Source organism: Lissotriton vulgaris, chromosome 5 (genome assembly GCF_964263255.1).
Source record: "Lissotriton vulgaris chromosome 5, aLisVul1.2, whole genome shotgun sequence".
In the NCBI taxonomy this organism is placed as follows: domain Eukaryota; kingdom Metazoa; phylum Chordata; class Amphibia; order Caudata; family Salamandridae; genus Lissotriton; species Lissotriton vulgaris.
The window spans coordinates 1116398892-1116470980 of record NC_141693.1 but is presented as its reverse complement, the minus strand read 5'-3'; positions in this window follow the sequence as shown (position 1 = coordinate 1116470980).

Here is a 72089-nt window from a genome sequence, read left to right as displayed (position 1 = left end):
TAAGCTTCAGACAGTGTTACAAGCACTGCTCAGAACTCTTAACTATGGCACCCAACATCCAGAACTTATGCTATTTGAGAATGGTAGTGACATCGAAGCATCTCAGGGACCAAAACCATTAACGTACTTTCACGTATGAAAATCTTACTTGGGGAGGGGGCAGGAGCGAAGCGCCCCCTCCCAGTCAGCGCCACCACACCGTATGTTGAAAATCTGAAGCCATCGTTCTACAAAGTCAACCAAACTTGGATTGAAAAATCTAGAAAAATGTACAAACTGAAAACCAGTTTTGGTCTGCATAGCATCAGTAACAACGCTTGAGTCAGCTTTGTGTCAAGCCGCCATTTTGATTCAACAAAGCACAGGCATTGAAAAAGGCTGAAATTCAGAACTCTAAACTATGGCACCCAACATCCAGGAGCTTGCTATCTGGATCTTGGAGCCTTGTGCTGTTTTCGATCTATTCACACATCGGTCCACTACTGACATCATCTTATAAACCAACGTTATGTAAATAGTTTTTTATTAAAATGTTTTACCCTGTTTCTTTGCTGGTGTGTTGTCTATATTTTTAATATTTGCATAGGGTTTGTCGTTATTTTGTGCGGGATGGGTGATGGAGCCGAGCTGTCTTGCAGCCCTCATGGTGTGGAGCTCAGTTCATCTCACTATTTTCGTATTTCTCAAGAAGGGTTGTTCCTAATATTTCTATTTTAGCGAGGTCAAAAAGAGATCCAATTAGTGGCCTACTGATTTTGCTCGATTACTTTCATTTTTTTACACGATTTTTCACTATCTGCAAAGACTAAACAGAGTATTGCGACTTTGTGCTTGTTTGTAAATAGAGAATGATCCAAAGAGAACCAATTCTAAAACAGTAAATGCTTGGACAACAATCAATCAAATGGAGAGACAAGGAGGCACGACGGATTACAACGGGGGTAAAGGCCTGCGTTAACTACCCTTCAGTATCTGCAAAGAGAGAGTACTACTAAGGCAAAAGAGGGGAGGGGGGGGGGGTTGCCGCGTTCAAAGCACATCAGCGTGCATAAATACGAAAATGTTTTTATCTATCACGTACTTGACATTTTAAAGCTTTTCATATTTGCTATTAAAAAACCAATGAAATTCACAGAAAAAACCATAGGTTATAGTGGATATATAGTTAGGAATTTGCATTTACAAAACCTTGAAAATTCAATGAAAAAACCATAGGTTATAGGCCATATATAGTTAGGAATTAGCATTTACAAAACCTTATTTTACTCGCATAAAACCATTGAAATTCCATATATAGTTAGAAGCGCTAACTATATATCGCGCACCCGCAATCCACTGCTGATGATGTCACATATTACATCATTCATGACATGGTCAGTGACATCACTGATGACATCACTGATGACATCTCAAATGACATCACTGATGACAACTCAAATGACATCACTGATGACATCTCAAATGACATCACTGATGACATCACTGATGACAACTCAAATGACATCACTGATGACATCTCATTTGTCATCACTGATCACATCACTTATGTGATAATACAATGAACCTCTTCAGACTCTAATATAACCTTACATACACTCAGTATAAACAGACACTCACAGACTGTCACTCATCCATGGAGTTACTCACACACCTACTCAGTCATGCAAAGAATCAATCACACCTCCATTTCCTCAACTATACAGTTATACACATCTTACTTATTCAAACATATACTAACACATATTTACTCTCTTATATAATCCCTGATACAAGCTCACAGTGATCGATACAGCCACTCACACATTCACTGGTTCTTATGCACAGTTATTTATATCTGTCAACTCTCACATGTATTGTGTTTTACATACGTACTTACTTGCTCATGTAGCAATGAGAAATCCATTCACTCACCAACACACCCATGCATAGTCAACCGCCCATATAGCTGTTTCCACATGCACTCTTGAACTCATACTCCTAGTGAATCAACTGCTTACACATCTATGCACAGAGTCACGCACCTCCCAGCCACCCACACACACACTCAGCCTCCCATTCAAATACTTGGGCAACCAATCAATAACCCATATGGCCACTCTTATAGCTACTGATCAACACATGCAGCAGCTTACACAACAACAAACATACTGATGCACAAATTAAGACAGTTTAGTCACTAACCCATGCACTCAGTGAGACACATTTAATCACTCACTCATACAGTCAGTCATGCACCTACTAAATTCTTCATCCAGACACTTATACATCCACTCATTCTTCAATATGTGAAACATATTTTAACTTTACAGAAACATACAGTCACTGGGTGTTGTCATCAGTGATGTCATCAGTGATGTCATTTGAGATGTCATCAGTGATGTCATCAGTGATGTCACTGACCATGTCATGAATGATGTAATATGTGACATCATCAGCAGTGGATTGCGGGTGCGCGATATATAGTTAGCGCTTCTAACTATATATGGAATTTCAATGGTTTTATGCGAGTAAAATAAGGTTTTGTAAATGCTAATTCCTAACTATATATGGCCTATAACCTATGGTTTTTTCATTGAATATATATATATATATATATATATATATATATATATATGTGTGTGCGTGTGTGTGTGTGTCCACAAACGCTGCTCTTCATGATTCCCAGCCTTCGGCGTAGGTGCCAGCGAACAATACAAAAAAATATTGTGCCGTCCTCTGGTGTGCAGCATCTTGTTTTTGTGTCCATTGGGATATTCCATATATTATCTACACAAGTCACGGATCTCACTGCCACTTTGCGGTTGCGAGGTCGAGTGAGGTCGCGACTCTCACAATATTCAGCACGATTATTACCTCTCCAGTAAATAATCAACTCAAACCCAATTCCATAAAGCGTGCAATGTAATCAAAACATGAAACAAGCGCAACGCCCGACGCGTATATATATATATATATATATATATATATATATATATATATATATATGCTTTCATCTTTTGTCTGGTCACCAAGTCCTTCTCATGAGTTGCTTTCTCATATTTCTTCCTTTGGTTGGTCCATTGAGGTAACTTGCTGTTCATTGCTCTCCCGAACATCATTGTCACAGAACTTTCACCTGTGGTTGAGTGGGGTGTTGAACGATAAGCTCTCGAGGTAGAATTCAAAACAGTCTCAAAGTTGAGTTTCTAAAGAGTAGCACACTGCACTGCTTTCTTTAGCATACTCATAAAATGCTCAGCAAGTCTGTTGAACTGTGGCCACTCAGGCATGCTCTTCTGATGCTTTATATTGAAATGCTCTAAGAAATCTTTAACCTTTTGACTGTTGAAAAGCACGCCATTGCCAGACTTCACTATGTCTAGAACACCCCATGTTGCAAAGATGATATCTAGTCTTTCAATGACTTATGCTTGATTAGTAGATGAAAGATCTTCAATTAATGGAAATCATGAGTATTCATCCATAATCACCAGCAGGTGATGTCCATTGTTGAGTGGACCAAAAAAGTCAATGGCTATTCTCTCCCATGCATACTTTGGGAGCCGTTTATTTAGAAAGAAGATTTGCACCGGTCATAGTGCACAATAAACAACTGTGTAGCAATTGTACCATTGAACTTTGATTAAAATATGCAACCAATGCTGGTAGAGTACAAAAATATATATTTTTTATTTATTTTCTTTTTTTTATTCTTATATATTGTTTCAAATAATATAAAAAGACATACATACATGCAATCAATGATCATTTCCATAAAATAAACATTTTAAATCTTTCTCTATCAATTCAAACACCACAAGTTACTGTTTGGCAAGGCACAAATGTCTTTAGTTTGTACACAAAAACAGTCACAGTTGTTAAAATGTGTCTCAATGATGTTCAATTAGATACACAATTCATATCCATTTCAGACAGACTGATCTCAGTTACTAACAATCAGACATTGTATCTGTCCTGATTTTGAAAAGACACTGGTTACAGATCTTTGTTCCCACCAACGCGTTTCGGCTACAAGCCTTCCTCAGGGTGGTCATACCAGTGGTTGACTAGAATAGAAAAAGATTTTACTTCAATTTGTTTCTATAGTACAACTGCAAACTACATTAATTCCATTACATGTCTATAAAAGAGACTATCCACCCCCCATTCTTTTAAAAGGTCAACAAGGTTCAAAGGTTCCAGTTCCACTATATCCTGCATTCATGTCCATTAATATAGAACTTGTGTACACATGACATATAGACTCATATAGCACCTCAAGAGTGATATTATTTAGACAGAAGATTAGCACCACATGCATGTCGCTCTTTACTACACTTCTTTCATACGGGTATGTGTCCATAACTCGAATGTCAATAGGTTTGTTTTATGGACTGAAGAATAAAACATGGCTTATACTTTCAAACATCTCTTCCATGTAGCTAACAAGGTACTAGTACTAAATGATCTAATTTATAATGGAATGTATAGGTTCTCTATCCTTGGATGTCTTCACGGTTATTTGGCTGGTATGTACCTAAATCTTAGTGCCGCTATCTGTGCGTACATGTTAACCTTTCATTTTCCTCTTACCAGAACTATTAGATTGCTTTTCTTCTTGACAGTACCGGTTTCTACTTGATTAAAGGAATCAGCATACCCAGCTACATTCTATATTGTGCTGTCAATAGAAAGATAGGTTGATATTTATTATCTTGTTTATCTGTATATAAAGTCCTCAATCTTTATATATTTTAATAACTTACCTAAATATCATAAATTATATTTATTCAGTTGCTTGTATCCCTTTGTCGTGTTCCATATTTACTGCAATCTAATGTTTCCTATTGCCCGAAGAGTATATTGTGTATCTGTTACAATAAGTTAGTCTTTGTTTCTATAAAGACTTATAGTTTTGATCTCCAAATGTACTAGAGGGGGACTACTATGGAGAGGAGCACCATACTCACCTCCTCAAAATATCTCCACCAGCTTTAAAATTCTAGTAATATTCTCCAACCATGTAATTGGTGTATATCTCTGCAATTATAATAAATTTGGCTTTATTAGATTCCATAATTCCCTTGTATATCTCTCCTTGATGACTAAGCATACACAGACAATAAGAGGTACTAACCTCAACAGCTATAATCACTCCATTTCTGTTGAATGTTGACTTAAATTTCCTGATATTAAAATCTTTAAAGCTCAAAGACATGGAACATGATGAGTCCTAATGCTGAAAAAAGAGAGAAAGAAAAAGAGGGAAAACTAAATAAAACAGTGAGTCCACTATTTAGCCTTGACTATCTGTAGGCCTCTTTCCGATTGGTCATTAAATTGAAACCTCCACATTTGGAGGAGATACAGACTTAGTATTGGAAAGGGCAGGACATACTAGCAACAGTTGATAGCAACAGTTGCTACTTCGAGTACACTATATTATAAAACATGATGGTTGTTAAATGTGCAATTATTCCAACATGTCATTCATAGCTCTTGAATTATTGCTGTCATACTAAATGAATTGATGTACAGGTAAGAGTTTCCATACTATCATTTTTATTCCTCAACGATACAAGCTTATTTCTAAATCATTGGTAACTTTAAATAAATGTAACTCTAATTTTAAATGAGCTCGGAGTCGCTTAACTAACAACGGGGCACAGCCATTGCGTTGCGGCCTGTAAAAAATGCTCCGTTATACGAATAAACAGACACCAGGCCTAGAATGGAGCTATATCCTACCTATTTCCTTACACGTTGAGCCGTGTACGCTCTACCGCGATCCCTACAATGTGCCGGTATGACAATTTTGCCGGGGCGGCGACCGTGCTAAAATAGTCCGTCAGCAAGTCTGAAACTTTGTGTAATGACATCACTATTGTGCGTCAATGTAAACATCAGCATGTTTAGTCCATCCGCCATCTTAGACTTCTCGATTTTCCTATAGCAAACACGGTTAATGTTTCATATAACCCAATTTTATATAGAGAAAATAGACGTAAATACGCCTTTTCTGAGCATGTTCCATGCAGATTATGTATGTTATCCAATAAAATCTGTCTACATTTTTATTCAGTATTTATCAATTAAAGCCGAAATTCTATTCCAAATTATATAGTAATTGCACATTCTTCTCACTAATATATGGTAAATTAAACTACTTGTGCATTCTAGTAATTGGGCTGAAACCTGTGTATATCAAGTATATATGCACGAAAAAGTGATAACACTAGAGTCTATCTTGGACTAGTACAAGTTTAGTACACATTGTACTTCAGGAGCCGTTACATGTTGAAGGTGCAGTGAGTAGTTTTTGTAGAAAGGAAGTTGCTATAGATGACAAGTCTTTAATGCCTTTTCAACTCTGTCATTAAGATAGGGAGACTAGGCTCATTTTCTTACAATGATTTCAAGATGTCCTTCATGTCCGCTTCAAATATTTTCTGTCGCTGACTCTCCAGAATCAGGATTGTTGACCCTCGTATTATAACTCTTTCCTGAGTTTTAGACAGTTCATCCTTGACATTTTTATATTTTTTATATCCACCATCACTGGTGAGTGGTCAAGTGTGTTGGTTCCATGACTGATGTGTTATTATGTCCTTCAACTTTAACATGTCATTATCATAGTAAGATGAAAGGTTAGTACCCCTCTGGGCGCAATTGTACAGGTAGGTAACATATGCAGGCATAAAACTAAAAAGAACACTCTGAACCTCCTGACCATATGTAATTTACATTTGGGTGCAGATGTGTTGTGTTCCCCTGAATTGTAACCGTAATTCTATATGGTTTTGTCACTCTTAAAACCTTTGTCATATTCATATGACCAATGAAATTAAACATTCTTTTTCGTCAATTCTCCCAATGGAGCACTCACCATTGCAAAGTCTTGTATGTATCTGGAACAGTAACTGACTTTTTTTCTTCATAGCATAATATTACCCTTGGTCCCTAGACATTTTGGGGGACATTAGAATGACGGACGGACTTTGTCCGCCCGCCATCCTATCAGACAATGGGACCGCCCGCCATAAGGGCGGGGGTCCGGTGGGGGGAATTAGGATGCATCCGCCACAGTGGCGGGCGCATCCCACATTTTTAAAATTTTTAACATTGCGGTGGACGGTGCTGAAAGCACTGCCCGCCGCAATGCTAAAAATGCACGTTTTGCTTTTCAATGCACAACATGACAGGCACAGCGCAGTGCCTGTCATGTTGTGAATTGAAAAGCAGGGAGGTACCATAGGTACCCCCCATGTGCACCACCCACCCACCGGAGTCCATGGGGGCCCGCAACGGACGGCATGTGGACTCCGCATGCCTTTCCATAGCGGCATTGCCGCCACGGAAAGGCATTGACAAATGCCCATTGTAATATGGCTGGCGGTGTCTGATAGAAACCGCCACCATATGCAACCCTTTTCCCCCCCCGATCGCAAGGCAACCGGGGCGGAAAAACGGCGGACGGTCTTTCCGTCGGCCGTGGCACCATGTTAATATTGCGGGGGGTCTTTAAAGCAAGGATGGCGGGCGGATCGCCCCCGCCAGGCCGGTGGTGGCTACCGCCAGCCTGGCGGGGGCGATCTGCCCGTCATCCTAATGGGCCCCTTTGTGTTTACCTTTTTTCTCCAAATCTATCATGGCTCATGACAGTGATAATCTAGGCTAACTAAATAGCACCAGCTGTGTTTAGTTTTACAGTGAAGTTAACATATGCCTCAGCCCTCTTGGATTGAGTCCCGTGATCTTGTATAGGCACTCTGGAAACATAGTCAGCAGGACTCTGATCCTTCAATGGATCAAAGTCTTGCTGACTATGGTATATTTATACTCTTGTAACCAAAAGGTACAAAGGTATAATTAAACACTTGTAACCATATTCCCCATCGTTCAATACCAGGAGGCATTTTGGCTTTTGGATTGCCAAATATAGTTTGCAAAGCTTGATGACCCGGTACCATTGCAAAAGGAATTCTGTACAAGAATACATGAAATATTCAAAATGCCACACCACACCGCAGCTAAGCTTTCTTTTTCAGGGTGTAAGTAAGCATGATCTGTTTGGGACACACTTCTACTTACTTATGCTACAATATGCCTTTGAGTATTTGGGTGTCCCCTGTGCCGTGCAAAGATATTGCCTAACCCAACTGGGCTAGCATTAACAACAACCTCTGTATGAAGCTTTGAATGAAGTATGCCATTTCAGTAGAATTCTCAATGGCTTTTTTGATTTTCTTAAACGTTTTCACATATTCGTGTGACCAATTAAATGAAACATTCTTTTTTGTCAAGTCTCCCAACTGAGCACTTACAGTGGCAAAGTATTGCATGTATCTGTCACAGTTACTGGCAAGGCCAAGAATTGAACGCACCATGCAAACGTTGTGTGGGGAATCAGCATTTGACAGCACCTGTACTTTAGTAGGATCTGGTGTCATATCCCCATCAGAAAAGATTTGGCCAAAGAATTTTACTTTTGTCTTATGGAACTCCCACTTGTCTGCATTCAAATCCAAACCTGTTTCAGCAAGTAAATGACATACTTGTATGGTACTGTGTAGCTCTAAAATCCAATATGTCATAGCTATAACTGAATGCATTCATGGCAGGCTGTATGATACGGCAAATGAACTCTTGAAACAGTTCTGCAGTGGATGACATACCAAAACAAAGGACCAGGTGTACAACGAGAATTAGCATGCGCAAATGGGTTTGCGACCTTTTTGCTAATGCTAATTCTGATAAAGCCATATACAAACACTATTTTGTGACTCGCAAATAATTTGCGATTCGGAAAATAGTGTTTTACGACTCGCTATTAGGAAGGGGCGTTCCCTTCCTAATACCGAGTCACAAGCAATGTACCAAAGTTTTGCGACCGCAATTGCGGTTACAAAACACTTGCAAATTACCACCCTCTTCAAGAAGGTGGTAATGCAGTCGCACATGGGGACCCCTTTCCCTTAGTGATTGGCTCTGAAATATTTTTTAAGGGCAGGCAGTGGTCCAAGGTACCACTACCTACCCTTTAAAAATTAAACTAAAACATTTCATTTTTTTTTCAAATGCATTTAAAAAAAGAAATAACTGCTTATTAACAAGCAGTCCCAGACATGGAGGTCTGCTGAGCCCAGCAGGCCACAATCCCTGGGGGGGCCAGTCATTCCCAATGGGATCGCAAATTGCAAGTAGCTCTTTAATATTCATGATCCTCGCATTTTGCGACCCCATTGGGAATTGCAATCAGTGTCTCTGACACTGTTGTACATTCCAAATTGTGACTCGCAATTTAGAATGGTCGGGCATCTGGCCCTAGTCTTTTGAATTGAAAGAGATCAACACATGTAGAAAAGGTTGTAAAGTACCTGCAATCTTCTTCAAGTTGTAACTGATGATAACCTTTATTAAAATCAAGACGAGAGAAGACCTTTGCATCATTTAATTGTGTTGTCATGTCAGCAATGTGTGGACCTGGAAGTCGTTTGCTTTCAATTGCCTTGTTTGACTGATGCATCCCAATGTATATGTGTACAGCTCGTTTAATTCCTTTTTAGGCACTAACACTATGGGTAAACCCATGGCATTGGACCAGTTGAAAGCTCAGTAATATCATGCTTAAGTAACGCTTCAAGTTCTTTTTTAACAGCTTCTTGCAAGTTAAAAGAAATATGTCTATGTCTCTGAGCAACAGGACTGAGGTCATCATTAATATGTAAACTTAACTTTCATAATGTTAAGCTTTCCCAAACCATGAAATAACAAAGGGAACTGATTTACTATTTCGTGGTGAGTATTCATTTTCTAATTCACAGAAATCAGTCCCATACCAGCAGCTGTGTTATAACTGAGTAGATAGGCACTTGATGTCGTACCTTGGCGCATATGGATTGAGATAATTAATTGTATTTCTCCTCAGGCATAATGTTTATCAATGCACCACTGTCGATAATTGAAGGTATAAAACAGCCATTTACTTTCAGTGTAATATATGGACATTGTTTGAATGACTTTGGTGCTTTGGCATGTCAAAACTTCTTTGAGTGACATTTTTCTTCACAAGCGGCCAAACCAGCATGTGCATGCTTTTCTGAGGTAAGCACCGACATAATACAATTATTTTCATCACTTTCACGTGATACTGATACAGTGGAATGTTTGACAGTGATTTAAAGGACAATCAACTTTGTTCAGTGCCGATTTGTCATAATGGATGTCGCTGCTTGGCCTTGTGGATGTGCATTGAATTTTGCTTTTGGAACGATCTTGTGGCAACTTCTTTGTACCTGTAGACATCACTTTGTGCCCTTCTGTCTTTTGGTTTGGCTTACTTTTCACACTTATTAGGGATTTACTCTGGGCACCTCCAGCATCTATGTCAGCAACATGTCTATCAGCAAGCTCTTCAGCTCTGACAGCCATTAACAATCGCTCCAGACTAAGAATTTGTCTCAGCATTTGTCTTTTGAAAAAATCTGAAAAGCATTCGTCAATAATTCTCAGATGCATAGCTTCTTGATCATTAAAATCATTGAACTTACAATGTCTGATGAGTGTCTCAAGTCTCTCCACAAATTCAGCAATGGTTTCACCAACTTCCTTGCATTTTTGGTTGAAGATGTATCATTCATAGTCACAATTTGGCATTGGGTTAAACTTGACATTCAACACTTGTTTCATTTGACTATATGCAACTTCTTCATCAGTTTGTTGTCTTCTTTTATACCGTGACCAGCAAGATTTCTGAGATACTTGATAATCTTTTTGTTATGAGTCTCTTCAAATGCATCAATAAAGTCATCAAATGTCTCCCTCCAAGCAATCAATCTATTGCCAATATTTAGCTCTTTGACAGTTTCGAACATTGGTGGTGGTGTTTTCAAAGAAGCGGTGGCATTGTAGCGATTTCCTGGAGCAGCTAACATTAAAGGTGAAGCTCTCTCTAGCTCCCTCACCTGTTCATCGTGAACCTGTTCATCTGAACCACCACTGAGGGCTTTGTTTTGAGCTGGCCACTGGATCTTCCTTGATGCCTTTTGAAAAGACAACCTCTGTCATTGCCTTCATTGCAAAAGTAGTATTTCATTATTCCAAAATATAGGAGACCGTTCTAATTGTTGCCCACTGTTATGTTTCTGTTCTGACTGACTTCACAGCCCTTCGGCCGGCTTGACAAGACACACCAGTATCATAAGCACAGCCCCTGTGCTCTTCCTGGGTTGTGGTGCCTGGTGCTGAGGTCTTAATGGTTCACTTTACTCAGATTCTGGTGAGTAAAAAAGTGCTTAATCCTTTGGCATCTCTTTTTTCTCTCTTTATCATCACCACTTTCTGATTGTAACATTGTCTTTCAATTTGTGACTATAAATAGTAGCTCTTACAAAGCTTATTTGTATCTGCCTTCAGCATTAACACTCCAGATTCTGTATGACTTCATATTGTGTGGTAGCACTGTACAGCACTGTACAGCAGCAGGTTCTCGGTCACTAATATGTAGATTTCTTTGCAATGCATTCATTCTTTTCAATTTCTTTACAGCGACTAGAGTCTCACTTTTATTCCACATGAGTTAAACGTCAGTTCTGTACTTCGAGTGCAAAACACGTGGCATCCACAAGCAGTTTGCTTGGACCATGGCAAGCTCTCTGGGAGAGCAAAGTGGATCTTCATGTCGCTTACACCCTAGCTCGTCACCAGTTGTAGCATCTTCCCCAGCCTGGGTACCCACCAATGGCTATGCCATACACAGAGCTTAGTATTACAAATCTTTATTCGTCTGCATGTAAGTGCGAACTCAAGTTTCTAAACCAGTCTTCATTGCATTCCTCTCTAATACTGACATCACAGTTCTTTGGAGTCCATCAGGAACCAAAAGGATTCCTTCATTTCTAACGTGAAATACACTACAATCTGAAAAGGTCTAATAGGATTACTCATCTAAAATGCCTTTTCTCACCTAGTTTTATTTTCCTGGACAAGTTGTTCAAAAACATTTAGGCCTGCATTTATTCTTTAAATAAGACAAAGTAAACGTTCTAAATGAAGGTCCGTCAAAATCTTGATGAAGTTGCATTTCTGGTGAGTTACGATAACTCTAGTTGTAAATAAATGACCTTCAATAGTCAACAGAACGATGAAGATGCAACATCATATATAATCTGCCTGCAGATAATCATCGTTCAAACTTTCTTCTATTTCTTTCTTTCTGAGATTGCATCCTGTCCCAATATACTACTCCCACCATATTCCTAGACACCCATCAAGAAAACTAACCTGGTATATAGCAAGGTATTAATCTCTCTCCTGCATTTCCATTTGAATGATGCTCTCCTTATGGTCCTATTCCTGCTTGTCTCAGTGCCTTTGAATGTACCCTAGTCTGTTACATTCCTGCCTTATTTCTGCTATGCCTAAGTAAACTAACCATACCTCTCCTTAAAAATCATAAACTTTGCTTCTGAGTAACCACTCCTGCAATATCTAAACTTTTTCTAGACTATATATTCATCCCACTTTCATAAACCTCAAAGTCTAATTCTGAAAAGTGTCTCCTTGCAATCTTAGAATATCTAACCTCCTCCACTCTATTTATTGATGCCAGTTTTTCACTTGCATGAACTCCAAGCATATCTAATTCCTGTTAACTGAATGCGCCTCTTAAAAGTGGAGAAAATGCTTCAAAATGTTTCTTCTGAGTCCAAAACTAATCCAATACCCTACAAATATACAATAACAACTAATAACCATTTGGTTAACTGCTAACTAAGGGACAAGGAGTGGATGCTACCCACAATAAAGTGATTCAACACCATGGTGAAAGTAGTAAGCGCATAAAACAGATTTCAAATAGAAGGCTAATGATACCAATAAGCTACTTTTATTTTCTGTGGCCAAGTCTTTAGTTTATTCCTTACAGAAAAGAAAGTCCAGCACATTTTTAGATTAATGGTGTTCTCTCAATATTAGATTCATAATAGTGCTAATAAAAATTATGTTATCTGAACTACTTCTATGTAAGGTCTTTGGTCAAAAAGGAGACCGTGCTCAAACAGGTTTTCCAGAGCCGAACCTTTCAGAACAGGGATTTGTTCAGCATGCTAAAAAAATATTCACAATTGTTAATTACATAAATCATATCTCTAAAATGTATAGTACTTTTATGCTTATTTGTCATAATGACACCTATGAAGGATATGATAAAGATCTCTTGAATTCTGTCTTTAGCACTTCTTTGTTGGGTCTTTCAGAATTTGCATATTCTCATGATCTTCAATGTCTTTTAAGCACAAAATAATAGCGTTTTCCACAGTATTACACATGCAGAATGAAATAGGGAGGGTGTGGGCTCAACTAGAAGGACCCTTTCTTTTTACTCGTATGCCTAGAACTCCCCTTAGTTTGCTGAGTAGGTAGAGAATGGTTAACAAAAGGGTAGGAGGATATTCTTCCTTCATGACAATGAAGAGTGCTTTATCAGAGGAAAAGGATATTTCAGAGGCAGAGTGGGAGGGAAGTGTCCTGGGTGTGCTAATTTCTGATCTGAGCTTTCTTCTCACCTTTTCATTGTCTCACCTTTAAGAGTTACCCCATTGTGGTTTGTGTTCAGTTGCCTCACATTTGAGTATTTTTGAGAAGACAACATTGCATATCAACTTCTCACAATCCACTTTCCTTTCTTCAACTGCTGATCATACCCTTACTAGCTGCATAAGGAGTGATGATGGAACCTATCTACAGGAATACCAAAGATCTCCCCATTCTCTTTTCTGCAACTTATAATGGCAGCAATGTTCAGGCATTGTGGATGGCATTACCATTGCTGGGATTGCATGGGTTTTTCTGTGGTTCTATCTGTGTAAGAAGCACAACATAATGAGCTTTTCTGAAAACATATAGCTAGTGGGGTGTTCTAACGGAATGTCTGACAAAATATAGAAAGACATAATATCGATGTACAAAAATATCGGAGCATTAATATCGATGTCAACAATATCGACATCCTATCTACAACAAGGTAAGTACACAAATATCGAAAAAATATTGAAGTCAAAAATATTGTTTTAAAAAATATATAGTTTTTTAAAATTAAAATAAATACGTAAAATACATTAAATAATACTTACAAATATAATAGCATAGTTAAAAATATTTTATAATATTTAAAATCAATAATTATTATGCATAATTTATTAAAAATGTAATTAAACATATACATATAATATATAATATATATATACTTACTTAATAATCAGTTCTAGTAATTATTTTAATAAATTATAAATAATTAAAAATATTATGAATTACAAATTCATCTATACACATAAAGGGGTCAATTCCGATTCGGTAAAATCCCCTAAGATTCGCCGTACGGAGCGTTTTTCCCGTAAGACTCATACAGCCTCAACGTCCCCATACGCACGATCAAGTACGATCGAAACCCAAAGTAGATCTACGAATCGTACCAAACACCATACGACAAAAAAATATGTACGATTTGTATCCGGTTCATGCAGTACGCTACATCCGTACGTAAACAAGCAGCAGTTTCTGGCCCAGCAAGTACGATTTGTGTCGGCGACACACCGTGCTACTCTTTTTCTACGGGAGCTGAAAACATCCGTAAAAGCAGAGTGCAGCCCGAACCGCACCCCAGGAATGCGACATACACGCCATGAACCCCATCGTCTGTGTCATCCCAGTCCTGTACGCCTACAACCTGGTGCACAGAAACCGATGACGGCACAGACGGTGAGTTCAACGTACCTCAACAACGAAAGTGTACTTGTACGGTGCGTATGACACGCTCGCCTATACCACCATTGCAATAGTGATACGAGCTTCACACACACCATGAATGTTGTGGTACGGTGCGTTTCACGCGCTCGCGTATGGCACCATTGCAATAGTGATACGAGCAGCACACACGCCATGAATGTTGGGGTACAGTGCGTTTCACGCGCTCACGTATAGCACCATTGCAATAGTGATACGAGCCGCACACACACCATCAATTTTAGGATACATTGCGTTTCATGCTCTCGCGTATGGCACTATTGCAATAGTGATAAGAGCCACACACACGCCATGAATGTTGGGGTACGGTGTGTGACATCTGAGGGGTGGGTGGAAATGACTCCCAGCAGTGTCCAGACATATGAGGGGTGGGTGTATATGGCTCCCAGCAGTGTCCAGACATATGAGGGGTGGGTGGATATGACTCCCAGCATAGGCCAACAGTATGGAGGTGGGTGTATATGACTCCCAGCAGTGTCCAGACATATGAGGGGTGATTGTATATGACTCCCAGCATAGGCCAACAGTATGGGGGTGGGTGGATATGACTCACAGCAGTGTCCAGACATATGAGGGGTGGGTGTATATGATTCCCTGCAGTGTCCAGACATATGAGGGGTGGGTGGTAATGACTCCCAGCAGTGTCCAGACATATGAGGGGTGGGTGTATATGACTCCCAGCATAGGCCAATGGGAAACATCCTAAACAACGAAGCTTTAGTTACGACCTACCTGAACAACGAAAAATCCTGAACAACGATGTCCTGAACCACGATTTTTCTGAACAACAATTCCCAGACAGTACGTCACTCTTCAAACTTGGAAACGTCATTCCTCTAATGCCTGACATTAATCTCCACCCCCCCCCCGATTTGCTGTAAAGGCACATCACTCTTCTCCACCCCTACGTCACTCTTCTTCGCCCCTCACGCATTTGGGAAACTTGGAAACGGCAGACTAAAAAGGCCATAGTTGAATTCAATGCCTATTCATTCCTTGGCTTCTCCACAGTCAGCGTTTGTAAGCAGGTAACGTTTATTGTTTGTATTTAAAATGTCTGAAGTCAATTATTCTAAAATATAATCATAAATATTATTAAAATAAAATGATTATCATTATATTATTATTCTAAAAATAATAAATTATTATTGAAAATGTATTGCCGTGGTTCGCAAGAGAGGGTGAGTGTGGCAGCGCTGTGCCCGCTGGTGTTGCACTCTGTTGTGCTGGATTATGAACGTTCCAGCATTTGTTCTGGGGACGGTGTCAGAAAGAAAGGGCAGAAAATCGAGCTGTCATGGTACTCTGGCGGGGAGGGAAGGAGGTGCTAACAAACACAATCAGAAGCACACACTCTGCCTACCACGGGAACGAATGACCCAGCAGCAGCGCAGGGCACATGCAGGGAAACTGGGTCCGAATATTCGGCGAGCGAAGAGGCTCAGGATAGCGAGAAAAGCATGAGGAGCCCTTTCAAGGAGGAAAAAGTAGAATTTAGCAGCAGTTTAGCGCAAGGTGTGTGAGGGTATTTTTAGGGTGGGTATAATTAGTTTTTAAGGGGGAACGGGCTATTAGATGTAAAAACATATTTTAAAACAAGCATTCCTTTACCACGAAAGAACGTGGTAAAGGAATGCGTGGAAAAAAAGTTGTGGTTTAGAAGAGGTCGTGGTTGCAACTTCGTTGTTCAGGAAGTCGTGGTTGTGGAACTCGTTATTACAACACACAATCTAGGCCAACAGTATGGGGGTGGGTGGATATGACTCCCAGCAGTGTCCAGATATATGAGGGGTGGGTGTATATGACTCCCAGCATAGGCTAACAGTATGGGGGTGGGTGGATTTGACTCCCAATATTGTCCAGACATATGAGGGGTGGGTGTTTATGGCTCCCAGCATAGGCCAACAGTATGGGGGTGTGTGGATTTGACTCCCAGCAGTGTCCAGACATATGATTTATGTCACATACTGCGTGACACACCACATTTGTACATACTCAAAACACAAGTACAGTGAGTAGCATCGATGGCACAGACAAATGAGCAGTATACATCTGTGAGCAGGCATGGCCATTGCTGAAGGGAACCGTCACCAAAAAAGGAAATGTGCACACATGTCAGCACAACAATTGCGAAACTGTCTGCATTGAAGATCTCAGGTGTCACAGAGGAAGAAACACTCCTTGGGACAATGTCTCTAGCCAAAACGGAACCCACAGAACCAATGATTAATTGCAGAGACATTGTGATGGCACACAGATACCATGGTCCACCTCATGACCATCAACAAAAAACATCTTTCAGAACCCCAAAACATTACCATGACACCGTGACACACCACATGTGGGTATGATGTTAAATTCCACATGCATACCCACCCATGGAGGTTGCTGGCTAAATACACACCCTACCATCATGACACAATCGTGTATAGTGATGTACCAGCACACCAAACAAAGAGAGCGAAAGGGAACACACACTGTCACGTACATCCCTGGGCTGATATGAATATCCAGGTGGTGGCCAGACCACCAAGATGTTGTCTCTCATGGAAGGAATAGGGTTGAAAACCCTTAGGTACAATGCTAAAAATTGTGAGTCATGTGCCCAAATACCATGCAGAACAATTCCCAACATAGGGGTAGGCTGTGATAAAACACATGCATAGTGGCAAAAAGGGTGAATGTGTCCATGAAGGCATTTGTACATACTCAAAACACAAGTACAGTGAGTAGCATAAATGGCACAGACAAATGAGCAGTATACATCTGTGAGCAGGCATGGCCATTGCTGAAGGAAACCATCACCAAAAAAGGAAATGTGCACACATCAGCACAACAATTGTGCAACTGTCTGCAGTGAAGATCTCAGGTGTCACAGAGGAAGAAACACTCCTTGGGACAATGTCTCTAGCCAAACGGAACCCACACAACCAATGATTAATTGCAGAGACATTGTGATGGCACACAGATACCATGGTCCACCCCAAACTTGCTGCACAGGAATGAACTAATGGGCTGTTGAGCCTTGGGGGGCCTCATCGGGTTCAGGACCAGGCACCACAGGGACAGTAGTGGGAAGGGTAGGTGTGGTGGGTACAGGGTGGGACGTATTGTCCTCAGTGGCTTGTGCAGTGTCAAAGGTGGAAAGATACTCAGCGCTGCACACTGCTGCCAGTTCATCAAGACCACCCCCTGCACCCGGGGACACTATGGGAGTGGAGGTAGAGGGCTGTGCGGGTTGTGGACTGTGACTTTGGCTGCTTGTCTGTGGTCTGTCCCCAGTCCCTGTGGGTGTGCCTGCTGCCCTCTCAGTTTGCGTACCAGGAGGTGTGTGCTTCGACTTTTGTTCGGGTGTGCTGTTTGTGTCCGTTGGTGTGCGTGATCGTGCCTTCCTGCGTGTGCTATTGACAGGTATGGGAGAGGGGGTGTGGATGGGTCCAAAGGAGATGGGGGGACGGACCGCTGCAGGAGGGAAACTGCTGTCATCAGTGAGGACAAAACAGGTGATGGACAGAATGTGGATCAATGTCACACATTCACCCCAGTCCAAAGATCTGGGCCCATATCCATCATTTTTTTGCACTCCACACCACCCTGGGTTAGACAATGGCGATATGCAAATCAGCTCTGACCCTGTGCCCCATAGGAACAGTCCAGTCAGAACTACAAAAGCCATGTCCTTCCCAGAACGGAATCAAGCATCCGAGGACCGGACCGGTTTCGAGGTAACACCTCTCATCAGCCCGGCTAGCTTGACTCCAGTGGTGTGGAGTGCCTGGGACCCACGTCTGAGCATCCCCAGCGCACTTATGGCGGAATTTGCAAACAAAACAGGTGATGGACAGAATGTGGATCAATGTCACACATTCACCCCAGTCGAAAGATCTGGGCCCATATCCATCATTTTTTTGCACTCCACACCACCCTGGGTTAGACAATGGCAATATGCAAATCAGCTCTGACCCTGTGCCCCATGGGAACAGTCCAGTCCGAACTACAAAAGCCATGTCCTTCCCAGAACGGAATCAAGCATCCGAGGACCGGACCGGTTTCGAGGTAACACCTCTCATCAGCCCGGCTAGCTTGACTCCAGTGGTGTGGAGTGCATGGGACCCACGTCTGAGCATCCCCAGCGCACTTATGGCGGAATTTGCAAACAAAACAGGTGATGGACAGAATGTGGATCAATGTCACACATTCACCCCAGTCCAAAGATCTGGGCCCATATCCATCATTTTTTTGCACTCCACACCACCCTGGGTTAGACAATGACAATATGCAAATCAGCTCTGACCCTGTGCCCCATGGGAACAGTCCAGTCCGAACTACAAAAGCCATGTCCTTCCCAGAACGGAATCAAGCATCCGAGGACCGGACCGGTTTCGAGGTAACACCTCTCATCAGCCCGGCTAGCTTGACTCCAGTGGTGTGGAGTGCCTGGGACCCACGTCTGAGCATCCCCAGCGCACTTATGGCGGAATTTGCAAACAAAACAGGTGATGGACAGAATGTGGATCAATGTCACACATTCACCCCAGTCCAAAGATCTGGGCCCATATCCACCATTTTTTTGCACTCCACACCACCCTGGGTTAGACAATGGCGATATGCAAATCAGTTCTGACCCTGTGCCCCATGGGAACAGTCCAGTCCGAACTACAAAAGCCATGTCCTTCCCTGAACGGAATCAAGCATCCGAGGACCGGACCGGTTTCGAGGTAACACCTCTCATCAGCCCGGCTAGCTTGACTCCAGTGGTGTGGAGTGCCTGGGACCCACGTCTGAGCATCCCCAGCGCACTTATGGCGGGATTTGCAAACAAAACAGGTGATGGACAGAATGTGGATCAATGTCACACATTCACCCCAGTCCAAAGATCTGGGCCCATATCCATCATTTTTTTGCACTCCACACCACCCTGGGTTAGACAATTGCGATATGCAAATCAGCTCTGACCCTGTGCCCCATGGGAACAGTCCAGTCCGAACTACAAAAGCCATGTCCTTCCCAGAACGGAATCAAGCATCCCAGGACCGGACCGGTTTCGAGGTAACACCTCTCATTAGCCCGGCTAGCTTGACTCCAGTGGTGTGGAGTGCCTGGGACCCACGTCTGAGCATCCCCAGCGCACTTATGGCGGAATTTGCAAACAAAACAGGTGATGGACAGAATGTGGATCAATGTCACACATTCACCCCAGTCCAAAGATCTGGGCCCATATCCATCATTTTTTTGCACTCCACACCACCCTGGGTTAGACAATGGCGATATGCAAATCAGCTCTGACCCTGTGCCCCATAGGAACAGTCCAGTCCGAACTACAAAAGCCATGTCCTTCCCAGAACGGAATCAAGCATCCGAGGACCGGACCAGTTTCGAGGTAACACCTCTCATCAGCCCGGCGAGCTTGACTCCATTGGTGTGGAGTGCCTGGGACCCACGTCTGAGCATCCCCAGCGCACTTATGGCGGAATTTGCAAACAAAACAGGTGATGGACAGAATGTCGATCAATGTCACACATTCACCCCAGTCCAAAGATCTGGGCCCATATCCATCATTTATTTGCACTCCACACCACCCTGGGTTAGACAATGGCGATATGCAAATCAGCTCTGACCCTGTGCCCCATGGGAACAGTCCAGTCCGAACTACAAAAGCCATGTCCTTCCCAGAACGGAATCAAGCATCCGAGGACCGGACCTGTTTCGAGGTAACACCTCTCATCAGCCCGGCTAGCTTGACTCCAGTGGTGTGGAGTGCCTGGGACCCACGTCTGAGCATCCCCAGTGCACTTATGGCGGAATTTGCAAACAAAACAGGTGATGGACAGAATGTGGATCAATGTCACACATTCACCCCAGTCCAAAGATCTGGGCCCATATCCATCATTTTTTTGCACTCCACACCACCCTGGGTTAGACAATGGCGATATGCAAATCAGCTCTGACCCTGTGCCCCATGGGAACAGTCCAGTCCGAACTACAAAAGCCATGTTCTTCCCAGAACGGAATCAAGCATCCGAGGACCGGACCGGTTTCGAGGTAACACCTCTCATCAGCCCGGCTAGCTTGACTCCAGTGGTGTGGAGTGCCTGGGACCCATGTCTGAGCATCCCCAGCGCACCTATGGCGGAATTTGCAAACAAAACAGGTGATGGACAGAATGTGGATCAATGTCACACATTCACCCCAGTCCAAAGATCTGGGCCCATATCCATCATTTTTTTGCACTCCACACCACCCTGGGTTAGACAATGGCGATATGCAAATCAGCTCTGACCCTGTGCCCCATGGGAACAGTCCAGTCCGAACTACAAAAGCCATGTTCTTCCCAGAACGGAATCAAGCATCCGAGGACCGGACCGGTTTCGAGGTAACACCTCTCATCATCCCGGCTAGCTTGACTCCAGTGGTGTGGAGTGCCTGGGACCCACGTCTGAGCATCCCCAGCGCACTTATGGCGGAATTTGCAAACATAACAGGTGATGGACAGAATGTGGATCAATGTCACACATTCACCCCAGTCCAAAGATCTGGGCCCATATCCATCATTTTTTTGCACTCCACACCACCCTGGGTTAGACAATGGCGATATGCAAATCAGCTCTGACCCTGTGCCCCATGGGAACAGTCCAGTCCGAACTACAAAAGCCATGTCCTTCCCAGAACGGAATCAAGCATCCGCGGACCGGACCGGTTTCGAGGTAACACCTCTCATCAGCCCGGCTAGCTTGACTCCAGTGGTGTGGAGTGCCTGGGACCCACGTCTGAGCATCCCCAGCACACTTATGGCGGAATTTGCAAACAAAACAGGTGATGGACAGAATGTGGATCAATGTCACACATTCACCCCAGTCCAAAGATCTGGGCCCATATCCATCATTTTTTGCACTCCACACCACCCTGGGTTAGACAATGGCGATATGCAAATCAGCTCTGACCCTGTGCCCCATGGGAACAGTCCAGTCCGAACTACAAAAGCCATGTCCTTCCCAGAACGGAATCAAGCATCCGAGGACCGGACCGGTTTCGAGGTAACACCTCTCATCAGCCCGGCTAGCTTGACTCCAGTGGTGTGGAGTGCCTGGGACCCACGTCTGAGCATCCCCAGCGCACTTATGGCGGAATTTGCAAACAAAACAGGTGATGGACAGAATGTGGATCAATGTCACACATTCACCCCAGTCCAAAGATCTGGGCCCATATCCATCATTTTTTTGCACTCCACACCACCCTGGATAAGACAATGGCGATATGCAAATCAGCTCTGACCCTGTGCCCCATGGGAACAGTCCAGTCCGAACTACAAAAGCCATGTCCTTCCCAGAACGGAATCAAGCATCCGAGGACCGGACCGGTTTCGAGGTAACACCTCTCATCAGCCTGGCTAGCTTGACTCCAGTGGTGTGGAGTGCCTGGGACCCACGTCTGAGCATCCCCAGCGCACTTATGGCGGAATTTGCAAACAAAACAGGTGATGGACAGAATGTGGATCAATGTCACACATTCACCCCAGTCCAAAGATCTGGGCCCATATCCATCATTTTTTTGCACTCCACACCACCCTGGGTTAGACAATGGCGATATGCAAATCAGCTCTGACCCTGCGCCCCATGGAAACAGTCCAGTCCGAACTACAAAAGCCATGTCCTTCCCAGAACGGAATCAAGCATCCAAGGACCGGACCGGTTTCGAGGTAACACCTCTCATCAGCCCGGCTAGCTTGACTCCAGTGGTGTGGAGTGCCTGGGAGTCAAGCTAGCCGGGCTGATGAGGTGTTACCTCGAAACCGGTCCGGTCCTCGGATGCTTGACTGGACTGTTCCCATGGGGCACAGGGTCAGAGCTGATTTGCTTATCGCCATTGTCTAACCCAGGGTGGTGTGGAGTGCAAAAAAACGATGGATTTGGGCCCAGATCTTTGGACTGGGGTGAATGTGTGACATTGATCCACATTCGGTCCATCACTTGTTTTGTTTGCAATTGCCGCCATTAGTGCGCTGGGGATGCCCAGACCTCGAAACCGGTCCGGTCCTGGGATGCTTGATTCCGTTCTGGGAAGGACATGGCTTTTGTAGTTCGGACTGGACTGTTCCTATGGGGCACAGGGTCAGAGCTGATTTGCATATCGCCATTGTCTAACCCAGGGTGGTGTGGAGTGCAAAAAAACGATGGATTTGGGCCCAGATCTTTGGACTGGGGTGAATGTGTGACATTGATCCACATTCGGTCCATCACTTGTTTTGTTTGTCATCAGTGAGGAGTCCATGGACATGAGAATCTGATGTTTGTCAGACATCGTAGCTGACATGCCCTCCATGAACGACAACAACTGGGTCAGTATTAGGCATGGGCTTAAAATTCGTTCCGCTCGTGGAATTTGCGGATTTTTAGCGATTTCGCGATCCGCGAATCTTGCGAAGTCGCGGTAAAATCCGCGAATCAGCAGAGACGAATTTTCAGCTAAGCACTTACAGGGTTACAGCAGCAGGTGTAAAAGTTGAAGCTAATTTTTTGTAACCTTTTACAAAAGGGTTACAAAGAAATTAACTTCAACTTGGGCACCTGCTGCTGTAAGCCTGTAAGTCCTTCCTGGTGCCTCGTTGCCTACTTGCAACTATTCTCTGACCCTGCTCTGACCCTTGAAGCAGGGTCAGAGAATAGTTACAAGTAGGGAATGAGGCGCCTGTCACGAAAATTAAACCTCAACAGGAAGCACTGACAGATATAAAAACAAGCATTTGCAATGCAATAGGTCTCGCATTCGGAAAGTTTGAGCTATTGGTCTTGTAAATGACAATTTCTTTTATTTATGTGTTGGTTTTGAAAATAGCTAACTTATTAGCTTTGTCATTTGCAATGCCAATAGTTGTAACTTTCACAAATGTGATACCTATAGCATTTATAATGCATCATGTTTTGTATTTACGTGACTTAGCTGTATTGATATTACAAATTACAATGGCTTTTAATTTTTTTAAATAATTAATACTTAAATAAAAGTGATTTTAATTTATAATGGCAATAGCTTAAACTTTTGTAAATAACTTTTGTCAAGATTATGTTCAGTGTATTTTATTGTGACGAAAATCCAAGAACAGAAGTAAATAGTAACATCTTTTCGTGACATTTGTAATAAAGTTTGAAACATTGAGAGAACATATTTGAACCAGTTATTGTTGAATGGTTGTGCAAATTGGTGCTGTGGTAGCGCTGAGTGGTGCTGTGGTGGTGCTGAGTGGTGCTGTGGTGATGCTGAGTGGTGCTGTGGTGGTGCTGAGTGATACTGGGATGGTGCTGAGTGATGCTGGGATTGTGCTGAGTGGTGTTGTGGTGGTGCTGAGTGATGCTGTGGTGGTGCTGAGTGATGCTGTGGTGGTGCTGAGTGGTGCTGTGGTGGTGCTGAGTGATAATATGGTGGTGCTGTGTGATGCTGTGGTGGTGCTGAGTGATGCTGTGGTGGCGCTGAGTGGTGCTGTGGTGGTGCTGATTGGTGCTGTGGTGGTGCTGAGTGATGCTGTGGTGGTGCTGAGTGATGCTGTGGTGCTGCTTAGTGGTGCTTTGGTGGTGCTGAGAGATAATGTGGTGGCGCTGAGTGATGCTGTGGTGGCGCTGAGTGATGCTGTGGTGGCGCTGAGTGGTGCTGTGGTGGTGCTGAGTGGTGATGTGGTGGTGCTGAGTGATGTTGTGGTGGTGCTGTGGTGGTGCTGAGTGATGCTGTGGTGGTGCTGAGTGATGCTGTGGTGGTGCTGAGTGGTGCTGTGGTGGTGCTGAGTGATAATGTGGCAGCGCTGAGTGATGCTGTGGTGATGCTGAGTGATGCTGTGGTGGCGCTGAGAGGTGCTGTGGTGGTGCTGAATGATAATGTGGTAGTGCTGAGTGATAATGTGGTGGTGCTGAGTGATGCTGGGGTAGCGCTGATGATGTGGTGATGCAGAGGGCAGAAAGGCACAAAAAGCAGTCTAACATAGGGCAGAAGGGCAGAAAAACAAGGGAAAAACAAGTCTAACAGAAGCCAGAAGGGCACAAAAAACCAGTCTAACAGACGACAGAAGGCCAGAAAAACAAGGGAAAAACAAGTCTAACAGAGGGCAGAAGGGCACAAAAACGAGTCTAACGGGGCTGAAAGGCACAAAAACTAGTCTAACAGAGGGCAGAAGGGCACAAAAAACTAGTCTAACATGGGGCAGGAGGGCAGAAAAACAAGGGAAAAATTAGTGTAACAGAAGCAGAAGGGCAGAAAAACAAGGGAAAAACGACTCTAACAGAGGGTAGAAGGGCACAAAAAAGAGTCTAACAGGGGGCAGAATAAATCCCGCCCTGCGTGTTTGTCCACGAAGATGCCACCTTTTTGTGTAATACCTCTACACAATTGGAGTACTTTCTACTGTCTAATCAGTAAGTGCTCCCTCGTTGGCTAAATGTATAGGGGCAGATTTACAATAACTGGTGCATCCCCAGGGATGCGCCAGTTATTGTGCGCCACAGCTCCGCCACCCATGGTGCGCTGCATTTACAATGCGGCGCACCATGTGGCAAAAAGGGCACAGATGCGTCACGCATCTGTGCCGTAAAAGCAGCGCATTGCTGGAGCTGCATCGCGCTTGCGACGCAGCTCCAGCAATGCTCTGGGGGGCCCTATCTCCCCAATGCTGCATCAAGCCTTGCGCCTGCTTCAAGCAGGCGCAGGGTTTTGACGCAGCATTGGCCTAAATGTGACTGAGTGAAATCTTGTAGATTTCACTCAGCTACTTTTAGGAGGCGTTCCTGTGCAGGAACGCCCTCCCCTGCGCCGGAACGCCTCCTGATGGCGCAGGGCTTTACAGCGTGACGCATCTCTCAGAATCGTCACATTGTTAATACCCAGCACCATGGCACATATTTTGGGCTGCCGCTGCGTCACAAAAGGTCTTGGTAGAAGGTGGCAGTGGTGAACAAGAGGGTGGCAGTGATGAACCAGAGGGTGACAGTGATGAACCAGAGGGTGGCAGGGGTGAACCAGAGGGGGACCGTGCTGAACCAGAGGGTGGCAAGGGTAAACCAGAGGGTGGCATGGGTGAACCAGAGGGTGGCAGTGATGAACCAGATGGAGGCAGGGGTGAACCAGAGGGTGGCAGTGGCAAACAAGAGGGTGGTATGGGTGAACCAGAGGGTGGCAGTGGTGAACCAGAGAGTGGCAATGGTGAACCAGAGGGTGGCAGTGCTGAACCAGATGGTGACAGTGGTTATCCAGAGGGTGGCAGTGGTGAACCAGAGGTGCTGTGAAGAACCAGAGGGTGGCAGTGGTGAACCAGAGGGTGGCAGTGGTGAACCAGAGGGTGACAGTGCTGAACCAGAGAGTGGCAGAGGTGAACCAGAGGATGCTGTGATGAACCAAAGGGTGGCAGTGGTGCACCAGAGGGTGGCAGGGGTGAACCAGAGGGTGGCAGTGGTGAACCAGAGGGTGGCAGTGCTGAACCAGAGGGTGACAGTGGTTAACCAGAGGGTGGCAGTGGTGAACCAGAGGTACTGTGATGAACCAGAGGGTGGCAGTCGTGAACCAGAGGGTGGCAGTGGTGAACCAGAGGGTGACAGTGCTGAACCAGAGGGTGGCAGGGGTGAACCAGAGGGTGGCAGGCTTGAACCAGAGGGTGGCGGTGTGAACCAGAGGGTGGCAGTGGTGAACCAAAGGGTGGCAGTGATGAACCAGAGGGTGGCAGTGGTGAACCAGAGGGTGCTGTGCCCATACACGACCGCATGGGTATCTTCGCCATGCAAGCGGCCCGCGAACACGCAAAAAGCCCCGCGAACACGCAAAAAACCCGCGAACATGCAAAAAACCCCACGAACACACAAAAAACAAAAACCTGCAAATTTGCACTAATTCGCGGATTTTGCAGGTTGCAAATTCGATTTCGTGCGAATTCGCGGAACGCAAATTCGCAAATTTCGCCCCTACTTTCTCAGTATTTGAGTCTGGCCATGGAGGACTGTCAGCATTGATGTCTGACCAACATGAATCTGGCAGAGTAGGTCCACAGACTCCACACTGAGGGCAGCAGGGGAGACTGAGGCAGGGGGTGCGGTGCCTGGGCCGAAGGAAACATGGGGGGCTGCATGGACAGAAGGGACCGGAGCAACTGGGAGGGTGGAAATGGGTCTGGAGGAGGTGGGGACAGACACAGTGCTGCTGTCAGGTGTTGCAGTGTATTCCCCCTCCTCCTAGGAGTCAGAAGCGGACCCATCTCCTTGGCAGGAAGTGTCGTCTTCCAAAAGGTCCGCAGGCTGACTCCCCTCACCCTCCATGCCACTGGCTCCCTCTGACTCATCAGCGTTGATGGCACTGTGGCTGGGTCCCTCTTCTTGGTCTGTGCATGTGTCTCCTGTCTCTGTTGATGTGTGGGCAAGTAATAGAAACAGAAATGCATCAGTCACCTGTTCACATCTGACACATGAGCACAACATCAGTAGGTCACACTGCAAATCATGGCATGCATCATGGGTAACAGCCATATAGCCCTGCACATATTTGAGCCTTGTACTGCCCAGTTGGTATAGACACAATGCTACTTGGACACAAGGATCCAAAGAACACACCAGGGCTCAACTTTAATGAGAATTACACAGAGAGGCTAATGTTTGTTTACAGGCGAGCAGATCAATACAATGAAGTGATGCCACCTCAAATGCACAAAAAATTAAGAGTATTGGTGCCCCTCTGGGAAAACTAACCCACCTCACTCCCCAACATGATGCAACACTCGGAGCCCTGTAACTACATTGTTGAAAAAATCAATGTAAATAAATGTTTGCATCTTGGGACTCACCACACTTTACACAATCGACATGTATTGAATGCGGTAATTCGCCATCTTGTGAAGACAACATGTATGTTCCTGCATGACAGATGTCTCACAATGAAATGAACACAAAAAAGATTTACACATTCTTTAAAACAGCTGGCACCCTTCAAGATAAAACACTGTTTGAAACAAATAGCATTGCAGATTTGCCATATACATGGTCCAACGGAGGTCTGGATGTCTTGACACACATTAGTTTGTATAATTGACAACAAAGGAGTTTCAAGACCTCAAGGCCACTGTGGTGATATGTATATGGAGATCAAGGCACACCATTAATCACTAAGACTGGCCTCTTTCAAAAGCTGCCTGCTTCTTTAAAAAAGTTGGAAATGTCGTTTTGTGTGCACTGCCTTGTGAGACAACTATCATGCAGGCACATAAGTGTCCTTTACACAATTCATCATATTAACACATTCAAAACATGACCAACTTTTAACAAGTCTTGTGAGTGCCAACGTACAATCATTTATGTGATACTACTTAAATTATGACAGTCCTCACATGGGCATCCATTCCCTGATGACACAGTTGCTTGCACATAAGACCTACTGGCTGTCATGGGAAGTGGCACACATGTCCCAGCTCAGGACAATGCTTTAGCTAATGGGCCTGCAATTGTGATGACCAAAATCATTACTGCATTGTGGACACACCGTTATCCCCAAGCAAAATGTCAACACAGATGTGTGCACACTAAGACGAAACAGCGTTGCATCTGAACTACATACATGTGGCAAAAATGTATGAGGCAGAATCATGTCTGGAACCAAATGACATCGGCTGCCAAGCCTCAAATTAAATCACTGGTCAACATCACAGGAGCAGTGCATGGTGAAACATTGATCAGCCAATTCACACCCACAGGTCAGACCTGGCAAGGCTAAATCAGATAGGCCCATGTAGACTTCTCCTGCACAACACCCCCATACCTCAGTCAATGTGACTGATACAGCTCACGAAGTGAGACCTCAGAATTAGGGTAACAAAAACTGTGCAGCAACAATTCCATAAGTAACCCAAGCTCACCTTGTGAGGCTTGGAATACGTATTAGTCACAAACAACCAACAACAGATTGTTGTGAATAGACACACAGGCACTGCCCAGTGTGAGTGGGCACAAGCCAAATCTTCTATTCATGTCCAGTGGACACATGTAGCAGACACAGGAGAAATACAAACCATGCCAGGGAACAATGCATACAGGCAGACCCATGCTGAACCCACATACAATGGGCACAGTGTTGGATGACACACATGATTAGGAGGCCAGGTGTCTCAGGGGACTGTAGTGGGCACACTGATCCGTTGGTTTGGAATGACCTGACTGTACCCTGAGTAACCGTCATAGCACTATGCATATCTCACACTGATGTACATCATGTCTGAGAACAAAACATGGGTCATGCATGCTGCAAGGGTGTGCAGCTGTAACCGCACAATCCTATGATGAGTTGTAACCTCACACTCCTATGTTGACACTCACAGTGCACAGGTCATGGCACAGGCAAGGTCCCAACACATGTCACATACCACTCTCCCACATGATGCGGAAATCAATGTGCAGTCTTATTTTCTTGCACCCTAGATGAGCATGTGCAAATGTGATTACACATAGACCAGGGGACACATGCTAAGGAGGGGAAGGGATGAAAATGAGCACCAGGTGAATATGGGGAATCTAAAAGACACTGCACATATAACCTGTCTGGCCAGACACCCAACTGTGGGAGTGTAGCAAGGCGTCAGAGCACTTCAAAAAGCAGGTGACACACAACACAACAAACATCCATGTACCTACCCCCTCCTTGCTGCTGTCTCTCCTGCAACTGCCTATAGAGGTCTGGAAACACGACTGCCAGGACCCGGAGCATGTGGGCGGTGAGATGACGGCTTCCACCATGCTGGCGTGGGGGCTCCATCTTCAGCTGGACCCGGGCGATACGCCGGGTCCAGCAGCGGATGTCTTGCCACCTCTTCTGGATGATGCGCATCCGCCGGTGATGGCCCCCGCAGACCTGACAGCCCTGACAATCTCCAACAATATTTCCCCCTTCTCGTAGGCAGTTACCTGTCAGGAAGAGAAAGTGAAACAACATCACTACACCTGCTCCATGTCCCAGACACACACACTTGTACACCATTGATAATGTGAACAGGGCATAGGATGGTGACAGGACTTGCATCATTGTCCATGTGAATTAGGCCTGTGGGCAAGCCCCAATGCACTATATGGTATTGAAAGGCAACAGATGGAGTAACTGGTGCAACAGACTCACAGATCATGGCACACACTGGGCAACATATGCAACTGCAGGGCTTGTGACAGCACGTGCCAAGAAGTCACATATCCCACTCCACTTAAGATCCCTCAGCAGACCAGACAGACATACCCAGGCACAGATCACTCGCCTGTCACTGACAACAGCGGATACAACCCTTACTTTGCACATGTGCCACTTGACAATGGGGTGTTACAGGTGTCGTGCTAGCTTTGTAAGTCAGGCACACAGCACTGCTTACTTGTCACATCAGATGGCAGAGCTGCTGCATACGCCATGCAGTAGTGGTGCAACACATCACATACACACTCACCCAGACGACAAGGAACATTCACACACTTCAATGTCCATGAGGTCAAACACATCATTTGGACTATCTCACCACAGGTCCCCTCAAGTCATAAACATCTGTGAGTACAGTCACCTGTCATTCCTGGGGGAACACTGTTCCACCTCAGGACATTTGAGAATAAAGCCACCAAGGTCTGGCATGGCTGAAAGTGTCATTCACTATGCAGTGAAGGTCACAGTAAGCACAATGCAAGTGAGGAGTGAACACATATGAACTACATGAGGGACACCACCATCTACACCCCCAGGACTCACTCACAACCACATTGCATGTCTGTCCCACCAATACACAATGCCTGTTGTGACACTCACACAACAGGTGCACACTCAAAGTTAGTGCAGTCAGCACTCACCTGCTCCTCTGGTCTCCCATACACCTTGCTGTACTGTAGTAGAAGGGCATCCAGCAGGGCCTGGTTTTCCTCCCTCTCCATAGTACAAGCCATGAAATGCCAGAGGATGCAGAGACAGCATCAGTGTGGTCCACTCCAATGTTGGGCAGGCAAGTGCTCTCTCAGGGCTTCATGCAGCCTTAAATCAGTGCTGCTGATGGCCTTTCGGTTCGAGGAGTACAGAGTGATAGGTCAGATTCGTTCGCATCATACGTTTCATCCAATCCCTTTAAACATACAGATCTGACACGCATTCGCATCGTTCAAAATTTGAGCTTCTGCTCCACAATCAATTTGCAACTTTGTATATTTTTGTCCAACTGACTTTTGCAGGGCACCTGTAGCACACACTCAAATCTCAGTATCCATGACAACCAGGATGCATTCAGGGCCTACTACTCATCCCCTAGGTGTCCCCTAACTTTTTTTGAGATCCACACATGTGTACGGTGCGTTTTACGTGCTTGCTTATAGCACGATTACAATAGTGAGATGATGCGCACACACGCACGGAATGTAGGGGTACGGTACGCTTGCGTAAGGCACGATTGCAATAGTGAGACGATGCGCACACATGCACGGAATGTAGGGGTACAGTTCACTCAGGTATGGCATGATTACAATAGTGAGATGATGAAAACACGCACGGAATGTAGGGATACGGTGCATTTCACATGCTGTAGTGAATGCAGGGGTGCAGTGCATTTCACACGGTGCGTTTCACACGCTGTAGTGAATGTAGGGGTACGGTGCATTTCATACGCTGCGTTTCACATGCTGTTGTGAATGCAGGGGTACGGTGCATTTCACACGGTATGTTTCACACAGTGCGTTTCACACGCTGTAGTGAATGCAGGGGTACGGTGCAATTCACACGGTGCGTTTCACATGCTGTAGTGAATGCAGGTGTACGGTGCGCTTCACACGGTGCATTTCACACGCTGTAGTGAATGCAGGGGTGCCGTGCATTTCACACGGTGCATTTCACACGCTGTAGGGAATGTAGGGGTACGGTGCATTTCACACGGTGCGTTTCACACACTGTAGGGAATGCAGGGGTACGGTTCATTTCACACGCTGTACTGAATGCAGGGGTACGGTGCATTTCACACGCTGCGTTTCACACGCTGTAGTGAATGCAGGGGTACGGTGCGTTTCACATGCTGTAGTGAATGCAGGGGTAGGGTGCATTTCACACGGTGCGTTTCACACGCTGTAGTGAATGCAGGGGTACAGTGGGTTTCACATGGTGCGTTTCACACGCTGTTGTGAATGCAAGGGTCCAGTGTGTTTCACATGCTCACGTATGGCACCATTACAATAGTAATACTAGGCACACACACAGCAGGGATGTGGGGGTACGGTTCAAACAAGGATGTCTATCAAGTTCTTGTCATTGCATACTTTCATGTGCAGGCCCTAGGTGTGGCAGGCAGTGATATAGCACAGGGCATCTGATCTTGTTGCACAATCGATGTGTGATGACCTGTAGACACATGTCATGTGTGATGGGGCACTATGTGGTACACATCACCTTCACACTTTTCCCATATGTATCATTACGCACCTGTTGTTATGCACATCAACACTGGGATGGCACAGTCCTCACTACGGGCACCTGTCTCATGATGCCAGGGACTGGGGTACTTTGTCACTTGACATTTCAACATGACCCTATGTGACAATGTCATGTGTGTGTCATGTTAAACATTGAGCTTGATGTTTGTGTTCCATAAACTGCATCTGCTGTTGGTGCATCTAGCATGGGTCTGTGTTGAGATGGGAATGTTTTACATCTACGCACACCATGCCACATGTGCATTCCCACGGCTTTTGGGTCAGATGGCATCATACATCATTTATCCCCAGGCATACATGTCTGCATCGTGACAATGGTTGTGTTGTTTTGTTGTCTCATGCACACCTTAATCGCAATGTGTTTGATATGTACATTTGACATTCCATGTGACCTGTGCGAGTGCCTTGCAGTCAGCTGTCTGGATGAGATGACAACCTTCCACTGCAGGTTTGGTGACGTGTGTCACTCCAGTGATATCTCGGGCAGTTCTTTCAGACCAGCCTGGCAGCTCATTTGAGGGCATGTCATGTTTATTTGTCAATCAACAGGTTTATCTGGGTTTTCGTAGGAGGGCCAGCAAGCTGGCATATCTGTCCTGGATGTATTGCACATGCCAGACTCCATAGTGACCTGATGTGTAGTAGCAGTTTTGCATGTGCTACGTACATTGATATCGATGTTGGCTGACAGTTATTCTCCATTCTTCCAATATATGTCCTGCAGGGCACCGCCTCTACCTAGGCCATTCCCAGACTTGGCTACCATGGGGGAACGTGCCTGCATCCGACGTTACAGATTCACTTGACAGTTGATTCAGGAATTGACTAACAGGCTGGAACCATAAATCCAACCGCAACACAGGTATCCTACTGCGCTGACCCCCAAGCTAAAGGTGATGGCAACCCTCCATTTGTTTGCTGCAGGTACGTTTCAATTAACCATAGCTGATGTCGGTGGGATGTCCCAAACAATGTCCATCCTGCATGATGTTTTAGCAGCCATGTTGGAGCACATTGATGAATTCATCAAATGTCCTACTCCTGAAGAGTTAACAGATGTCAAGGGTGAATTCTATGCCCTGGGGGGGATGCCACATGTCATTGGGTCCATTGATGGGATACATGTGGCTTTGTTGCCACCACATACTCAGGAGCAGGCCTACCACAACAGGAAATATTATCATTCAATAAATACCCTGGTGGTGTGTCTTGCTAACATGCTCAGTTCCCATGTTTGTGCACGTTTTCCAGGATCGGCACATGATGCATTCATCATGAGGCGTAGCAGGGTGCCACGAATGATGCTGCAGCTGTGCAGCGATCAGGCATGTCTTGTTGGTGGGTAAACTCTGTTTCTCCTGTGTGTTTCAGTATGTTTTGCTCTGACGGCATCTCCTGATCCACTTACTTACATGATGTATCTTTGCAGGTGACTCGGGATATCCCAACATGCCATGACTAATTGCACCTCTATGCAACCCAAGGACAACAGCAGATCAGCGGTACAATAATGCACACTGGCAGACCAGGCGAGTGATTGAGTGGACGTTTGGCCTCCTGAAGAGCCGATTAGGGTGCCTCGATAAGACCGGAGGATCCCTCACACATGCCCCGGCCAAGGTCTGTAATATCTTCATCGTGTGCTGCATGCTGCACAACATGGCAGTTGAGAAGGCAGTGCCACTCATCCTGGATCCTGAGGAGCAGGAACATCCACCCGTTGAGGATGAAGGGCTTGGTCGCGATGCAAGTGATGAGGAGGAGGAGGAGGATGATATCCGGAGTCGGCTCATACGCAACTTCTTCTCGTAATTGTGAGTCACTGGGAATGAGTGCGCAAGCTTGTAGCATTGAGTAGCATGTGTTGCAATGTGTGTGTCCAGCTGATTGTAAGCAAATTAACTTTGATGTGTGTCCTGATGTGTTACCCAAGTGCTGATGTCATGCTGCACAGAAATGCGCAATGACTTTGCCTGAAATTTACATGTGTACCTCAATGTTCCTGTTTTGTACATGCCCATGTCTTTAGCAAAGATTTCTAACGGTGAGCCCTTGTGTGTCTGTCATTCCCAGGTTGCTGTGCCTGTTGTCTGTTCATGTCATCTTAGTCCTCCTGCCATTCCTCATGATGATTGCAACGTGGGCCGAATCAGCGTACCTTCCATGGACATGTGTAAATGTCAGTTCGGGTAAGAGATCCAAACAGGCTGTTTGGGGTTGGTTTGGTTTGGGAATGTCTGGGAACTGTTTCTGTGCATGTTGCAGAACCATCCATACATGTCTCATCACCATGGATCAATGTTGCACCACTCCCATGACAGGACAGTCACCCTTCTTGACAGTCATCTGTTGTAGAGTTTTGACTCTGGTGAAGGCATCACTGTGTGTAAATCTTTTTTTTTTTCTTTTCATCAGACCTCAGTACCACCCTCCCCTCTCTAATCGCTCTAGCCTATGAGTATGGAGAGATATCTGGATACCAAATCAACGCATCTAAAACTGAGGTGATGCAGTGGAATGGCCCTGAGCCAGTGGCAGGGACTCAGCTGAGTCACTCTATGCGATACCTAGGTCTCACCATCATCAAATATATTGACAAAATAGCAGCGCTGAATTTCTCTATGGTAGCTAGAGATTGCAGAAAGCTTATGAGGTCTTTGTCTGCACTCCCGCTTTCTATTCTAGGTAGAGTCAACCTTGTTAAAATGTCTATTTTGCCCAAAATTTCCTTTCTGTTTAGCACTGTCCCGCTTTATTTTGAGCCTTCTATTATAGCAAAACTACAAAGCGATATTAGTTCTTTTATTTGGAATGATCGTATAGCCTGTATAGCATGAAAAAAAATCAGGCGTAGGAGAGAAAAGGGAGGCAATGCAGCTCCAGATCTACAATTATATGCGTGGGCTTTTCAATTCTCCCATGCAAGGATGCTGCTTAAAACTCCTACAAACCTGGGAATAGGTACTATGTTTTCCGCACTACTTAGAGGTGAGGGAGTCGGCCAACACGGGTTTTTGTTTAAGTTTGGGGATCCTAAGTTTTTAAAAAAGGTTAAGCTGAAGATTTTACTGGGATTCATAAAAACATGGGTTAAGCTAAGAGGAGCCATAAAAGTGGGCTATTTTTCATCTAGGTCCCCTCTGTGGGATTCCCCGGGAAGTCCGGGATGGCTTCTCGACAGTTTGACAACACCGTTGAGGGAGGCCGGCTTGGAGGTCTGGGGGGATTTGTTTACAAATGGCTCTCTCCTCCCTTGGGATACTTTACTAGCTAGAGTTGGGCCGGGTCTCTCCAGATTCAAATACCTACAGATGGCGAGTTAGGCCCACTCGCAGAGGACAGTAAGAGGGAGATACCAGCTGGCAGGGGATAGCAGCCTAGTGGCCCTGATGCTGGATAAACCACCCGTGAAGAAGGAGATTTCAGTCTGGTACACCTTACTTTTGGAAGAAACAGATGGAGCCTTCAATTTACCCGATACATTGTGGGGCTCTTCCTTTATAGATCAGGACCTTGATAACATCTGGCAGTCCTCTTTTAAGATCTTGTGGGACATTGTGAAACCAGCGTGGTTGCGGAGGAACCATCTTTTTACCCTACATAGGGCATATTATTCACCACAGAGGTTATCCAAGTTTTCCTCAGACTCCCCGGTTCCCTGCCTTAAATGTGGCCTGTCAGCCGCTTCAGACATACACATGTTTTTTGAATGCCCTCTGCTGTTTTCCTACTGGGATTCAATTGGCAAAATACTGTCTACATCATTGGGCTTAGATATCTCAATTAATGCAATGATTGCAATTTTTGAAATATCCCCAGAAGTTCGAGGACCTGCCAAAAATCATCTTTTTTATTGTATGTTATTGTCCGGAAGGGAAATTTGCAGAAGATGGAAAGAATCAACACCCCCTACACTACTAGACTGGCGCATCTCAGTGCTGCAAACATCTAAAGTTGACCTTGTAAGATCCGGCAATCCTGACAAACGTAACTTCTGGCTTCTTTTGAATTGGAATTATTTGATATTGACGGTGGTTTTTTTTTTCCCCCACTGTTATGTTATGTTATGTTATATTAAAATATTTTATACCGCGCACATACACCGGAACGGTTTCATGGTGCTCATAACAAATGCGGACGGCAAGGACAGTGGTCCAATGATTAAGCTGCTTGGTCTATTCCCTTCCTTTCTTTTTGATGTACCCAATGGTTTCCCCAACGGTAATGGGTATCGAATTGCAGCAACATCACCCTGCTCAGGTTATATTGTGTGCTTCACGGAGAGTTGTGATAATACTGAGTGTCTACATTGTCGTTTGGCTTAAAGGCACTACAAGTATATCTGAGACAGTATATTCCTCTCTCCTAGCTTTTGATGCGATATACCAAGGGCGATAATGAGGACAAAAAAAATTGTGTGTAAACCTTGACCCTGACACATTGTGGATACCACGGGTTGACATTGTGTGGGACATCACAACCACAGGCTCCATGGGGAATTGCAGGCTCACTGTGTGCAGCAGGATGTGTTTGGCTTATCCACTTAATCTTGTGTGCCAGTACAGTTAGATTTACAATTAACCATGTTGTGAAGGTGTGGGCCAGCGTATGTCCCACATGTTCTGTCAAATGTCCTGTGAGTCTTTTCTTATGGATGTATTGCCCCTTGTGCCAGTATGTCATGTCACTGTCATGCCGCTTACTCAGGGTCGGTGGAGAACACTGCTTTGCAAGCCTTCTTGGTAAGTTGAAGTTAACTTTCTATTCCCATGATGCCAGGAATGTTGCGCTGATGACGTCACTATGTTGTGCTGTAGCAAATGTAAACGCTTCCGTGGCACCAGTCGGGTGACGTTAATCCCAGGATTCTCTTGTGGCGTGCTGCATATTCTGGTCACGGTAGGGGTGGTTTTGTGCCACTGCTCCTCATTAATCTCTGTTGAGTTCCAGCCCAGCAGCTTGTTATGTTAAGCATTTCAAAGCCCAGTTGGACGAGCCAATGACTGGCTCTTGCGGGGCTTCCTTGTGTTTACCTAATTCCCTCTCTCATTGGATGAGCTTCTTAATGCTCTTGCGGGTGATGTGTAATTTACCTTCTTGACCCTCACTGATTCCCAGGGGTAACTACAGATTGTTGATTTGGTGTGAGTAGCACAGCAGCGCATTGGAATTTCTGTTTATTGGAGCCTTATTCATACACTGTGATTTCCTTGATAACCGCATGGCTCTAATTGCATTGAAACAGCCTGCAGAGCGTAATACCCCCTTCATTTAGCTGCAAAACTCTGCTACCTTTTATGTGTCCATGTTTAATCCTCAGATCCAGTATCATTTTCATTACTGTGATCCCAACTACGATACAGTGGCTGTTGTTTTCATTTACAGGTGTAACTGTCACAGTATAGGTCCTGAGGTATTCTGTGATTCAGTTAATAAAAGTGTTGAATCCTTATGCTTGTTTACCTCTGTTTCAGATCTCCCTCCCTGCTGTTCCCTTCCTTCCCTCACCTGATCACCCTTTTGAGTCAGTCATTTCTACTCAGACCAAGGGGCTATCGCACGTTTCTGAGGATTCAAGGAACTGACAGTCCCAGGCAGTTGTGTGCAGATTGTTTCACCAGCATTACAGGTAAACTAATTGCATGACTGTTATTTTCTTCAGAGCAATAGCACTGGCCATGGACATTGGCTAAAGCAGCATGACCTCAACACAAACTTGATGCAATTGTATAGAAAATGTGTTCCCCACAGTAAGATGTGCCTCATTACTGCCACCGCAGATCTCTTGCCAGTTTGCATGCATCATCTAAGGCATTATTTACAAAGATTGTGCATATGGGAGAATGTGTACTGTGGCAACATGCATGCAGTTTATCGTGGATAATGAGCCATATTGTGCATGAAGTACATGGTTGTGTATGTATTGTTGCAGCTTGCTACCCACATCGGGCAGGCAAAACCTGCTGACGCTGTGTGTCCTGTGCGCAGCTTGGCCTTTTGGTGCCTGATCCTGTGCCCATCATATTTGGTGATTGTTCTTCCATTTTGTCAGTGAGCCATGAGTAACCAGACACTGCTTCCTTTCCATACATCTGTTACATTGTGCCTTTCAAACCACCTTGCCTTTGTGTGCTAGTTTTTGCATAGGGTCTCACCCCTTCCACCGTCATGTGTTCACTCATTCCTGCTACTGCCTCTCCTGCCGCACCGCAACACCGAGGGCCCTGATTCTGCAACACACACACCTCCCAGAAGCTCCTCCCTCCACCCATTCTTAATGCAGGCAGCAGCTTGTCAGTGCCACTGTTGCGCAACCTCCGTGCCAAAGGCAGGACCGTCAGTGCCTGCAACGTGCACAGTGCAAGACCCTCTGGTCCTTCCATGACGCAGGTAACACAACAGACTCATGCTCCAGCCACCCTCCAAACTGTGTACACAAGACAATCATCCACCTGCTATCAGGCAACACCTAAGCGCACCCATGACAGCTTCGCAGGCTGTGTGTGCAACTCCTACTGCCAACACGGCGCTGTCCCGCATAACAGACCATGTCCGTACAACCAGGTCATGTGCCTCCTACTGCAAACCAGCTACATCCACCAGCACGCCATTGGACTCTGTTACCTCATCAACAAAACAACCGCACACGTCACCTTCATTATAGTAACCTGGTTGAACGCATCCTGAGCACACTACTTCAACATTGCCATCACAGACGGATACGAGATTACTCACAGGGATCGCACCAATAATCCAGGAGGATGAATTGCAATTCTTTCTGAAGTACACCCTCAGAGTCACATACAACACCAAGGACACCCTCGGCATTGTCTAACACCTGAACTTCAGGTTTAACACCATCCCCTGACCAGCCTCAGTCTAACTTTCATCTACAGATCTCCAGGCCTACATCCACAATTCTGCTAAGCCATCGACAATTATATTAATTTATTTATTGAGTGCACATCTAACCCAACGGGGTGTCGTAGCGCTGTAGTGGGCAGAAAATGAGGCATCATACAGAGGAGCAACTAATCAAGCAGGCTAAATAGCCAGGTGTTAAGGGCTTTGCAAGACTCACATTCAGACAGAATCATACGCAGCGGAAGAGGTAGCTTAGTCCAACATTGGGTGGTTCAAACCTGAAAGGTTTCACCTCCTGATCTAGGTTTTGCAAACCAAGGACCAATGAGCAAGTGCTTGTAATTGCAATGTAGAGATCGTGATTGACAATAGGGACGGAGGCTCCTCCTAAGGTAGACCGGACCACGGCCTTATCCTGCCCTGAAGGCAAGTGTCAGTGCATTGAAATCTATTTGTGTAGCCATGAGCAGCCAATGGAGTAGTCTAAGATACGGGGAGATATATTGTCAAAGTGGGACTCCACATACCAGGCGGGCATCAGTGTTTTGGACCGTCTGCAGTATACGGAGCAAGTCTAATGTGAGACCCACGTATGAGCCTTTTGCGTAGTCTAAATGGGAGGTGATCAGTGCGTGAACCACCGTTTTCCGGGTTACATTGTGCAGATAATTAATAAATCTATTGATGATTTAGATCTTGCCAAAACAAGCGGCACACACCTCTTGTACCTGTGTGGCAATGGATAGCTGATTGTCCAATCTAACTCCCGGATTCTTCACCAAGTCCTTGTGTGCCGGAGATTGGAAGGTTGGTTAAAAAATAGGACCTAGGTGTTATCTGGATTAAGTTTCAAGAAATTGTGGTCCATCCAGGCCGCAAAAATGTAGAGATAATTTTTGAGTGGGTCAAAATTTGCCGCACACACAGCATTTAGGGTGAATAGAAGCAGAAGATCATCCGCATATAATATGATTTTGACTTCAGACATGGCAATCGATTCAGCCAGCGGGGTTAAGTAAATATTAAAAGTCAGAGGGCTATGAGCAGAGCCCTGCCGCATGCCCCACTTAAGTGGTTTGACTGGGGGGATGAATGGATAGGTCCGGACCTGCTGTAAGTAAGGTGGATATCCAGTTCAGCACTGAGCCCCCCACGCCTATGGTCTTAAGGCGGTTCTGAAGAATGGGATGGGTGATGGTGTCAATACTGTAGACAAGTCTAACAGCACCAACACTGCCTTGGAACCTCCGTCGATCGCCCAGCGTATTGAGTCTGCCATTTCTATGAGGGCCAACTCTGTACAATAGCCGGGTTGGAAGCTGGATTGTGAGTCTTTAAGGATGCTATTATATTCAACAAAGGCCATCAGTTGCTACCAGAATACATTCACTGAAATCTTGACCAGAGCTGGTAAAAGAGAGTTAGGTCTATGATTGCAAGAAGATTCAAGATCTGCGTTGGCTTTCCTTAAGATGGGCAGGAGGAACGTGTGTTTCCACACATCCGGATTAGAGCACAATCTGAGGGAAAGGTTCAAGATGGCGTTTAAATGGTGATTGTGAATCTTAGAAAGGATGTTGTATTGCTTGGCGAGCAAGGGGTCAGTAGTAGGCCTGGGTGGTAAATCTAGTTCCGTTTGTGGAATTTGGGTAATTTCACGTACCGCGGAGAATGCAAAATTGGCCAAAAATATGCATTCCGCGACTTCGCGAAATTTTTTGCTTGTCCGCGTTCACAAATTGCATGTTCGTGAGATATTTCCCCCCAGAATGCAAACAGCAATTGCGAACAGTAAAAAAGCTTTGCCAAGAAGCAATTCTGCGTGTTCACAGAATTTCTGTATGTTCGCGGAGATTTATTTACCATTTTGCTGAGATTTGCGTAACGTAATTACGCAAATTCCGCCCACCCCTAGTCAGTACGGGAACCGGACTAACACATCTGCAATTCGGGCAGAGGGGCTTCCTATGAAATTGTGGCAAAATCTGAGACCACAGAGCTGCGAAACAGCTTTACTGATTTGTCCTCAGACATTGGACAACTACATCAGTACACAGACCCTCACCTATACAGACTACATGGGTCAGAGGGACAGCAACTCCTGGCTGGAGGACAACCACACCACTATCCTGCATTGGTACATCAACATTTGCATCCAGTTGTCAAAAAAACAACACACTGCACCACACTTCGCTGCAGATCCACCAAAAAAGCTTGACTTGAGTCAGCATAAACGAGCTGTGTGGCACTCTCACAGAGGAAACTCCAATCAACGACACCGCCACACCCTGCAACCGCACACACTGGATCAGCGACTGATCCAACACTCTTGCCACATTGGTGGACTTTCCTGTGAAGCACAACAACCGTTAAGCCACCTGGGAGAAGGCAGACCTACTGGACTCATACAGGTCTAGCCGGACTTATGTGCAAACCTTGTAAAACAAACAACCATCAGTTACCTTTCAGCCCTGAAATCCTCCACACACAGACATCACCATATCATCAGCACGGACAAGAGGACAACCTTCAGGTATGGCCTAGGCACCAACACACACAACATGAATGACCTCATCTGCATTGTGAGTAAACTATCTAACCCCAGCTCTCCATCCAAAAGACATCCCACCCTTGCAAGGCAAAGGGGATCCCTTACAACTTACTACCACTCCAAGCTCATGGACGTACATGAAAGCCTTGCCACACAGAGGCAGACAGCGCTATTTTCCACAGGACATACCCCCTCAGGTCCTGGACTCCCATCAACAGCAAAGACACCACCCGGCTCATGTACACCATCCACTCCAGCTCTCCATCAGGATCCTTCCCACACAACATCTCAATCATAGTATATACCATCCTTGAAGTCCATATCCGGCACGTCATGAATGTCTCTTTTGAGTATGCCACTTTCCATGGGAGCTGGAGGCATGCAGAAACCCAGGCCCTTCTTTAACAACGGATGTCAGTACCGCAGGATATCCTGCTTGCCTACCTGGCAAATGTCATCAAGAAGACAGTCAAAGAGAAACTGACCACCTCCCGCCAAGCAAACATCTCCAGGCAACCTGCCCCAGACCATCTTCCACAGTAAACACCCCACTGCAACAGCCCTCATTGCCACCACCAACGACATCTTGGACCCTGCTCAACAATGGTGAGACCACCACTCTCACCTCATCGACTTCTCAACGGCATTCAACACCATGTGCTACCATACTGTCAGATCACACATCTCCAACCCTGGGATCCACAGGAAGACTCAGGATGAAATCGCCAAGTACCTCCCCAGCAAGGCCCAGGGAGTCCGCATCCCCACTTCTTCATGTTGTACACTGGGGTCATCGGGCCCATGCCCTAGGCCTCATCTCTCAGCGTGACAATATAAAGTGTCTCCATGACCCCCCTCTCCAACATCACATGCGCACATGACCTCATCATCATGTCGTATGCCATTGACACCCAGCTGCTCCTCACCATCACCAAACACCCAGCCACTCCCAGATCCAACATTCAAGAAGGCATGAGGTGCGTTGACAAATGGATGAACATCAGCCACATGAGGATGGACTTGGACAAGACTGAGCTCATCATCTGAGGAATGTCCCCTTATGGCTGGGACAACTCCTTGTGTCACACGGGCCTGGGCAGCGCAAAAGCACACAGTGGCCACACACGCAAGCAGGTGCTCATTGAAAACTCCTCACTCACAATGACCATGCAAGTCAACACCATCACTACCTCATGCTGCAAGTCCCTCTGCATGCTGCAAATTATCTTCAGATAGATCCACTCCTAGTCAAGACAGACAGTCACCCAGGTCCACGACACCAGCCGGCTAAACTACGGCAACACACTCTACGCAGGAACAAGAGCCAGACTGCAGGAGGACTTGTGCACTTCCAGGGTGCATGTGCACACCTCATCCTCAACATCCCCTGCCACAGCCACATGACCGTCCACCTGAGATACCTACAATAGTCTCACTGTCAACTGTAGGATCACCTTCATACTCCTCAGCCACACTCAGTAGGCACTCCACAACCCCAACCCTAGAGACGAACATGGATGTCTCCCATCCAACACCCCGTTGCCTCATCTCAGTCCAGCCACCCTTGCGCTGGGCACCATTCATCACATCCACAGTACAACAAAATGCGGGAGATAGTCCTCCCAAATCACTAAACAGACCTGGTACTCCCTCCCTGGGCACCTCCACATGAACCATGACCTCTACACCTTCATGAAACTCTTCCTAAACTGTCTGTCAGACCAGTATGGCAAGCCCCCCTCAGCAGATTGAAACCATCACGGGTGACTATTGAGCTCCATGTATGCATTTGATGATACATTGTGACCTATGCGTGTCCTCAACCAGACTCAGATCCCAGTGTATTGATGGCTTGAGTTTGTTCCACACTCTGGCATACTTAGACATATCCCCACATGTATGTTGTTGACTCATGTAACAAGACTGCAACATCAAATTCTATTGTGTTTGTTTTGTTTATTTATCGATCTTGTGCGGAAAACGTGAGTAAGTGCTAGGTGCTATACAAAAATGCTGGGAATCCAAAGTTCAGAGAGGGAGATGTGATGCCTTGCAGTTTGAGTCAACAGAGTCCAGACCACAGTGCTTGGCATCATTGTTCAGACTGCAACCAGCAATCCATGTGGAGAGTAGGACAGTCAATAAGGTGATGCTGTTGCACACAAAGGCAAGATGCCAGACCAGATGACCTGAGAGATGCGCACGGCCCACTACCTCTCACTGTCTTTTCCGTGGACGACCCACCTTCCTTGGGGGACCCTCATATGCAGGCCTTGACTATGCATGGGATGCTCCGTCAGACGATTCCTCCTCCTCCTCCCTCCCTGTGCCTGTTGGCAGTCTTCGCCTCGATGTTTCTTGCCTGGTGACACAGGGAGGGTGCTACATGTTGTCAGCGATCCGACAGAGTGAATGTCTTATGTCCCTCTGCACCGCCAAGAGCCCATCCAGTCTTGCCTCCATTCGTCCTTGGTGTTCTCGTTGACTGGCGTGTTGCTCGGCCTGCAGGTTTTTGATTTCTGTGAGTGCCCACACTACCTGGCAGAACTCCCTGGTGTCCCGCCGGAATTCCTCCATGATTTTTTTTTTTTTTTTTTTAAATATATTTTTATTGCAGGAATCAGTATAACAATACAGTAACGACCAGCCTCATATTATAGCCAACTTTTACAAGATATAGCCCACCGACCCCCTTCCATAGCATTGCTATACAGCCAAGCAGCCCATATCCCTGGGGTTGGGCGGCGAATGTAGCTGGGGTCAGTAGGATGCGGGAGCTGGTCCGGATAACACATTGTCCGTCCTCTGCTTTTCTAAACAAACCCCAACCCCCAAAAAGATATCCCCCCCTCAAATTTCCAGTCATTGTGAAACTCCCCCCTCCCCCCCCCCCCACCATCAGCGCCAGGGAGCTTATCACTGTAGGATCCACTGCTTGACCCACGGGGAAGGTAATAGTGCTGTTAATGCTAGTGTCTAACGGGACTCGGGTCTAGTTGCTTCTTCGCTTTCGGAGTCGCTGGGGGCACAATAATCCCTGAGGGCCTGCACCAGCGTTTCCCATTCTAACGCGGCCTCCTGCGCCTTCTCATTGCTTTGCCTCCAAGCCAATTGATATCGCAGCGCGCTCTCACCCGCCGCCCATTTCAAAAGTTCACCGTGCCATCTGCTGCTCGTAGGACCAGCACGTGCCTTCCAGTTCCTGGTCACCTCTCGCTTAGCAAGTAGGAGCCCCAGGTCGATAAATTTACTGGTGAGTTTATTCCGGGGGGTATGGGGGAACCAGTGCAATAGCCCTACCGCCGCATCGAACGATAAGTGCCTCCCCGTCACCTCTTCCAAAGTCGCCGCCACCTCCTGCCAGTAGGACGTCAATCCTGGGCAGGCCCATAGCATGTGTAGGAGGTCCGCCTCCTGAGCCGGGCACCTAGGGCATTCCGCCGAAGCCGTGGCAAAATAACGCCTTATCTTAACCGGGGTCAGGTACGCCCTATGGAGAACATAATAGTGGACCAGTTGGAAACGGGCGCTACGTGTACCCTTCCATGCTCGCCTCACCAGCTGGGACCAGGTCGTCTCCGGGATCTCCCTACCGATGTCCTCTTCCCAGCGGGACTTCAGTGTGGCGAGAGGGACCAACCCCTCGGTAATCAGCCTGCCGTAAAGGCAAGTGACCGCCTTCACTGTGCCCGCCGACATCATTACATATTGGCATACCTGGGACAACTGAGGTTCCTCTAGTCCGTTTTGCCAGTGCGCCTGGATCACTCGCACAATGGCCGAGTGCAGCAAAAAGTCGCCCCGGGGGATCCCAAAGCGGTCAATGAGATCCTGAAAGGACAGGAGCACTCCGTCCTCATACAGGTCCCCGACGAGCTGTAAACCCGAGTCCTCCCAGTCCTCCAGTCGCGACCAGTCTCCTCCGTGGGGGAGGGCCGTCAGCATCCCCAATGGAATTTCAGGTGCATATGGGGTCCGCAGGTGACCTCTGTTATGAGCCCGATTCCAACAGAGTCGGATAGTCCGCTCCTCCATCGACAGGTCCCGAAGGACCAGACGCTGTCGCAGTGCGATAAAGGAGAGGACGTGCCTGGCCATACCCGTCCCTCTACCGTCTTCCGGGCCTCTGAACTCCCTGGCTATCTCCTGGGTGTATGTCTGGAGCTGCGCCGCTAGGTAATACTTCTCGAAGTCCGGTACAGCGAGCCCCCCCTCGTCCTTCGGCCTCATCAGGGTATTGAGGGCCACCCGCCGCCGGCCCGTGCCCCAAAGGAACCCGACTACCATAGAACGCAAGCGGCGAAACGTAGCCGGCGGGACCCAGATCGGCAAAGTCCGAAAGTAATACAACAATCGGGGGAGCGCCACCATTTTGAGCAGGGCGATGCGTCCTGTCACGGAGAGCGGCAGCGTGGCCCAAAAGTCCATGCTGCCTCGGAGTGCTCGTATGCAACGGGCAATGTTTCCGTCTAGGAGGTCGGGCTGGTCGTGGTACACAAATACCCCAAGGTATTTAAAGCAGTCGGGTTCCCATCTGATCTCCTTACTTAGCGCCGGAGTGGGGACACCCCTACGCATCGGGAAGAGGCAGGTCTTAGACCAGTTCACGTGTAGGCCTGAGACGTCTCCGAACTCCGTAAGCGCTAACTCCGCTCCCCGTAATGCGTCGACCGGATCCTCCAGGAACAGCAACAGGTCGTCCGCGTAGAGCGAGACGTAATGCGGGCCCGCCGCTGTCCATAAGCCCGTATAGTGGGCTCCCGAGCGAAGATGCATCGCTAGTGGCTCCACCGCTAGTGCGAAAAGAAGCGGGGATAAGGAGCACCCTTGCCGCGTGCCACGCTCCACCGGATATCGCGATGAAATCAAAGGGCCCGATCTAACCCTGGCTGAAGCGGAAGCGTAGAGAACTGCTGTCCATTTGACAAATCCCTCCCCGAGGCCGAATTTCCGCAATACCGCGCTTAAGTAGTCCCACTCCAGGCTATCAAAAGCCTTCTCCAGGTCCACCGACAAAACTACCGGGGACGGGGCATCCACGAATGGTTCCCCAAGCAAGCGAAACAACCTTCGGATGTTCATGGTCGTATTTCGCCGTGGGATGAAACCGGCTTGGTCCTCGTGTACTAGGGAACTCATATGTCCTAACAGCCTCGAGGCCAAGATGCTGCTCAATATTTTGTAATCCACCGTCAGCATTGAGAGGGGACGGTAGGACCCCGGGTCAGACGAGTCTCGGCCTGGTTTGAGGAGAGGAACCACCAACGCCTCACACATCGAGCCGGGGAGGTGACCCAGCCTCTTCGCCTCCCTATAGACCACCAGTAAACGAGGGGCCAGGAGGTCAGCATAAGCCGCATAGAACTCCACCGGCAGGCCATCTAGGCCCGGGGTCTTGTTCCTCGCCATCCGTTTGATGGCCCCGCGGATCTCCCCCAAGCCGATGTCAGATCCCAGGGTGTCTGCCACTTCCTGTTCCACTGTGCGGAGTTCCAACGGGCTAAGATAGTTATCAAACCGGTCTGGGTCACGCGCGGAGCGACTGCGGTATAAACATTCGTAATAATGCCGGAAGCAATTAAGAATCTCCGGTTGGGTGCACACCTCGGTCCCATCCGCCCCACGCATCCTAGTCGTCGTTTGAGACTGGCGCGTAGGATTGGCCAACCACGCCAGTAACGCGCTCGATCTGTCGCCCTCCGCTATAGATCGGACCGTGTAGGCCTTATAATCGAAACAGCGGAGCCGTTCGACCTCCACCGCCACCTTCTCCCTCGCCTCTACCGTTTGTGTTTGCAATTCCGGGTGTCCGGGTCGGCTAATTTCGAGCTCGCGGAGCGTTCGGTCCGCTGCGTCTAGATCAGCCAGGATAACACGCCGCATGCCCACCTTCTTAGAGATACAGTACCCCCTCACCACCACCTTGAAAGCGTCCCATTCGAACGCCCTGGTACTCGCGGAGCCGCCGTTGGATGCAAAATAATCCGTGATTCTCTCCCCTAGGTCTGCCTTGAAGACACTGTCCTCGAGGATCTCGGGGCGCATCTTCCAGGTGGGTACCGCCGGCGTCCCAGGGAACCAGCGAATGTCCAGCAGGAGGGGGTTATGGTCCGAGATGGTCCGCGATAAATACTCCGATCGGACCGCTGCCGAGACTAATTCGGAAGAACCAAGAAAGCCATCCAGTCTGACATGCAGCTCATGAAGGCTCGAAAAGTACGAATAATCTCTAGACGCGGGGTGATGCGCCCTCCAGATGTCCGTCAAACCCCAGCGGGTCTGCCAATCTTGCCGGCCCTTAGCCGTCCGCCGGACCGGGGAATCGGGGAGCGGGGGATGCGAGCGGTCTATGTCTACATCTACCACGGAGTTAAAGTCTCCCCCCAGCAGGAGGGGACCGGCGAAAAAGTGAGCCAACGAGCCCGATAACCTGGAAAGGAAGGCAGTCTGGTCCACATTAGGGGCATACACACAGCAAACATTCAAGTCCCTCCCTCCCAGCGTGCCTGATATGGCCACGAAACGCCCCTCTGGGTCTAACACTGTCCTCGTGACCTGGAAGGGGACTCCTGCCCTGATCCATATTAGCGCCCCCCTGGCATAAGCAGAGTACGCCGTGGAAAAGACCTGCCCTCGCCACCTACGCTGAAGCGCCGCCCCTTCCGCCTTGTTCAGATGCGTTTCCTGCAGCAGCGCCATTTGTACTCCCCTACGCACTAAGTAAGCGTGGACCCTGTGACGCCTGGACATAGTGTGAAGCCCCCTCACGTTCCAAGTAATACATTTCAAGTTAGCAACATCAGCCATTGTCCCAAAGTGTTCTTGCACAGTCTCCCCGTCCGGGTCCCCACAAAAAAAAGACATCAATCCTCCCAGCGCTGACGGCGGCCATTTTCCCCAACCAGAACCAAACCCCCCAAAAACCAACAAAACCCCCTCCCAACCACCCCAGAACAGGACCCAAACTACACCATCTAGATCCCATCCAAACTACTACGGAGAACAACCCCAAAAATCCCACTAGTCCTACGGTCGCCACCGTAGGAAGGCCTTATGGGCCAGGTGCGGGCTGAGCGGAGGCAGTGGGCCCTCGTCGCCCAGGCCACCAGGACTGTAATAAGCCCCCCCCTGTGTCAAAATCTTTCGGGGCAAGAGCAAAAGCCTCCCAACCCTCCCTCTCCCATTATCAGCAATAAAGAACGGCAGCCGCCTCCCCCCTGCCGGGCCCCCACCCAAAGCAAGGCAACCTATCCCATTACCCTTGTCCGTCCAAAAGGTCCTCCACCGATTTCGGTGTGATCACCGGTGTGTGGGTACTGTCTGCCACTGAGTCTTCCGAGTCCGATGGTGCCCCCTGAGCACCCGGGTTTTCTTCCTCCTCTTCGATGTCTTCGCCCCTTGCTCCCGACAGTTCCGACAGGACTTCCAACACTTCCCTCCGCTCAGATGATGTCTCCGCTGTCGAGGGCCCTCCCGTGCGGCCGCGGCGGTTCCTGACCCTTTTGGAGCGCCTCCTTTGTTCCGGCTCCTCCGCCTGATGGGTCGAGGCGGTATAACCATCCTTCCCCGTTCGGTATAGTTCGAGCCAGTCACAGACCTCCTCCGGGGTGTCGAAGAACTGGGTTTTGTCGTCGACAATGACTCGGAGCCTCGCGGGAAATAGGAGTGAATATTGGATGCCATCACTCCTGAGTTCACGCTTAACCGCCAGGAAGGAGAACCGCTTGCGCTGCGTCTCGTAGGTATAGTCAGGGAAGATGTTCACCTGACTGTTTGCAACCTGGAACGGGCCATTGTGTCTGACGGCATTTAGGATCAGGTCTCTGTCCCGGAAATGGAGCAACCGCGCCACCACCGGCCTCGGGGCTCGTCCCAGCTGTGCGGGCCGCGCTGGAACTCTGTGGGCCCGTTCTAGAGTGTAAAAGGAGGACAGGCCCTCCGGGACCACCGTGTCTCGGAGCCAGGTCTCCAAGTAGCGCACCATATCTCCTTCCTCGATCTTTTCCGGCAGGCCCACTACCCGAATGTTATTCCTCCTGTTTCGGCCTTCCGCATCCTCCGCCCTCCGTTCGAGGGTCTCGATTCGGGACATGGCATCCTTTATCGTCGCAGCCAGGGTTCTCTGCGCCGGTTCGATAGTCTTCACCGTGCTCTCCACCTCCTTGACCCGGTCTGAGAGTTTACCATGGTCTGCCCTAAGGAGGCCCAGGCCAGTCGCCACCTGGGCAATGTCCTGTTGTAGAGCCGACCGAGTTGCCTCTATGGCTTCCAGTACACGGTCGAATTGTTGCTGGAGTGGTGCGCCACCAGGTCGTTTACGATCTCCATGCTCTTCCTTGTCCTGGGCCTCAGAGTCCGAGGTGGCCTGGCTGGATCCCTTGGCTCCTTTAGGTTTCCCCATGCTGCCAGGGACTCTCCGCAAAGGTCCCGGAGTAGGCGTCTCCGTGTGCAAGTGTCCAGCACGGCTTTCCCGGGATTTCGCCCTCAAGTCCGGAATGGGCGATCTCCTTCTCCAGAGCCTGTGGAGACTCCGCCGTTTCGGCTCACGCCACCGCCACGGCGTCCGAGGGCACCGATAAGGGGGCGGAGACACCCGTCTCCGAGTCGGGCAGGCCCGTTCACCCACTATAGCTCCGGGGCAAGGGCCACCAACTCCCCCGGTTGTCCTGTGGCGCCCGAGTGTCGCTCCATCCATGTAGTCGGGGTGGCCAGGAACTCGCAGCTAGCTGCGGAGTCGCGTTGCAGATCACCGCCTGGACCTGAGGGCACCCGTGCTCGGCGCCCTCTAACGCGTGGGCACCCGCCCGGTCGTCCAATCGAGTATGGTCCCGCTGTGGAGGGTCCGAACCAGCCAATGTCTAATGTCTAAAACCACTGAGGCTGGTGAAGCCAGGTGCCGGGCGACATCCGCGAAACCTCCTCAACTCCGTAGGTTCGTTCAAGGGGACAAAGGGGTCCGGGCGCCATATTGGGTCGCACTCCGCCGCTCCGCAAACTTCGGCATTTCTTCAAAGCCACCTCCGTCCAAACTCCACCAGGGCCCTCGGCAGGGTGTCGTCGCCTCGCTCAACCGAATTCGGGGTCTGGGGTGCCCCTCCGCCTCCGATGTTCAGGATAATTTCGGGCTTAGTCCCGGAGCCGAGCTCTCAGGCGACCATCGCCATCGGCGCCCAAGCCACGCCCCCCCGGAATTCCTCCATGATGTTTCGCAGTTCAGACATATAGGGCCCTGCAGCTTGCTGGTCAGGTTCTCGCCTCCGGCTGGTGCCACTCCCACCACCCCTGCCCACACGAGCCTGGCCTGTTGTTGTGGGCACATCGGGTCGACGGGACCCCTGAGGGATGGCAGTGGTGGTGTTGTCTGCCACCTCCTGGGTGCCAGGCGAACCTTGTCCCTCATTGTCAGACTGGCTCTGTTGTAGAGTGTGGGCAGGGCTCCGAGATGTCTGCTGGGATGTTTCAGGAATGGGTGGGTGGTTGGCCCATATGTCCCTGATCCAGCTGCTGCACGAGTTTGGGCTCCAGAGGTGCCAGGTTGGTCAGGGTCATCCATGGAGTGGTGAGAGGTGTCGCTGCTGATGGGATCAGGGTCCTGCGAAGCCTGGGACTGTGCTTCATCTCCCCCCTCATTGGGGGTAGATTCAGCACGTTGTCCTGTGGGTGTGAGAGACAGACAATATTAATGCCATTTAATGCAACATCCAATTTTCATATACATTGTCGTTGGCACTGTTCCACCTGGTAGTTGTCTATGCTTTGGATTGTTCTCAATGTTCACTTGTGGATGGTTATGTTGTGGGGTCAGATTGATCTGTGCTCAGGAGTCATTGACATGTGAGGGACTATTTACAATGACTGGCACAGCCATGCATGTCAGCAGGGATTTGTCAGTCATTGTGCACCACAGCTATGCCAGCATGGATGCAACATATTTACACTGCGGATCATCATGGTGGAAAAACGGCACAACTGCGTCACGCATCGGTGCCATAGAAGTGGCACATTGCTGGAGTTGTGTCACCGGCGCAACACAGATCCTGCAATTCTCTGTGTGGCCCTATCTGCACAATGCTGCGTCAAGCCTTACGCCTTCTTCAAGCATGCACAGGGTTTTGAGTGGTACAAAAGGGGATGGTGATGGACAGAGCATCTGAATCAATCAAACACTCACACCCAGTCAAAAGATCTGGGTTTAATCCATCACCGTTCTTTAGCCCACTCTGCCACCCCAGGTCAGACATGGCTATATGCAAATCAGTCTGACCCTGTGCCTCATGGGAACAGTCCAGCCTGAACTGCCAAGCCATGTCTTCCCTGGACCAGAAACAAGTTTCCGAGGACAGGTTTCTGGCATTCCAGCCGGCTTCAGCCCAGCTTGCTTGAATCCAGTGGCAAAGTGAGCAAGGGACTCACGTCTGAGCATACCCTGCCACACTTATGGTGGCCAAAAGTGGTACAAAAGGGGTTGGTGATGGACGGAGCATCTGAATCAATCAAACACTCACACCAAGTCAAAAGATCTGGGTTTAATCCATCACCGCTCTTTAGCCCACTCTGCCACCCCAGTTCAGACATGGCTATATGCAAATCAGTCTGACCCTGTGCCTCATGGGAACAGTCCAGCCCGAACTGCCAAGCCATGTCTTCCCTGGACCGGAAGCAAGCTGGGGAAGACATGGCTGGAATGACACCACCCCATTTGTACCGCTTTTGGCCGCCATAAGTGTGGCAGGGTATGCTCAGACGTGAGTCCCTTGCTCACTTTGCCACTGGATTCAAGCAAGCCGGGCTGAAGACGGCTGGAATGCCAGAAAACGGTCCTCGGAAGCTTGTTTCCGGTCCAGGGAAGACATGGCTTGGCAGTTCGGGCTGGACTGTTTCCATTAGGCACAGGGTTAGACTGATTTGCATATAGCCATGTCTGAACTGGGGTGGCAGAGTGGGCTAAAGAACGGTGATGGATTAAACCCAGATCTTTTGACTGGGTGTGAGTGTTTGATTGATTCAGATGCTCCGTCCATCACCACCCCCTTTTGTACCGCAAAGGGTTTTGAGGCAGCATGTGCATAAAAGTGACTGAGTGAAATCTTTAAGATTTCACTCAGCCACTTTTGGGAGGTGTTGCTGTGCCTTGACGGCTGACTAACTCCCCCCCCCGGACCAGTACACCTACTTCTGGCGCAGGGCTTTAGAACGTGGCACATCTCCCAGATGCATCCCCTTGTAAATACCCAGCACCATGGCGCAACTTTTGTGTGCATCCGATGCGTCACAAAGGTAAAGCAACTGCGTTGTGAAAGAAGCGCAAGGGACTTGTGAATCAGCACCGTGCATTTTTTGCTTGGATGCTTCATCAGATCTGTATTTGTTTTGTTGTGTTACATGACGATTGTGACAGTGGGGCACTCCATTGCCTGTCCCAGGAGGCTATGTTTATGTAAGGGGTGTGTGTGACAGGCCGTGCTGGTAGTTGGAGTCTGATTTGAAACTGGGCGTCCCTCGTGGTGTGGCTGTCCCCCCATGGAGCATGCTGCCATGGCAGTGGTTGTGAGTTCCTGTCCAAGATAGCTGACCTTGTTGTCCTGGTGTTAGTGTTTGCACTGGTCACAGGAGGGTCTTGTGCTGCCTACACCAGGGCCCTGTGTCAGCTATCTTGTCAGTACATTCCGACTCCCTGTGCATTGAGCATGGTGCATGGGTGTGTACCTGGGCCATATTAAATGAGTGCAATTGGCCATGGGCATACACAGAAATGATGATAGGGGTGGCCACATTTTTAGCTTCATCACCATCCCCCTTGCACCCTCCTCCCCTCAACCCTGCACCCTTTTCACCCTCTGCCATGCACCCTTCTCACCCTCTCCCTTGCACCCTCCTCCCCTCTGCCTTGCACCCTTCTGGCTCTCCCCCTTTTACCCTTCTTGCCCTCCCCCTTGCAGCCTTCCGGCCCTCCCCCTTGCACCCTCATCCCCTTTGCCTTGCACAATTCTCGGCAACCCCCTTGCACCCTTCCCACACAATGGAGGGTGCTGCCACCTGGAACAATAGCACCATTTCAAAGGCATGATGGACTAGGGCCAGCCCTGACTGGGCCCATACCAGACACACTGGTGATCCAGGGGGGGTCAAGAGCCACATTTGCCCCCTCCTGTGGACGCCCATGAATATGGGTCTGATTTGGAGTCCGAGGATGCATTTAGTGACACCCTCCCTCCCAGCATACCGGACGTCCATTCTTGGGTCTGTGCTTCCTGTAGCATGGGACATAGCATGGCCTTGGTTTGTCAATGGGGCATACACATGTTAGTGACATTAGCATTGTTTTTGCCTGTAGTTGTGGGCGACGGTCGCTTGGGGGTTGTTGTGGCCATTTTTTGTACTTGGGGTGTGGATGCCATTACCCCCATGTTACATGAGTTGTTTGTATACTCACCAGGCTCCACGACTCCTTCAATTCCATGTACTCCCACCGGTGGTAGCAGGGCCATAACCTTCTCCTCCGAGGGATGGTACTGTACTGGTCTTCGGGGACCACTACCTCAAGTGAGCTAGCTTTGGGCATAGTCCTCGTCCATCTTCCGCTTCACCATCCTCCGCAGATTGTACCACCTGGCCTGGCAATCCTTCCTGGCGCGCCTGATGGGTGCAACAGCATTGACCCTATTGACGATTCTCTCTCACAGGCGTGTTTTCTCAGCTATGCTGGTCCATCTGACCAATGCGCCAGTTGTGGCTCAACTCTGATGACTTGATCTACAAGGATCGCCATCTCCACCTTTGTGACTTTGGATTCTTCTGTGCGGACATGGTGTGGGGTGAGTGTGATTGCGGGGTGATGGTGTATATGGATGTGGGTATGTGGGTCTGAATGTGAAGGGGGGGTGTGGGTCTGAAGGTGATTGGGGGTATGTGTGAAGGTGGATGTGTGCAGTTGTTGGTGTCTCGTCAGTCTTTGTAGCTAAATGGGTATATTGCAAAGGATGAAGGTTTGTGTGTGTGGGCCCTTTTTATTGGCCCATTTGTGGGTGGGGCTTAGTTTGAATTTTTGGTGGGTGTGTTATAAGGGGTGGGTCTCATTTAGGCCCTCTGTTTGCCTGTTTGGACCTGGCTAGGACATTCGTTTCCAATGGTTTGTACACAGAAGACATGTTTTGTGGAGTTATGCGAGTCGTTTGTACCCTCCTTGTGCTGTTTTTAGGGGTTCGCGTGCAGTTCGTTCAGGGGGGGTGCGTTTTGTATTTGATTGTGTAGCTCGCTCATACGCGACGTTTTTATGGGGTTCGCTAGCGCTTCGTTCAGGGGGTTCATTTCATATTTGATTTATTGGCTCACTCATACGTGATGTTTTCCATACGAATCGCAGTTCATACGCGACGACGTTTTCCCGTACGAATCGCGTCCTCGGTCCACGGTCTGGATCGTACTTGTTGGGTTGTACAGCATGTTTACGAATTGTACGGTTCACTATCCGAGTCTGTATCGTATGGATTATCGCTTGATTTTCATACGGTTCGCAAGGATTCAGACGTATTTTTTAACGACGGATCGTACTACGCGATTGGTACGGAAACCGCTACGAATACGAATCGTCGTACGCATTCCTTTTCCGAATCAGAATCTACCCCAAAATATTAACATAAACAAAAATTAAATCATTATGCAAAACAAATAAAACATTTAAATTTACTTTTAATATTTTAAATGTTTTTTATAATCTACATTGGCTAACACTATACAAAATATATCAAATAACAGAGGGAAAAAATACTATTATAACTCCAAAAAAATACAACAGTAGGCAAAATGTTGGATAGCGTAGAGGTAAAAATTACTATTCCCACTCCAAAGAGTGCAACAGTAGGGAAAATGTTTGATAGCGTAGGGGTAAAAACTACTATTCCTAAACCAGAGAGTGCAACAGTAGGGAAAGTGTTGGATAGCATGGGGGTAAAAATTACTATTCCTACTCCAAAGAGTGCAACAGTAGGGAAAGTGTCGGATAGCGAAGGGGTAAAAATTACTATTCTAACTCCAGAGAGTGCAGCAGTAGGGAAAGTGTTGGATAGCGTAGGGGTAAAAATTACTATTCCCAATCCAAAGAGTGCAACAGTAGGGAAAGTGTTGGATAGCGTAGGGGTAAAAACTACTATTCCTAAACCAGAGAGTGCAACAGTAGGGAAAGTGTTGGATAGCATGGGGGTAAAAATTACTATTCTTACTCCAAAGAGTGCCACAGTAGGGAAAGTGTCGGATAGCGAAGGGGTAAAAATTACTATTCTAACTCCAGAGAGTGCAGCAGTAGGGAAAGTGTTGGATAGCGTAGGGGTAAAAATTACTATTCCCAATCCAAAGAGTGCAACAGTAAGGAAAGTGATGGATAGCGTCGAGGTAAAAATTACTATTCCCACTCCAAAGAGTGCAACAGTAGGGAAAGTGTTGGATAGCGTAGGGGTAAAAACTACTATTCCTAAACCAGAGAGTGCAACAGTAGGGAAAGTGTTGGATAGCATGGGGTAAAAATTACTATTCCTACTCCAAAGAGTGCAACAGTAGGGAAAGTGTCGGATAGCGAAGGGGTAAAAATTACTATTCTAACTCCAGAGAGTGCAACAGTAGGGAAAGTGTTGCATAGCATAGGGGTAAAAATTACTATTCCCAATCCAAAGAGTGCAACAGTAGGGAAAGTGTTGGATAGAGTAGGGTTAAAAATTACTATTCCCACTCAAGAGATTGCAACAGTAGGGAAAGTGTTGGATAGCGTAGGGGTAAAAATTACTATTCCCACTCCAAAGAGTGCAACAGTAGGGAAAGTGATGGATAGCGTAGGGGTAAAAATTACTATTCCAACTCCAGAGAGTGCAACAGTAGGGAAAGTGTTGGATAGCATGGGGGTAAAAATTACTATACCCACTCCAGAGAGTGCAACAGTAGGGAAAGTGTTGGCTAGTGTAGGGGTAAAAATTACTATTCCAACTCCAAAGAGTGAAACAGTAGGGAAAGTGTTGGATAGCATAGCGGTAAACATTACTATTCCCAATCCAAAGAGTGCAACAGTAGGGAAAGTGTTGTATAGCGTAGGGGTAAAAATTACTATTCCAACTCCAGAGAGTGCAACAGTAGGGAAAGTGTTGCATAGCGTAGGGGTAAAAATTACTATTCCCACTCCAAAGAGTGCAACTGTAGGGAAAGTGTTGGATAGCGTAGGGGTAAAAATTACTATTCCCACTCCAGAGAGTGCAACAGTAGAGAAAGTGTTGGATAGCATAGGGGTAAAAATTACTATTCCAACTCCAGAGAGTACAACAGTAGGGAAAGTGTTGGATAGTATAGAAGTTAAAAATAACATACTTATAAATAAATTAATAATTAAAAATATTAAAAAAATTATTAAATAAATCCAAACTATTTACAAATACCAATGCATAATTATTAAAAACATAATTACCAATGAATACTTAAGTAAAAATAAATTAATATAAATACCAATTATTAATAATTAATTACCAATTAATAATTAATCACCAATAATATAATTAACAAAAACCAATAATTAAAATAAATTATTACTTAATTACATTTAAATTATTTCCCAATCTACTCCCTATAAACTCATAACCCTCTACAGAACATAATTATCAAACAATCAATTAATAAAAATGTATTAGCAATTAATAATTAATTAACAATATTATAATTAACAAAAACAATGAATTAAAATAAATTATTACTTAATTACATTTAAATTACTTCCCACCCTATTCCCCTATAAACCCACAACCCGCTACAGAACATAATTACCAATTAAGCAATGAATTTAAATTAATTACCAATTAATAAAAATAATTACCAATTAATTAAAATTAATTTATAATTCCTAAAAATTTAGTATAATTAAATTACTTCCCACCTTATTCTCCTATAAACCCACAACCCACTGCAGAACAGAGGGGTCGATTAGGATGGCGGACGGACAAAGTCCGTCCGCCATTCTCTCTGGGGCAGGGACCGTCCGCCACAAGGATGGAGGTACTGTGCCCCAAATTAGGATGCACCCGCCACAGTGGCAGGTGCATCCCGCATTTTTAACATTGCGGCCGACGGTGCTGAAAAATTCATGATGTGCGTTTCACTGCACAACATGACAGGCACCGCACGATGCCTGCCATGTTGTACTGTGAAACGCAGGGGGATACCATAGGTACCCCACCATGTGCACCCCCACCCCCCTTTCACCCTGGGGCCTGCAACGGGCCCCCAGAGCAAGGACCGTATGCCTTTTCGTGGTGGCATTTCCCTCAGCCCATCCTAATATGGCTGGCGGTGTCTGATAGACACCGCCACCATATTAGACCTTTTCCGCCGCTGTCGCAAGGCGAACGCATCGGAAAAGTGGCAGACGGTCTTCCCATCTGCCACGGTCCCCCCGCCATTGTAATATGGCGGGAGGGAAATAGGGGGCGGACGGGCAAGGATGGCGGACGGATCGCCACCTCCTGCATGGCGGTGGCGATCCGTCCGCCATCCTAATCGGCCCCATAATTACCAATTAATCAATTAATTTAAATTAATTACCAATTAATAAAAAAATAATTACCAATTAATTAAAATTAATTTATAATTCCTAAATATTAATAATTAATTTAATATAATTAAATTACTTCCCACCCTATTCCCCTATAAACCCACAACCCGCTACGGTACTAAAATAGCAAATTTAATTAAATTACATAAATAAAAAAATATACATATTAAATACATAATAATATACTAAAAAATCATATAAAAATCGATATTAGTAACATCGATATTACTAACATCAGTATAAGTAGCATTGATAGTACTAACATCGATATTAACAAAATCGATATTACTTACCTTCGAAATTCTGTCCCATCGATATTAAAAATATCGATCTTACTTACCTTCTATATTCTGCTCCTTCGATATTTAAACATCGACATTATTGTATGTCGATATTTATAAATCGATATTTTGTCTGCCTACCATTATAACAATTAAAATCTGTGATTGCTTTGGCTAAAATCCCACAACATTGGTTTGGGTACACTACAAAGCAAAGGAGAGAAACATGATAGAAGTTAAGGTCGGAGTCAGATATCGAAAAGTCTAAGGGCTCAAATCACAAAGGCAAACTTAGATTTCAGGTCTAAACCTAGACTTCTGGTCTAAGTTTATCTTTGTGAATCAGGCCCTTAGACTTCAGGTCTAAACTTAGACTTCAGGTCTAAGTTTACCTTTGTCAATTGGGTCAATAGTGTGTAAACTACCTCACACTTAAAGGGTTTAGCTTTGCAATCACACTTCCTATTCATGAATTCAGATTCTCATATAATTTAAATATACATTAAATATGAATGTCCCTAAAATAATAATTTGTCTTCCTACACAGAAAATATTTTATTAAAATCAGCCCACATCCATTAAAGGGACCAGTGAAAGAAATGTTTTCCATTTAGGAAGATCTTGAACCGACCAGAAGAGAGGAGACCAGGCATCAGTCCTCTGTAACTCTGTCTGCTTCCATCAAGGTTACCATCACGATTCCCAAATGGGAAGATTTCAGCATCTGATCAATCTTTTACAACTGCAAATGCGGTCACAAACCACTAATACATTTCTCTTTGAATTCCAGATTTAAGTGGGCGTCCCTTTCATTCCCTGTGCTGTGCGCCCGTGTACTATATGCAATATGGAAATGTTAAAAAAACCGTTTACAAGTAACAAAGACTTTCCTGAGTAATTAAAGTACTTTTTAAAAGGGAATATGTATTTTGTGGTCAGAAAACCTATGATTTAGCAAATTGTAAGGTTTGTGACTACAAAATAATTTTATACATTATGCTCTTAGTTTCTTCTGCATGGCAAGAGAAAGCGTCACGGAGAAAGCATGGCCACCAAACGTGACTGTTGATCATTGGCTCATGGAGTAAAGTTGCTGGGGCATAGACACCTGAACTTGGATGCCATAAAATCTGGCATTTTAGAACAAAGAGCTTTTTGAGGGCCGGCTTTAGCTCTGGTGGCACAACCATCTTTGCTGACACCCACCCATATGACCTCCTCCTCAGATTCCTCACTACCACCCAGCAAAATACTCCCTCATCTCTCCACAGCCCCTCTGTCAAATACATTTCAATTGTTTTAAAGCGCTGGTAAAGGATAGCTTTACTAATCAACTCAGCTATCCACACAAAATGCAGATCTGTTTTTTTGCAGCAGGTATATTAACCCTCTGAGTTACTTTATGGCGAATTCAAAAATGCCACAGGACAACACTCTGATCCCTCTCTCTCTAGCACACAGCTTTCCAAACTTTTCATTTTGGTGACACACCTTTTTGTAAAAAAAAATTCGGGGACACGGTAACGCGAGGAAGCGCAGCGAGCGAGCCAGAAACACCTATGGTGGGTTCGGGCCCCACACACACCCACCCCTCCCCACACACAACCCCACACACCACCCCACTGACACACCACCCCACAGACACACCACCCCACACACACCCACACCCCACACACACACATCCCCACACACACCCCACACACCCACAGACACACCACCCCCCACACACCCACAGACACACCACCCCCCCACACACACCCCACACCACACACAACCCCACACACACCACCCCCCACACACACCACCCCCCACACACACACACCCCACACACCCCTACTCCCCCCACACACACACCCCACCCCCCCACACACACACCCCAGCCCACAGACACACCACCCCACAGACACCACCCCACAGACACCACCCCACACACCCCACAGACACACCACCCCACAGACACACCAATCCCAAACACACAACCCCCACACACCCCACACACCACCCCACAGACATTAAAAAAGCCTTCTGTAACCTTGGTAACCTTTGTTTATGTCATGTTCCTCATACTGCCTTCATGACAGGTTAGACCAGGGGTACCAAGGGCATGCCAGACTACCCTTGATGGACATCCATGATTCCCACCCTCTTGGGCCCTCATGGAGGAATGAGGATGAGGTCAAATGCTTTTTTCAGGAGGGGGGGAGTGCTGGGGGGGGGGCAATGACATCAGTGTCGGGCCGGGAATGAGGTAAACATGCTTCCACTGGTTAACAGTTTCATGCAGAATTATCCGATAGGCACCGGGACACTGCGCTGTCAGCCTGCTGACATTTTCGGCCCATCACAAGCTCTCTGATATTGGTGCCGAACTTCAGTAGGTGAACACTCTTCCTTTGCATAACAAACTGCAACAGTGTGGAACAACCACCCTATCAACGAAATAACACTCTGCTCCCATAGCAGCGTCTTTTTCGGCTTGACGAGGCCTTCCAACAACTTAGATGAAATTTTGGCACATCAGTGACAAATAACAGAACAAGTGAAAAGTGAGGAAAGACCGGCGATGTCATTGAAGTCTACGAGAGGCATCTGGCTTGCTTTAAGGGTGAAATCACACCACAAGAGAGATCTGAGAGCGCTGAAGGTTCTGGTATGTTACACCGTATTTATATATCGCACGTACACCAAAAAGGTTTCTTGGTGCTGGCCCAGATTTCTGGACTTTGCAGTAGAATGAGAGACAATCTCCAAATGAGGAGGCTACTAAGACTGCAGAATGACCAGAGAAACTAAACATTTTTATATTGTGTGCTGTTTAGGGATGAACGAGTTGAGAACAGCCAATCAGACCGAGATTAGGCCTCACATTCACATTCAGAGGCACACATAATTCATCAGAATGAGGTAATTTCAATGACTTATGGGAAGTAATGCATAGGCGTTTTAAATCTGCTACTTTACGTCCTGCATGATTGGAAAATCTGGAAACGTAATTTACATGCGATGTGTAAATTAACGTGCACCGCTCTGCAGTCAAGGCGCTATAAATCTGCTTCTTGGAGTTTAGGAGTGCGGCTCTCTGTATAGACTGGGCTGAATTAGCGCGGGGATCATGTTCAGTGCGGGTGCTGCCATCAATGATACCTCACAGAGCACAAGTTGTAGAAAAAGATCCAGACCAGGGAATTTGTTTAACATGAGAGCCCCCCTGTCGTGTGTGGCATCCCGGGCCCGCTCACAGCCGCACCAGAGCATTTCACAGACCTTTAAAGACCTTGTGCATGTTAATAGGGCTTTGTTGTTGTTTCACCCCCTTCTAGAGCCCCTGCAGCTCGACTCTGCCGATTGCCGGCAGACGTCAGATCATCACATCGCGTGACACACCTACATATGGGGCGCGACACAGTAATGTGTCGCGCCACACAGTTTGGAAAGCTGTGCTCTAGCAGGAACATTAATCACAAGAGGTATCATGACATTTTTATTGCTGCCTGAAAACTGGATGAATAAGGAACTCTGCAGCAGGTGCTTTTACATCCTGCAGAGTTTGATAAACACAGCGCACCCCCTTAAGATTAGTGTCCCCATACAGGTCAGCGCCCAGTGCAGCCACACCAGTTGCACTGCCCTGACCATGGCTTTAAAAAGTACTCTACTGCATCGAGGTAAGTAATGTATGACATGCAGTCAGGGGCATATGTCCTCTTGTTGGAACTGGCGACAAGTCAAACATGCCGTAGCATTAGAAACCAGTTGAAGCTTTTACAGAGGACTGATAATTATAGTATTTCATAGTAAAGCTGGGACTAAACCAGGGCATTGTGGGTTTGGATATAGAATTTCAGATCTCTAAATGTAGAATGAGCTTCAGTGCCTTAACCAATAGAAAACGAAAACTTTAGACACCTGGATAGCGAGTGACAAATTGGCGTCTTTCTGCGTGCCTAGATTTCCGACTGCTTTGGTTGGACGTGGTGACTGTGCTTTACTCTATGCCACTTTGAGAAGAGGTGTGGCGCAACGGCCAGAGTGACTAACTCCGGAACCCGGGGGCTCACGTTTCGATCACCGGCGCAGGCAGCAGATTAGCCCATCACCATGTGACACTGGGCAATAGCTTGCGTAATCTTCTCGACGGCCCCCATCGCCTAGAGACCCTTACAGGTGATTTTATCGCGCTTTACAAATGTGGATTATTATTGATAAACCCCAAGGGGGCGCTATCTTTCAATATGAGAACTCATTTGAGGAAATGTACAAGCATCCACCAACTTGTGAGGGAGAGAATTGCAGAAGAGCTGCTAAAGTACAGCCTTCAAACAGTAAATTGGTAGAATGACAGAACCCACAGATCATCTGCCTGCCATCATCGTACATGCAGCCTCTGACCACAGATTCACTTAGCTTTGAGAGTGGATTTATGTAAAGCAGACCTTTCTCTCTCTGTAGTGTAAAGTGGATAAATTACACAAGCCTAGCGTTGCAATATTCCCTTTAAGTGCTATATGTTTGTGGTCCTGAAGGACCTTATTTTATGAAATCGCTATTAAAAATGTTAATGCACTCGATTGCAAATGAGTCATTGTTATCCCTGCGCGGGGAGGATGGCAGAAGAGTTGTTTAATATCAGTGCCCTTGTCAGCGGAGGTATAATTAATGTGCTCAGTGTCTATGTATATTTCAATGTATAATTTAGCCTTCTGGATCCAGCTGAGATATGTACACTGACGCCATACACCACTCTCTAATGAGAAGGTCTTGCTACTTGATCCATGAAATGTATTGTTTCCACCATCTGGGCACGGTACCTAGCAGTAGGAAAGCAATAAGGGGCATATTTATTAAAAGATCACGCTGCACAGCACCTCACCTTGCCGTGCTGTGTTGCATGATAGGGAAAAGGCAGGAATGCGCTGTACTTAACATTGTTCAGCTCATTTCTGCCTTTATCCTGCACTTGTGCACAATGTGCTGCCTAGCGCCAACGCAGGGACCCTTGCACCATGGTGAAAGGGTGACTATGTTGTAGGCAGGATTGATTTTGTACAGAAAGGGACAACTTCCTGAGCAAAAATAATCCTCTAAGGCATTCTCCTCTTTCTAAGTGTGCTGCAATAGGCAGCACACTCGGAAAGAGCAAACAAAAAGGAGAAATAAAGATATTTCTCCTTGTTCACCTCTCAGCGGAAGGCTCACTGGTCTGATATATTACCAGGTTTATCACTCTTGGTAAATTCGAAAATTTGTCAGAATACATGGGTGGATGTGTGGGCACACCCAAGCTCCAGCCATGTAACACCCTAGCCACACAGTGTAACTCGAGGCAGCGACTTGCGCTGCCTTGAGTTTCACTAGATTTACAAAGCCACACAGGGTGGCCTTTCATGGCATGATACATCTCATTGTAGGGTTTGCACCACCCTGCCTCACCTTGTGTGGCTCAGGGCAACCCAAAACCTACAACAAAAAATGCCCCATAATGTATATTTTTAACATTTCTGAAACGTGTGAGAATACTCTGGAAATATCAAACCCACAGGGGGACAAACGATCTATTGCCACAAGGTGCCAGGATGTAAGGCCTTTTAATCTCTTTAAATGCACCAAAAATAAACTATTGACTTTATCAGACAAGATCTGAATCTGAGTCCTACAGAAGCCGATTCCTACTGACTAGGAATTGAATCCCACCTGGACTCCAGAGTTGTGGTCAAATTTTTTAACCGAGTTTCTCCGGATCACAAACATATTTATTAGCCTTCGTGCCTTATTGCTGAAACACTTAGGGACAGATTTACAAACCCCTTGCACTGCCAGTACGTCAATTTTTGTGACCACCCTGCGTGGCTTTTCCTGTCCTTGTAAATACAGCCTCTTTACACGCAGCACTTTCAATGAAAGGAGCGTTCCATGGGTGTTACTGTGGGTGTTCCCATGCAGGATGTACCATGTTACAACGCATACCATTACAACTACCTGCTATTACAACGCGACCATTACAACGCATACCATTACAACGCATAGCGCTTTGAGGTGCTGGATAGTGGTAAGTATAATTTACTATTCTAACTCCAGTCCCCGTGGACACTAGGGAAGGTGTTGGATAGTAAATTATACTTATTCCCTATCCTAGAGCGCCCCCCAGCGCAATGCGTTGTAATGGTATGCGTTGTAAAAGTTGCGTTGTAATAGTAGGTAGTTGTAAAAGTTGCGTTGTAACAGGTGTATACCTCCCATGCAACACCCATGGAACCAGACATATTTCCAGATTTACGAGGATTCGTAAACCTGGAAATGCTTCAGTATGCTACGCCACCATAGGGGTGGCAAAGCAAGGCGTAACGAGAAGAAATGTTTTCATTTCTCCTCTTTTTTTCCTCTTTCAATGTGTGCTGCATTCTACAGCACTTATTGAAAGAGGAAATTGCCTGTAGTGATTGTTTTTGTGTAGGAAGGTGCCCCTTCTTGCAAAAACACAATCTCCCCATGACTCAGGCATCCTTGCGCCATGGTGCAAGGATGCCTGCGCCGGCGCCTGGTAGCTGTTTGTGCATCAGCGCAGGGGAGAACACAAGAATGTGACATATCATTGTAAATATGTTGTATTCCTGTGCTCTGGAAGTGTCGCTGCGTGGCAAAGCCGAAGGGCTTGCGATGCCGCACTGCGTCACCCTTCTTGTAAATCTGCCCCATAGTGGCCAGAATAGTTATAAAACCTGTGCACATAAAACTGTAAGGTGATGTGAACAATATAATAGTATCTCTGGTTCTTAGTAATGACATCGTGTGGAGTCTTCTTCTAGAGTACCTTGGAGTCGATATTCATTCAGTACGTTCTGTGACAATGGAGAATAATAAATCATAATGTTCAGAGCCTCCAACGTTACTTTGCTTGTTTTGGAACACTGATATGCTCAGTCACCATAGCACTATGCTGGATTGTTCACTGCTGGTAGTGAAATTTAGGTTAAATTAGGTAAAATGTTATTTGCATGTATGCACAGTGCAAAATTACAACACAATCTGGGCTTTCTACATGACAAGAGCCACGTGGTCAGACACTATTAGCATGACTAACAATGGTTGTGCTTTGTGATGCTTTGTGCAGACTTTGCTTTCCCTTTAGTCCTGTGCTAGGGTTTTTTTTTCTGTGGTGTGAGGTACCCCTCATTCAAATTTTGTGACAGAAGCTGCTATAAAGGTGTTAGGGGTCCAACGACAAGTAGGGGTCACCCTGTCATACAAAGCTGGAGATTATGGATAAGTGTCTTAAACTGCTTGCAACCAAGAATGGGTTTCATGTGCCTACAACAGACACCTGCAAAGGGTAGTGTGACAAAGGCAAAGAAAGGCCTTACGAAGCTAAGCCCGCACTGACAAGTCAGTTCATCTGGCTTTTGTGGTCAAATAGCAAAATTTGAATGTGTTAAAGCATTGTTGCAACTTTTTTGTTTTAGAATCATATCAACATACATTTGAAGCACATAATTCAAATGTACACATAGGGGCCAATTTTGATTCAGTAAAATGCCCGCCGAATAGCCGTACGGAGCTTTTTTCCTCTACAAATCGTATGCAGAACCCTACCCGATGTAGTACGATGTGTACCCAACGCAGTTCTCCCTACGAATCGTACCGAAGACCGTACAACTCACTAATCCGTACCAATCGCATTTGGAATGCGCAGTACGCGATGTTCGTATGGATCGAAGCTGCATTTTCCAACCCAGCAAGTACGAATCGTATCGACAACACTCCGTGCGACTCTTTTTCTACGGGAGCTTAAAACGTCCATAAAAGCAGATTTTGCCTTGAAATGCGTAGGAAACGGACCCCCCCGGGTACGGTGCGTATACCCCATGATTGCAGGGGTACGGTGCATCGGGGTACGGTGCGTACACCCCTTGATTTTAGGGGTACGGTGCGTATGTCTCCGTGCATACACCCCATGATCATAGGTGTACGGACCGTAGGGGTACGGTTCATACACCCCAAGGTCGTAGGTGTACGGTGCGTACAACCCGTGCGTACACCCCTTGATTTTAGGGGTACGGTGTGTATGTGATAGTGTTGCCCTCCATACGAATTGTTCATACGTGACGTTTACCGTACAAATCGCATAGTCATTCCCCGATCCGGATTGTACTTGGCGGGTCGTACAGCATTTTTACGAATCGTACGGTTCACTGTACGGGTCGATGTCGTACGGATGATTCGGATGTATTTTTCTCGCAGCGGATCATACTACATGATTCGGACGGATTTGTGCGATTCGTACGGAATCGGCTACGAATACGAATTGTTGTAGGGATTCTTTTCCCGAATTGGAATTGATCCCACAGAAGAACAGTGAGACTATGCTTTGTGTGCGTGTCTTTTTCATGTGTTTGTTGCTGTCACGGCGCCGGGTGGCTTGCGCTCTAGGGGCCATATTATCAAGAAAGGGCAATACATTATTGTTGCTTTTTTCAGCAGTAAACTGCAGCTATAGCGGCGATAATGGGCTTGAGATTATGCCCTTGTGAATTCCCATAGAAGCCCAGGTTATGGTGTTAACCTGGGCTTCTCTGGGAATTCATAAGGGCATATTATCAAGCCCATTTTCGCCGCTTTAGCGCCAGTTTCCTGCGGATAAAAGCAGCAATAATGTATCGCCCTTTCTTGATAATATGGCCCCTGATTTTTTAATGTGATGTAAAATAGGTAGTCAATGCAGCAACAACTTGATGTAAGGGCTCTGCTTGCACTTGGGTCCTTTAGTAGACTCGAGGCCCAATACAAAGAGCAATCTTCTCAGTTATTTTCAAATTGTCCGAAAACAAGTGTTTTAAGAGTTTTTCTACATAAAGTTTTGTTTCTTGTACAATTTTTCTAGTTCATCTGCACAGACACACCATTTCAGAGAAGTTGTATATTTCTATGATCTCCACTTGAAGAAGAGGATATCCTGTAAGCATGAATTTGTGCTTTTTCAGGGATTGATCTAGGCTGTGCTCACCGAGATGGAAAAAGGGAGTGCAGTGCATTGGATGCAGCACATTTTATGTTCATTGTTTAGGACCCCTAAAGCCACTTCTGTTTTGTAGCCGAGTGTCTTTGGGAAACAATACATTCTTGTGGACTGGTGTTTTTGGGTGCAGTGTAGTGTCGCAGGTTAATGTACTTGGAATTCAATCCAGTCATATGTGTTCCTTTCCTGACAATGAAAGCATATCACAGGTTACAGCGCCACTAAGATTCAGAGCAGTGGTTGGGTTTATTTTGTGACTCCCTTTAGGAGACTCCGGATGCTTTCGATCAGCAGCAGCAACCTGCTTGAATGGAGGGCGTGCATTAGAAATGGGGCTCTCCAGTTGGCAGAGGTATGCACCTTTGTCCAAGTAGGAACCCTTTCTTCTAGTCAGGGTAAGGGAGTTGCACATTTTAGATAACCCTTGCTCACCCCTTTGGAAGCATGGCATGAGCAGACAGGCTTATCTAAAAGGCAATGTGTAAAGTATTTGTACTCCAAACACACAGTAACACAGTGAAAACATCACAAAAAGACACCACACCCTCTAGAAATCTAAAGTATCTTTATCTAAACCAAACAAGACCAAAATGACAAAAATCTAACAAAAATGTATCAAAATATCAATTTTAGAACAGTTACTTTTTTATAAACCACTTATAGAAACAAATAGCTCCACCAGTGGCTATTATGACATTGTGGTAGGCTTAAATCCAAAGTACGGTGCTGACTACAAGATGTGCAGCATCAGGCATGGAGTCCCATGGACCCCCAAACAATAATACCTTAGAAAGGAAGTCAATGGATGATGTAGGGTGTCATGGAGGAGAGACGTAGGTGCTGAGGGGAAGCTGGTTCCATGGTTGCCACTGGGAAGGTGAGGCATCGAGTATGTGAGGTGGCGAGGCAACAAATCCAGGACTGGGAAAGTTAAGTGGTGTCAGCAGTGAGGCTACGGTTTCGGTGAGGCAATACAAAGCTGAAGAGTTTTTAAGACACCCTTGTCAGTAATTGGCTCCACAATAACGGGATGCAGGCACTGGCAGTGACCGCATTGGTGTAAGCACTGGTGTCGGGAAGTTCAATAACTGCAGGTGTTGAAGGGCATCGGAGCTGCGGTGCAGGCGGGGCGGTACGTCGTGCACTTCACAAATGGTGCCCTCTGCCTCGCTGCAGGTCGTGGCATCACTGGCAGCATTTCTGAAGGCATTGGAGTTGGGTTTTTTCTTGCTTTAAAGCACCAAAACAATTCTCAGGGCCCAGTAACTGGACTTGACATCCCTTTGTATACAGGACTCAACAGAGGAGCCCAGGTGCAGGTCAGTGGGTTGCAGGTGAAGTCTTTGTGTCCCTGAGGCTTCAGAACAGGAGGCCAGCACAAACAGGACCTTGGATATTCTTCTTCAAGCAGGTTCACAGAAAGGTTTCAGTCTTTTGCCTCTACTTGGCAGAAGCAGCAACTGCAAGCCAACCCAACACAGCACACACAGAAAATGTGCAGTACTACTCCTTACAGCTCCCCAGCTCTTCTCCTTGGCAGAGGTTCCTCTTGACTCTAGAAGTGATCTAAATCTTTCAGTTTTCAGGTCCAATACTTATACCCCATTTTTTTATTGTTCTCTTAGTGGCAAGGGTCTCTGAGTCCAGTCCAAAATAGTTCTGCCGTCTCTCGCCCAGCTTCACTAATGGAGATGGAGACAGACTTGTGCAGAGGAGACACTGCCTATTCAGGTGCATGTGAAAACTCCTCCCGCCACTCTGAATGCAGCCAGGGTCTATTTAGCCCAATTATCGATCACCCAGGAAAGGCAGGACATACCTCATCCCCCCTTGTGGCTTTCTACGGTGAATGCACATTCCTAGCTCATCACTCCCAAACCAGAATGTCAATGCACAACACAGCAGAGGCACAAAAATGGTTAAATAAGAGAATGCCTATTTTCTAAAAGTGCCATTTTCAAACGCATAATTGAAAAAACATCTCCTTAAAAAAACATGTTATTAAATTTTGAGTTCAGAGAGCCTAAACTCCATTTCTCTATCTTTTTCTAATGGAAAGTCATACTTTTAAGATGTTACAAAGCATCTCCCATGATAGCCTATGGGTCAAATAGTGTTTGCATAGTGAAAAATGAAATACACAGAATGTCACTATTAAGACATGTAAAACATATTAGTACATGTCCTACCTTTCACGTACACTGCACCCTGCCCTTGGGGTTATCATAGGCCTACCTTAGGGGTGCCTTACATCTAGGAAATGGGAGGTTATGGGCCAATCAAGTGGGTGCACTTGCAAGGGTAACATGGTAGTTACAAACTGCATGTGTAGACACTGCAGTGGCAGGTCTGATAAGCATTTATAGAGCTACTCATATGGGTGGCATGACCAGTGCTGCAAGCCCACTAGTAGCATTTGATTTACAGGCCTTGACACACTTAGTTGACTTTACTAGGTACTTATCAGTTAATCAAATATGGTAATCTTCTTTACAATTTAAACAGAGAGGATATGCACTTTAACACTGATCAACAGTGGTAAAGTGTCCTCAATCCTATAGCCAACAAAAACAGTTCAGGGAAAATAGGAGGAAGAAGCAAGAAGTTTGGTGATAGCACTGCAAAAAAGGCCATTTCCAACACCTTGTAAAAGTGCCCTCAGTACTAGTTGTGAGCGATAATATTCGGTTTTACATCTAAATTTCGGCCAATGGTTGGTACAACTACAAGGTGAATGGAGATAATTTTTTGGGGATGAATTATAACTCTCATGATCAAAGGTTGATTTTGGCTTTTAGTAGTACTGGGCTCTGAGCCATCTAGGGAGGTTACCCTGATTTGTGCAAAAGTTTTCCCCGAATTTCTAGAAGTGACAGACTGGCAGCGTTTTTGGGCGTTCCCACTATTTTAGTAGATCTCATGCTTGCCACATGGTCAGTCCACCCCAAAAGCTAATTCCACTTTATGCTGCTAGCAGTAGATGTCCTATTATTTATGTGCCCCAGAGTAACGATCACAAGAAACTGCTTTGTCAAGCTATGGAGTCTGATTTAGAGTTTGTTCTATAGGATACTCGATTATATCAGTGACAGATTACAATTGCTATATATATAAACAATGGCACTTGTAATATGGTGGAAGCGATATCACTCACATTTGTGATGGGGAATCACATCTGCAAAGCTCTAAATCAAGCTAAAAGGGACAGATTTAGTGCTTGGTGGATGGGTTAAAGTCTGTCAGAAAGGAGTAATTTACTCCATCACCCTGAAGGACATCCCACATGTTAAATTTGAGATGTACTCAGGCCCTCAGACATCTCTCTACATTGAAAGGAACAGCCATCATGGTGGCTCATGCCAATATAGGAAAACTTTGATGCACAGTACTATCAGCCATGTTGGCCGGAAATCAGGTTTTTTGTTTTTCTAAAGCAAACCCCCAAAGTGGGAGCTTATTTGTGAAAAACAAAGCAAATGATAACCCCCCACACCTTGTTTTTTTTCACAGGGTGACGAAGTCATTATTGATTTATTCCTGTCTCTCACTACCAGATTTTACCCAGTGGTGTCGGACATGCAAAAAAGGCTTTACACAGCCCACCCTAAATTCAGCGGTGGTGTTATGCCCTTCCTCCAGCACCACCTATTCTGTCAGACTGTCAGAGGAAGTATTCTGTTGCCAGAACCAATGGGAGTCCATTGACATAATAGTTACTGTTTGTCTGTCTCTGAGGTGTGCTGTCACGTAACCAAGCCTCACCAAGTGCACACTTTCTTAGGTTACACTAATGCAATTTAGAGCTGGCCTCTGCATCACCTCATTAAAATCCATTAGTCATGCATTATAGTGCCAGTGACTACCCCATAAAGCGTATTCATTGAAGAACAGCATTAAAGCAGCAAGCTTGCTGACACAGGCAGGGAGTGCACTGTGCTGCCTGAGGGCTGTTGTGATAATGTGCCACCACTCTTGGTTTCTTTATTCATATGATCAAAAGCATCTGATCAACAACTCTGCATAACTTAAAGATGCTGCATGGTCTGCAACTCCAATCAAGCCGAGCCTGGCCTCTCTCTATTATGTGATCTCTCTGCACATGGTGGGAAGGTAAGCAAGCACAATCTGGCAGTGTCTCAGTGTATCCATGGTGTGGCACTTAGCAGGTTGGCTATTTTCTGGGACGCCCCCCCCCCACAGTGTCCGATTGGCCCCAAGCAGATTCCATTCCTGCAAACCCCACCACTGTGCTTCGAAGGTCCATGTGCAACCCCTCAGTGCTGTTCTGCTGTGGAGGAGGTCATCCAAGAAGGATCCTACAATTCTGTTCCATCTACCTCAGCAGCCACTTCTCCCAGGCAGAACATCGCCATTAGCTGCTTGGACCGTTGGATGTAAACATATCTTTTCACCTGCCCTCCATGTGTTTTGGCGTGGTAGGCGGCACAGACTTGTGTCCGGTGATGGTACAGGTAAGTTCTACACTGATCAAGGCCAATCACCAGCAGACCTCTGTGGCCCCCTCAGACTGCTTTCTGCAATTATCAGCATTGAGTACAGCCCAGTGACTCCACAG